General features: G+C 59.3%; 2 protein-coding genes and 1 long non-coding RNA gene across 6 annotated transcripts in view; 1 reads left to right on the top strand and 2 right to left on the bottom strand.

The window, feature by feature from the left end:
- Positions 1–12,492: 12,492 nt before the first annotated feature.
- Positions 12,493–37,268, bottom strand: CSF2RB (colony stimulating factor 2 receptor subunit beta). Of its 4 annotated transcripts, XM_070052884.1 has the most exons (15): positions 33,170–33,282; positions 30,696–30,868; positions 25,625–25,859; positions 24,770–24,893; positions 24,363–24,553; positions 21,369–21,526; positions 21,127–21,295; positions 20,364–20,499; positions 20,073–20,230; positions 17,281–17,420; positions 16,480–16,642; positions 15,455–15,545; positions 15,244–15,301; positions 14,633–14,736; positions 12,493–14,126 (listed from the first exon to the last, which is right to left on the bottom strand). In XM_070052884.1, exons 3-15 carry the CDS (start codon positions 25,695–25,697, stop codon positions 13,085–13,087), a joined length of 2,607 nt encoding a protein of 868 aa, XP_069908985.1. In that variant the 5' UTR covers positions 25,698–25,859; positions 30,696–30,868; positions 33,170–33,282; the 3' UTR covers positions 12,493–13,084. The 4 variants fall into 4 exon arrangements, with proteins under 4 accessions (XP_069908985.1, XP_051701867.2, XP_051701866.2 ...); XM_051845907.2 differs by lacking the exons at positions 30,696–30,868; positions 33,170–33,282 and adding an exon at positions 37,065–37,268; XM_051845906.2 differs by lacking the exon at positions 30,696–30,868 and having other exon boundaries at positions 33,170–33,295.
- A 17,472-nt stretch (positions 37,269–54,740) lies between these two features.
- On the top strand, positions 54,741–56,349 carry LOC138844434 (uncharacterized). The gene is made up of 2 exons (XR_011380277.1): positions 54,741–55,277; positions 55,921–56,349. It is a non-coding gene; the product is annotated as an uncharacterized lncRNA (long non-coding RNA).
- Positions 56,350–60,872: 4,523 nt separating this feature from the next.
- NCF4 (neutrophil cytosolic factor 4) overlaps positions 60,873–68,695 on the bottom strand; it is a 13,650-nt gene continuing 5,827 nt past the window's right edge. The window contains 7 exon segments of the mRNA NM_001082654.1: positions 60,873–61,242; positions 62,822–62,887; positions 63,134–63,267; positions 65,183–65,281; positions 65,727–65,784; positions 66,509–66,636; positions 67,889–67,959. Coding sequence (NP_001076123.1) covers positions 61,047–61,242; positions 62,822–62,887; positions 63,134–63,267; positions 65,183–65,281; positions 65,727–65,784; positions 66,509–66,636; positions 67,889–67,959 — 752 coding nt within the window. The 3' untranslated portion in view covers positions 60,873–61,046.

Below are 68,695 nucleotides of genomic sequence, written 5' to 3'. Positions count from 1 at the left end.
GCTTGACTCGACGTGTGTGTTCGTCAGTGCGGTTGCGACGGAGCGAGGGAAGCGAAGGAGATAAACGGGAGGGCGAGAGACAGAGGAGGATATTCCAGGAAGTTTGTGGGAAAAGATAAGCTTACATTGGTGCAACATTTTTAAAATGCACGCATTGGTTTCTGTAAATGAATTTTCACAAACTTATTTATTTTTTAAATTTGAAAGGCAGAGAGCGAGCGCACGCGCAAGAGAGAGAGGGAGAAAGAGAGATCTTTCTCTGATTCACTCTTCAGATGACTGCAACAGCTGGGGCTGGGCCAGGCCAAAGCAGGAACCCGGAATTCCACCCACCAGCAGGGACCCCCTGAGCCGTCACCTGCTGCCTCCCAGGGTGCTTATCAGCTGAGAGCTAGAGTTGCAAGCGGAGCCAAATCTTGATTTTGTGACCTGTGCTAGCACAGGGGCGCTCTTGGGCCCCTGCCAGTCCTGCTGGGGTTGCCACCATCAAGGGACGAGTGGTCAGCCAGACACACCCTCTGGTCCAAGGAAGGGTGGCCTTCCCACCGCCATCCTGGGCGCAGACCTGGACGCCTCCTGCCTGGGCTGGTCTGAGCCTTCTGTGGTGGTGGTTGGGGGAGGCAGGGCAGAGGAGGCTCAGACGGGAGGACCCAGCACACCACTGAGGACGAGAGAGGCCTGGACACCAGGGCTGGCAGGCCGAGGTGGAGGTGGAGCAGCCTGGAGCAGAGACGGCAGGCTGGGCAGAGGGCTGCACAGCCATGGGGAGCCTCTGGCATGGCCCTAGAGGGGAGCAGGAAGGCTGGGAGGGAGCCTGAGGCTGGCATGGGCTCCTTCCCCACCCTGGGAATCCTCTCAATCCCCAGCGTTGTCCAGGAGCTGCCCAGGCCCTGGCAGTGCCCACCTCTGCACCCCAAGCCCCCCGTTCTGCACACATGGCCTTGGGGGCCAGGGCGAGAACCTGCTCTCTGGGACAGAGCCTAGTCCAGAGCTTTCCCAGCGACCTCTCCGTGGAGACCTCGGTCCTTGTGAGTTGGTGATTTTGAAGGAGACGGGGGAGGTGGTGGCAGCTGGGAGAGCTGAGGATGGGGGTTGCCCAGACACGGGCTGACTCGCACCAGGCCGACCCCGACACAAAGGTCGGGTCTGGAGAGCATGCACATGGACTGGGGGAGTCGTGCAGACCCCAAATTCAGGGGCCGTCAGCCCCCGGGAACCCTGCTCTCAGGAGAGCCCAGCCTGATGGGAGAGTCTTTGTCACCAACCCTCCCAGGGCCCTCTCAAGGCTCAGAGCCTGGGATGGGAAGGGCTCTGGGTCGGGTGCTGTGCTGCACCTGCGGCGGGGTTAAAAGCCAGATCCAAAGCACTTCCATGGGCCCACATCTCACCCGAGATCACTTTTCCTGCATCTGGTCTACCCAGCAAATCGTAAAAGAAGACAATATCCCGCAGGTATAGAACGAATGAAGGGTGTTGTACCCAGTTCCAGAGGCCCCTACAGCAAGCAAAGTTGAGGGCTGTGTGGGGGCGGAGCTGCCCCTCCAGGGAACAGACTCGATTTGCATATCTGCAGATCAGGATTATTTTGATTGCTGTGGGTCATGTACAAGCTCCAAGATAGTAAAGTCTGGAAGCAAATCCTCTCCCCATCACCACGGTGGGCTCGCAGCAAAGTGTAATTTTCCACGGGAGACACCCAGTAATCTTTTTTGCTTATTGCAAATTTCCTTAAGACACCAAGAGGAATATTTTTTTTCTCTTGGTATCTGTTGAAAATGGATGAGTTTGCAGCAAGCCTGGGGCAAGAAGTGAAGTTGTGATCGCCTGGTTATTCATGAGCAGATGTGTCTGGGTTCCCGAAGTTTGTCTTCATCTTTTACTGTAGTGATTACAAAAATCCTCGCCTAAGGGTTTTCGGAGGCTTTCTGGCCATCGCTATGGCCCCAGAGCTTACCTTGTAAGCTCTGTCAGTAGGGGTGGTCGGCTCCCTCCTCTCTATCCCCCACTCAGGGTGAAGGGGACTTGGAGAGGTGCACCTGCCTCCTAGGTGGAGCGCCCTGAGCTCCCTAGGGTTAGTGGCTGTCCGGGGTGTTAGAGTGAGGCAGGGAGCTGCCTCGGAAGCCGAACTGTCTCTGATGCTTCCAGCTGCGGGAGGATTGTGCACGGCTCTCGTGAGAGCCAGCTGAGCCCCTAGGGCCACGGGCAGGCCCTCCCTGGGAGAGCTCTTGAGAATGTCCCCACTTAGCCCAGCTCCCGGTCACCCTCAGATGGTCACCCTGCTCCGGTCCATCTGCCCAGCTCCCTCCGTGATGCACCTTCAAGAAGGGGCCTTGGGACAGGTGTTTGGCACAGTGGTTAAGATGCCCCATGGGATACCCATATCCGATATCAGGGGGCCTGGGTTCAAGTCCCGGCTCTGCTTTCAACCTCAGCCTCCTGCTAAGGCCCATCCTGGGAGGCAGCAGGTGATGGCTAAAGTGGTCAGGTCTCTGCCACCTCTGGATGGAGTTCAGGGCTCCTGGCTTCAGCCTTGCCAAGCTGTGGCTGTTGCAAGCATTCGGGGATCGGACCAGGGGATGGAGGAGGTTTCACTGTTTTTTTGCCTTTCGAGTAAATAAAAATAAACAAGCAAATAAATCAAAGTAAAAAAGATGATCTAGAACAGGGGCCTCCTCCCGCGATGTCTGCAGGTACAAAGGCGTTTCTCCTCTGCTCCCAGGCCCCAGGATCCCCACTCCTGCAAAGAAGTTTAGGAGAGAGTCTGTCCTGGCCCCCTGTAGTCCTCAGGATATCCTTCCAGGGTTCAGAAACTTCCAGTGTTGATCTCATTTTATGAATGAGGACGCCGAGTCTCAGCAGGTGAAGCGCCTTGCTCGGGGACACCCAGGACAGCGGCAGAGCAGGCTCTGTCCCCTGGCCTGCCTGCCATGCCAGCACCACCTCCCCGCTCTGGGCTGCAAAGCTAGTCGGGAGTTTCTGACTGTGAGTTCTCACAGGGGGGTTTCTCACACGCAGCCCCCGGCCCTGGGAAGGGCCGGCTTTCCGCTTCTCAGCCTGGAGCCAGTCTCTCGTCCGTCTTTGCACAGGACAGATGCTGGGAGGCCCCCCTCTGCCCCTGGCCTGCCTGGAGAAAGGCAGGAAGTACGGGGAAGGGTGGTGGCCCCTCTGCAGCTCCCCACTTCTGCCCCTGGTGACCATGACCATGGCCTTAGCAGAACCAGTGGCCCCAGGGAGGACCACTCACAAGAGGAGGAGTGGCGGGGTAGGGGTGGGGACTAGGGGAAGGCCGAGGGTCACTTCCGGTGTGTAGGATTTGAGGCATCTTGTTTCCAGAACGTCTTAGGGAAGGGGTCTTACAGGTCATTAGATTCACTCTCAGGTTTGGGGGAAAAACATTCTTAAAGAATCATTTGGGGAGGAGCTGGATAGAACCATGACCTTGAAGGCAGAGCGTGGGAACAGGGGCGCAAAAGCCCCAGGGACACTGGCGCCTAGGGGACAGCTGAGGGCCCCAGGTTTGGGAGGGAAGAGAGGAGGGGCAGAGAGGGAGGAGGAGCTGAAAGCATGGTGAGAGGCGTACAAGGTGGGGGTGTATGTTTGAAGTGCTAGGAATGGTGGTGGCATTGGGCGCTGTGGCTGAGAAAGGGAGGTGGAGGTGACTGGGGGCTCCTTGGTGGTGCTGGCCAGAGACACTTCTGGGTGTGGGGTACAGAGCCCAGATGGTGGCAAGGACAAAGAGGAGTGAATGGGGGGGTCAACAGCCCCTTGGAGGAGCTTGGCTGGAAGCTTAGGGTGGACACTTGTTCAGGGCAAGGGGTAGGGCATTGCTTTCATAGCTAAAGAGAGCTGGTTATGCCTTTGGGTCCAAGGAGACATCCCAGGGGTTGATGTACAGTGAGAGAGGCGGTTGCCAGATGGGGTGAGGGATTTTGGAGGGATGGACTCCAGCTCACCTTGGTGCAGGGCAGGGAAGTTGGGAGACAGCGTCAGGGAAACAGGGCTGTTCTGAGGTTGGGCCATGGAGAGGCCAAATGTCTGCCTTGGGACATTGCTGATCTTGGTCATGGGTGATCCATCAAGTGATCCCAGAGCTTACATGCCCTCCAGCCACGGAAAGTCTGTTGTCATAGCAACAAACAATCTATTGCTGCCCAACAGATCACCTTCCAGCCCTGACCGCAAACCACTTGCTCTCAGTCTCCATTCTGGTGGCTGGCGGGGCTCAGCCAGGAGGCTCTTCCGCTGGGCGTGGCTGCTGGCTATTGGGAGCCTGGCTGGGCAGCAACCTGGGAGATGGGTGCCCTGGCTGTCAGGTGAGGCCTCCCGCCCTCCAGGAGGTCTCTCTCCACATGGGCTTGGCAGCAGGAGAGGCCGACTTGACACAATGGCTGGTTCTGAGAGAGCAGAAGAACATGCAAGGTGTCTCAGGTGCCAGAAATCAACAGTTTCACTGCCTCTGTGTTCTGCTGGCCACAGCAAGTCTCAGGGGGCTGGGACTCCAGGACAGAGGACTTGGCAGCTGGCCTTGATGTGGAGGGCTACAAAGTGAGTGTGGGAGGGCACAGGCAGAGGGGATGGGGAAGGGGGAGGGGGAGGGGGAAGGAAGCCCCAGACCCCAGCACATCTCTAGGGCAGGTGTTCTGTCTGAATACTCGCTTTCAGATTCAGGCAAACATTTTGCTATAATCTGCAATGAAAATACAAGGGTGCTTTAAAACCTTCATGGAAAATGCATAATTTCTTTTTTTTCAAAGATTATTTATTTGAAAGGCAGAGTTATAGAGAGGCAAAGAGAGGGAGAGAGCAAGAGAGCGAGAGTGAGAATGAGAGAGAGAGAGAGAGAGAGAGAGAGATCTTCCATCCACTGGTTCACTCTCCAAGTGGCCACAACAGCCAGAGCTGAGCCAATCCGAAGCCAGGAGCCAGGAGCTTCTTCTGGTTCTCCCATGCACGGGCAGGGCCCCAAGGACTTGGGCCATCCTCTACTGCTTTCCCAGGCCACAGCAGAGAGCTGGATCAGAAGTGGAGTAGCCAGCACTCGAACCGGCGCCCATATGGGATGCCAGCACCGCAGGTGGCGGTTTTACCCGCTACACCACAGCTCTGAGTAATTTCTTTAAATTCCCATTTTCCATAAGCTTTTCAAAGTGCACTTGCATCTTACACTTTTTAAAAAGCTCAGTGAATGTGAATTAAATGTAAAAAATCATTTTAAAGGAATGAATTATCATGTTCTTTTATTATATAAATGTGCACTCACTGATAAGTTTGCAAAATGACAGTTTATGGAGAGGGAAAGTGGATCCGCCTACAGTTCTACTCCCTCACGAATCTGCACAGTCAGGGTGGGGGCCACCTGCAGACTCTGGGACCTGCAGGCTGGAAGCCGACCTGGGAGCTTCAGAACCAGTGTCCCTTTTCTGAGTTCTTGAAAGATGCAGGTGGCGCCCAGGGAATGATCCCCGAAACTCACGGAGCGCACCTTGGGCTGGCGCGGGAACTCTAGAGGGTGTTTGGCTCACACCTCATTTCCTGGATGTCTGTTCTGCTAGGCTTTGAGGGTTCAAACATGGACGAGAGTCCCCTGACCCCTGCTCTCGAGCTGTTTAGGATAGAATGGGAGATACCTGGGTGGGAAGGGGATTCCAGTTCCTCACAGAGGGGCCTGCGGGAGAGGGTGCATGGGGCACCCCAGGATACTTGGAGCGGGAAGGGCTAAGTGTTTCCTGTATACACACACACACATGTACACACCTGCACACACACACAGGTACACAGATGCACGTGCACACACACATGTGTACACACATGTGCACACACACACACACACACGGAGGGTTGAAACATGGTCAGGGTTACACCAGGGCAAGAGGGAAAAGGGACAGATGTGAACAGACCCAAGCTGCAAGCTGATGAGAAAGGAATTCATAAAGCAGTGTCCTGATGCTAGCTGTGCCTCAGGCGTTTGGCTGATTTTCAGATGGGAATTTTATCCTTTTAAAAAACCTGGTTTATGGTTAAAACAAGTACCCCAAACTGCACTTGGACCATCTTCTGCTGCTTTCCCAGGTGCATCAGCAGGGAGCTGGGTCGGAAGTGGAGCAGCCGGGCCTTGAACTGGTGCCCATATAGGATGCCGGTGTCGCAAATGGAAGCGCGTTTTTCTGCCCAAGTCCATTTCATGCTCAAGTTGAATCACTCCCTTGCATTTATTATTTCAAGAATAAAAGGCTTCAATAATTAATGATGGTGAAAGCTATTAATTTTATGATGACAAACAATAATTAAGAACTTTAAATAGCTGAGTAGGGAAATAGATGGATCGTTAATGCAAATATTAAGACAGAATGGATCTGCTGGATAATCTTAGGACAATATTATAGACTCACGAGCTTATAAAATTTAAATAACAATAGAAGGCAGAATAATAGAGATCCAATTATCCTATAAATATGATCTTTGTAGAAGTTTTAAAGAAGTAGCATTCCTTCCAGAAAATAAAATCCCTGGAGTCTGGAGTTGTGACACAGCAGGTTAAGCTGCTGCCTGCTACGCCAGCATTAATATGAGCGTCGGTTCGAGTCCCGGCTGCTCCACTTCCAGTCCAGCTCTCTGCTAATGACCTGGAAAAGCAGTAGAAGATGGTTTAAGTGCTTGGGCCCCTGCACCCATGTGGGAGACCCAGATGGAGCTCCAGGCTACTGGCCTCAGCTTCGCCCAGACCCAGCATTGCAACCATTTGGGAAGTGAACGAGCGGATGGAAGATGTCTCTCTCCCTCTCTCCCCCTCCCCCCTTCCCCTCTCCCCGTCCTTCTCCCCCTCCCCTCCCCCTCCCCCTCCTCTGTAACTCTGCCTTTCAGGTAAGTGTAATAACGGGAATAAGTAACGGGAAAACACCCAAATCCCTTTAAGAGCTCTTGCTCACAGCTTACAGGTTACGTCCATTTAGACCATGAGTGCTTCCAGCACAAGTCCTCTCTGAGAACGCCTCTCTGTCCAAGGCAAAGAGGGAAAAGCCCACCGTCAAGTGTGACATGCACGGTGCAGCCGCCAGAGCCACCTGGGCTGGAGATGGAGAGCGTGGTGAAGAGAAGCCGGCGCACCGGCGCGCCGACGCGACGTAGCTCAGAACCACAGAGAGGGCCACGGCGCTTTAGGAGGGCAAGTCCTCACCCTCGGGCTGTTGAGTCCCTGGAGGCTCAAATGTAGGCAGATGCACACAGGAACAGGTGCTGTGGACGGCTGCCCAGCGCCAGGAGTGGACGTTTCTAGAAGCGCAGTAGCAGAAACTTTTATCTGAATAATGTTTAATGTGCACAGACAGATCAAGTCCATTATCCAACAGGCTGGCTGGCTGCACACACACACACACACACACAGAGAGAGAGAGAGAGAGAGAGAGAGAGAGAGAATCTGCCATTGGCTAGTTCATTCCCCAAATGCCTACAACATCCAGGGCTGGACCAGGACAAAGGCAGGTGCCAGGCAGTCAATCTAGGTCTCTCACGGGTGGGAGGGGCCCCAAGGATTTGAGCTGTCACCCTGCCTCCCAGGGTGCTCATCAGCAGGAAGCTGGATAGAAGCTGAGGAGCCAGGACTCGAACCAGGCCCCCCAATACGGGAAGTGGACACCCCCAGTGGTGACCTCCCTGCAGCCCCCAGCACCTGCCCCTGAGCAGGGGTCTTGTGAAGCCTGGTGGGAGCGCAGCAGAGAAGCCCCCGGGTGACCTGGCACAGACAGTGCTGGGGGGTTGGCATTCTTGCTCAGAAATCTGTCGGCATTTTAAACTGGGTGCTGGGGCCGGCGCTGTGGCACAGTGGGCTAAGCCTCCACCTGCGGTGCCAGCACCCCGTATGGGCGCCAGTTCAAGTCCTGGCTGCTCCATTTCTGATGAGGCTCCCTGCTAACGTACCTGGGAAAGCAGTGGAGGATGGCCCAAGGGCTTGGGTCCTGCACCCATGTGGGAGACCAAGATGAAGCTCCTGGCTTTGGCCTGGCCCAGTCCTGGGAACTGGAGGATGGAAAATTCTCCCTCTCTCTCCCTCTCTCCCTCTCTCCCTCTCTCTGTCTGTCTTGCTTCCTCTCTCTGTGACTCTGCCTTTCAAATAAAATAAAGAATAAACTTTTCAAAAAACACTGGATGCTAACATCTGTGATGATAAAATCATAGCAGTGTTTCCTTTCTGGATGATAACATTTTAGATTTATTCCTGGATCTCAGAAGTCTGTTCTGTGATGGCGAGGGCTGCCCTGGGCTGTGCTTGTGGGGGTATCCGCAGAGCAGTGAGGGCTGGGGGGACACTGACACTGTGGGGGCCTGGCTTGGGCCCCTGGGACTGAGATTGAAGGCTCCCCCAAACCCATGTTCTTGCACATAACATACGCTCATTCCATCTGCTGACATCCCAAAGTTTAGCTCAGCCCAATGTGACTGTAAAAGCCCGGAATCCACAGCCTTGTCTGAGGCTCAAAGCAAACGCCCTTGGCTGTGAACCTGCAGATCAGAAGCAAGTTACCAACTTGAAGATGCGACAATGAAGCAGGCAAAGGGTGTGCATGTCTATGCTAAACAGGGAGGACAGGCTGGCGCCGCGGCTCACTAGGCTAATCCTCCGCCTTGCGGCGCCGGCACACCGGGTTCTAGTCCCGGTCGGGGCGCCGGATTCTGTCCCGGTTGCCCCTCTTCCAGGCCAGCTCTCTGCTGTGGCCAGGGAGTGCAGTGGAGGATGGCCCAGGTGCTTGGGCCCTGCACCCCATGGGAGACCACGAGAAGCACCTGGCTCCTGGCTTCAGATCAGCACAGTGCGCTGGCCGCAGCAGCCATTGGAGGGTGAACCAACGGCAAAGGAAGACCTTTCTCTCTGTCTCTCTCTCTCACTGTCCACTCTGCCTGTCAAACAAACAAACAAACAAACAGGGAGGACAAGGATTAATCAGGCCAAGAGAGAACTGAAACCCTGCCAGGCAAATATGAAGTCCAGCATCCGGGACACTCCGTGCAGGGGCTGGGCTCCCAATGGAGTGAGCAGCTCCGCCCCTCCATCTCTGCAGCTCGCAGCCCAGCCTTGTATGTGAGAAGTCCGAGCCTCTCTGCAAGACATTGCCCTGGTGGAAGCTCCTTGTGGTGACTTCTCCCTGTGCAGGCCCCTCGTGGAGCAGAAACAGGCTGTGCGGTCTGGGAGGGGCCTCCGTGCCTCCACGGATGGCCCTGCCCCTCTCTGTCCAGGCAGCTGCGCCCTGAGCCTGCGCACCACTGTTGGCAACCTTCCCCACTGGCCTGCGGCGCTGCTTACGGCTTCCTCAGTGGTCAGCACCACGTGGATGACCTAGATCTGCTGCCGGCAGGAGCCTGGCCTGGAGCTCCTTCGTGAAGGGATTCTGCCCTGGAAGTTCTCTGGAATGTATTTCTCCTCCTTCTCCTCCTCCTCCTTCTTCTTTAATACTTATTTATTTAAAGGCAGATTTATAGAGAAGCAGAGGCAGAGAGAGAGAGAGAGAGAGAGAGATGTCTTCCATCTGCTGGTTCACTCTCTAAATGGCCTCAATGGCCAGGGCTGGGCCAGGCCGAAGCCAAGAGCCAGGAGCTTCTTCCAGGTCTCCAATGCAGGTGCAGGGGCCCAAGGACTTGGGCCATCTTCTACTGCTTTCTCAGGCCATAGCTGAGAGCTGGAACAGGAAGTGGAGCAGCCAGGACTCGAACCCGCACCCTTATGGGATGCTGGCACTGCAGGTGGTGACTTTCCCTGCTAAGCCACAGAGTCAGCCCCTGAATTTGCATTATGCTAGTTGAGGCTCATGCCGAGGGTGGAGAAAGAATTCACTAGAGCAGGTAGAGTGAGCCGAGATAGATTTCTCCAACACATAACAAGGAAGCAGTGGGCAACAGGTCAGGCAGGGGCTGACCACTGCTGCATTTGGGACTGTGATCTAAGGGTGCACCTGTACCTGGAGTCCCTTCCTGGTTAGAGTGACGGCTACCAAGCAGAGGGCACACGATCCAAGAAGCATCCTTGTAACTGCAGTATTTTCCCAAGTGGGGTGAGTTTCCCAGGCAGGTGATTTGCATCTCTGGACCGAGCTGGGAAGCTTGTATTACCTTTAGCTTAGGGTCTCCACCAGATGCCCTGTGGCCACCTTCCACTCGTGTCTCAGGCTGCCCCTCCCTTCATGGGCACCTGAGGCACAGAAGTTTGCTGGCAACTTATCCTCACAGCTTGGGGTGGTTTTTTTTTTTTTTTTTTTTTTTTTTGAAAAATTCTATATTATACTTTTGTTTCTGGCAAACATTTTCACTGGATATAAAATCCTGAATTAGAAGATTCCTCTCCCTTCCCTGTTTAACAGTTTCACTGTTCCATCCCATTCCATACTGTCTTGCATACTTTGTAACGAGAAGTCGGCTGTCATTTGTTGGGAGTCTGTAAGTGAAACGTAAAACTCAGCCAGATGCTCACATTGTCTGTCATTAGGAAAACGCAAAAACAGACAAAGGAGATCTACGAATCTGTTAGAATCGCCGAGTCTAGAACTCTGACGAGACTGCATGCTGGTGAGGGTGTAGAGCAGCAGGAACTCTCTTTTTTCCTGACTAGAATGAAAAATGGTACAACCAGCTTGGAAGACAGTTTTACAGTTTCTTTTAAAAAATATTTATTTATGTATTTGAAAGGCTGAATTATGGGGCGGGGGAGAGATCAATCTTCCATCCACTGGTTCACTCCCTAAATGGCTGCAATGGTCAGGGTGGCTAAGGCCAAAGCCAGGAGCCTGAAACTCCATCCAGGTCCCCCATGTGGGCGGCAGGGGCCTATACCCTTGGGACATCTGTCGCTCCCCCTCTTCGTGGAGGAACGACACAGGACCCTGCGCTGTTCTTTCATCTGCTCGGCCCTCCCCGGGTTTGCTGCTGGTTCTTCCCGGGTTGGCTACCATCCCTTCCACCTCCATGGAAGGGCGGTTCCCCCTGCCACATTCCCCACTTCCGCGGGGGAGCGGCACACCGCCGGCCGGCTCTCTCGGGGGCTGCACAGGTGTTCCTTCAGATAGATGTTCCTGGTGCATGTTGTCTCTCTCCTCCTTTATAGTCCTCTTCCACCAATCCCAACTCTGCTACCCACACGCCAAGTACACTGCTCTCCTCCAATCAGGAGCAGGATCAGCTCCTGAAGGTCATCACTCAAGTTGGCAAGAGGCAGCTGCGTAGAAGCTGTTTCCTCCTCTCCCAGCGCCATATTGTGGGAGAGCAGATGCATAGAATAAGTCTTAATTCCAGTAACTTAGTCTAGTCCGAGTTGCTCCCCACAGTCCTCTGCTGCTGCTTTCCTAGGTGCAGTAGCAGGGAGCTGGATCAGAAGTGGAACAGCCGGGACCCAAACTGGTGCTCGTACGGGAGGCCAGCATTGCAGGCGCTGGTGTAACCTGCTGTGCTACCACAGTACCAGCCCCTATAGGTTTTTTTTTTTTTTTCCAAAAAAAATTTTATTTGAGACAAAGGGGCTGGGAGGAGAAGAAAGGGGGGAGGAAAGAGAGAGAGAGAGAGAGAGAGAGAGAGAGAGTCTCATATTCTGGATCACTTCCCAAACACAATTTCTTACAAAAGTAAACACTTAGCATAGGATCCAGTAGTTGTTCCCTGTGGTATTTGCTCAATTATGTTGGAATTTACATGCACACAAGCACCTACACACAAATGCTTATGTTGCAGCCTTCGTTGCCAAAACATGGAAGCAAACAACAAGATGTGCTTCAGCAGGTGATGGATAAATAGACTGAACCCCAAACCGAGAGACACCATTAAAAAAAAAGAGCTACTGAGCCATGAAAAGACCCGGAGGAAACTTCAGCGACTTAACTGCTTCTTACTTAGACAAAGAGGCTGACCCGGGGAAAGCTGCACACTACGATCCCAGCCCTACGGCGTTCGGGAAAGGGCAAGACCATGGAGACGGTGGGAAGAGAAGCGGCTGCCGTGGGTTAGGGAGAGGGAGGGATGAGTAGAGAGGGCTTTGGGGACAATAAAACCCCTCTCCGTGTGCTCCATGTCCTTGGCGTCATGCAGAACGCAGGATGCCAGGGTGAACCCTGACTGTGGCAACGTGCTGAGCACAGCCTTCCCAAATCCACCTACTGAAACCCTGCCCCAGGGTGATGGCAGGTCAGGCCTCTGGGGGTGGTGATCATGAGGGCTCCACTGCGTGGGATGAGTGCCCTGATGAGGGAGACCCCCAGAGGGTCCTTGTCCCTGTGTCACGTGGAGGTTCAGCAAGGAGACTGCCTACGGGCAAGCGCACCCACACCAGACCCTGAGTGGACAGCATCTTGGTTTTGCCTTTCCCAGCCTCCAAAAGCCCGGAAAATCAGTTCCTGTTGTTTATAAACTCCTTTGTCTGTGGTATTTTTGTTCCAGACCCCCAAATAGACTTGAAGGACCCTAGGAAAGAGGGATACATTTGTGGGGGCAAGAGACACAACAACACACATACAGACTTGGTTGCGAGCAAATAATGCAAATAACATCAATTTAATGCCACGGATTTTTTTTTTCTTTTGTGAACCAGAAAGGCGGAGATTTGAAAGAAACATAATAATGCCCACAGCGGGTCCCCATGTAGACTCACAGCCCCGGGACCCGGATGTTCTTTCTGGACAGGTGCATGGCCCGGCCCACCAGGCTCCAAGTCTTAATGCACACGTGCGTGCGGGTCCTCTGATTACAGCCCGGTGCTGCTTGGTCCAGCAGGTCTCCCCGACCCGTGTGCAGCCGGCATGGGTTCCAGACTGTTCTCTGCTTTTGGTTGTCTCCTGGGGAACCGGCTGCCCACCCAAGTCTCAAAACTGCCTCCTTCCCAGCCCTGGCTCAGTTCCAGCCCCAACCTCACTCTAATGCAAAATTGTCGGAGAGGGGAAAAAGGGAGGACTCTGGCAAGGAAAGCTGCTAACCAAAATAAGGCGAGGGAGGCGGGCAGAGGACCTGTGGCGAACCGGAATAACTCAGAGCCTAAAAATAAATTACCTTGGAAGACAAATGCCTGGGCAGGACCAGGGCTAGGGGCGAAGAGATATTGGGGAGGGGATTGGGTGGGTCAGCACACCTGCCTGGACCTGCCCACCTCCCAGGGGGGCAGTGACATGTAGTCTTGCTGCTTCAGGGCCTTGAAGAGCTGAATGACCGGCACCTGCGGCACGGGCGGGCACAGGGGCTTCTTGTCCCCCAACACCTGCTCGGGGTCCCCAGTCTCAGGACAGAGTCCCGGGGAAGAGGGTTTACTCCGCAGTGAGGGAGGCCCGGGTCCCAGGTCAGGGAAGAAGCAGTAGTCACCCACCTGCTGGAGGACAAGGAGCCCCTTGGAGTGGGGGGATGCTGGGGCCACATCCCCCCAGGGCTCCGTGGGGCTCAGGACATGGCTGCTGGCTTGAGGGGACTTGGGGTGCAGGCCTGTGGTGGGAGGGAGCTCCACATAGCCCTCAAACTCTGGCTTCCCAGGGGCTGAGGCTCCAGGGGGCTCTTCGGCCAGCCCAGGGCAGAGGCTGGGGTGCTGGTCTGAGGGAGGAGGCAGCGAGAGCGCCAGGGCTGCTGTGGGCAGGGTGAGCGCCAGGTCGGTGGTGGAGATGTAACCGGAGCCCATGTGCAGAGCCCCTGGGTTGTCCTTGGGGTCCTGGCCACCTTCGCCCTGGGCCCGTGTCGGGGGGACAGGACCTCCACCAGGCTCCAGGGAGGGGCTCCCTGGGGCCCCCTGGCTGGGCCTCTGCTGCTCGGCCTTGGCCCGGCCCTGCCCCGTCACCTGGGCCAGCGGGACCAGCTGCACCTGCCCGCCCGGAGGCAGACACAGGTATTCCAGCGAGCCCGGCAGGGACGCCTCCTGCCCCGCATCCGTCTGTGGCTTCGCCAGCTGGCCCCGGACGTCAGGCAGGGAGCGGCTTTGGGGGGACCCCAGGTAGGGGCCGTTGAAGTCGAAGCTGGAAGCCTGGCTAACGGGGCTGCCTACGGTGGCCGCGGAGCCCAGCGGGGGCGTGGAGGGCGGTGTCGCGGGCAGACTCGGGTCGGCGGGCATCGCTGCAGGCCCCGGCTGTGCCTCTAGGACCTCTGTGGGGTCCTCTATGCTCAGCGGGGACACTTCGCTGTCCCTGTGGAGGGAGAGAGCAGGGGAGAGATGCTGGGAGCGCCCTGGGCAGCTGGTTCCGCAGGGGCTGGGTGCAGGGGTAGGCGCTCTGGAAGGCCTGACCCAGCCGGGGATCCAGGTGAGCACAGAGCAGGGCAGGGCTGGGTGGAGCCAAGGCTGCAGGACACACCTCCCGCCGTCAGGGGCCTCGTCCTCAGCCCCGCCCACCCGCGGGGCCTGCGCAGTGCGCCCTGCTCGCCATCCAGGCTCCGCGGATGAGCACTGAGCACCTGCACGGCCCCCAGGCCCGGCCAGTGACTGCGCTCTGCTCCCAGGGGGCTGCGGGGGCTGCGGGGAGGCCACGTGCTGCTGGTCAAGTCCTTGTCTGCCCTCCCTAACCTACCAATCACGCTGTCCCTTCTTCAGGGCAAGCGTCCACCTGCTGTCTCCCAGGGAGCTGCGGGCGCGGAGAGGGTCCTCACGCAAAGGGGTGGCTCCACTCCCCCCCCCCCTACAGAGCCCAGCACTCACCCCACTGGCTCAGGACCACGGCTGCCCCCGGATCCCTGGTGCAGGGTGCCCTTGCTAGGGAAAGCCCACGTGCTGTCTGGGAGCCGCAGCCCTGCGCCGCCATCCTGGAAGAGGAAGGACATGGGTGCCTGTGGGTGTGCGGGGTCTCCGGGAAGTTGGGGGGGAGGGGATCCGGGGAGTCCCGGCTGCGGGAAGACCCCACCCCGCTCCCCACATCGTCAGGAGGGTGAGGCTCCCTCCAGGGTCAGCGACATCTGAGCACGTGGCCCCTGTTCTCCCAGGCCTACAGAGTGGGCTATGGCTGTGTCCATGCCCCCCCCCCCCCGCCCCGTTCCTCCTCCACGCTGGCCGCCATCCTCCTCCATGCCACCGCGGCCCTGAACGCCCCACCAGATGCCCACACATGGGCAGCCACGCCACCGTCACCTCCCGAGACTTCCCTGGCCTCAGGTCCCCGCCTCTCCACTCCACCTGAGGGACGCCCTGCCCACCCTAGATCTGTGCTCAGCCTGCAGCCCTCGTCCAACCTGGAGCCGCCTGGCTCCTTGGGGCTCCACAGCACCTCCGGGTGCGCACCCTGAGCCCGCAGGCTCCAGGCGGCAGGGTCCTACCTGGAACAGGTGGCTCTTGCCGGGGCTGGGGATGTTCTCCTGCCACTTCTGGTTCAGCCTGGAAGACACCAGGAGGGGACAACGGCCAGAGACCTCAGGGCACAGAGGGGAAACTGAGGCAGAGGAGGGCCTGCAGGAAGCTGAGCTCTGTGGTCCCTGCTGGCCCCGGGGTCCTGAGCACCCTCCCCCACAGGTGCCCTGGGGCCCTTACCTGTACCCATAGGTGCCGCAGAAGCGCAGACCCAGGATCAAGGCCAAGGTGAGGAAGACCAGACTGAGCGCCAGCACCCACACAGGCAGCACTGGGGGCGGCAGGGAGGAAAGGGGCATCAGCCTTGGGGCCGGCCCAGTGTCCCCGCGGACCCTGCCTTGTGCAGGCCCAGGTCGCTGGGTGTTCACTGCGGGGGGGAGGTGCCAGGGCGGGGAGGGGGCCACACAGGGAGAGCAGAGTTCTGAGGTCCCCCTAGGGTTCAAAGTGTTGGGAGGGCACAGGAGGCTTAGATCCTTGTCAGTACCAGGAGGCGCCTTGGGGCGGGCATTGATGTAGGTAGCCCATGACAGTCACAGAGGACTTCCTGAAAGAGGCAGCATCTAAGGTGCCACCAAGTCCCAAGAACATTAGCAAGGTGGAAATGGGGAAGCCGTGCCAGTGGAGCCACCAGTGGGGGCAAAGCCCCCTCAGGAGCCCCCGGCTCCTCCTGTTGTGCAGCTCTGGGCCCCATTCTGCCCGGTGCGGCTCCCTGACGCTCACACCCCAGCTGGACCGGTGACACCTCCTGTACTCTCTTGGAAGCCCCAGGACCTTGGACCTTGTGGCCAGCGTGGGAAAAGCTGAAGGGGGTGATGGACACAGCAGGTGCAGGGACTGGGAAGGGGGGGAGCCCAGAAAATCAGCCCCGTGCCTTCCCGCCCTGGCCTCAGGGTCAGCGCCTGATGCCTTTGATGCCGTGGGGACAGGAAACTCAGGCCCAGCAGGCACGGAGGGGCGACCGGCACTGTGGGGAGTGCGTCATGGCCACATCCAGAGGCCTCAGGCCGGGGGGGTGGGAGGTGCACTGTGGGACCAGCTTTTCCTGCCGCCTGGGTGCACACGGTGCCACTTGGAGGGACCAGAGACACAGAGGAGGGGCAGGCCCTGGGGAGGCGGGGTCTGGCGCCCATCTCTGTGCCCACCTTGCCCTAGGATGGCCCCCTAGGACGACCCCCCGAGAGGGGGGTGGAGGCGGGGGGACGTACCCCGCTCTGTGGTCCAGGAGCGCTCCTCACTCCACTCGCTCCAGATCCCGTTGTAGACGCCTGACTTGGGCCGGACCCGCACCCTGGCCCGGTACTTGGTGGAGGGCTCCAGAGATGGCAGGGCCATGCTGTGGGCATTGTCCAGGGTCTCTGACCTGCTGTCCTGTGGGGTCCCGTGGTGAGCAGGTGCACCATGGCTGGGGCCCTTAGCCACTGGGCACAGCTGCACACCCCTCCCCCAGGTCCCCAGCCCCTCCTGCTCCCCCCAGTCCTGCAGTTGCCACTGTATGGCCACTCCCATAGATAACGCTCCCCCCTGCCCCCGGGATCATGCCCACAATGCTGCAAACTGGACCAGACCGGACCAGACCAGGACTTCCTGTCTGCATGCAGCCCTCTGACACCAAAGCTGCTTCCTCCTTGGCCTCCCTGCTTTCCCCGTGGGCAGGCTGGACCCAAATGGAAGCCTTTCCAGGCGCGCAGTGCTGGGGCCTGGCTCTGGGTTCCTGGACCGGAGCCCGGTCCGCCCCTTGCTCCACACTGACTCACCCCTCTCCCACTGCCACATCTCCATTTGCAGCCTGGAGAGCTGGGTCAGCTCGGCGCTTTCTGCCCTGAGCTCTGTGCACCCCTGGGGTGGGCTCCCCCGCCCCACCCCGACTCCCCAGGAGTAGCACTGCTCCGGTGGCTGTACACTTGGTCTGGGGGAGGTGCCTCTGAAGAAATGTCCCCACATCCTTCTGACTGGTGACAAGTGTGGTGAGCGTTTCTCGGCCCCCTGGGGACGAGCGTGGCCCTCACCTCCCAGGCGACCGTGTCCTCCCTGTACTGGACCTGGAAGGTGTGGTCGATGTGTCTGTAGTACATCTTCCCCGCCTCCCAGCGCAGGCTGTAGCTGTCTCCATCCTTGGTGACGTTGAGGCTGGGGCGGGCCATCTGGACTGCAGGAGGGAGGCTTTTAGGGGTGACAGTGACATCCACCCTCCCCTGGGACATTGCCTGTGGTTCGTGCTGCCTCTCCTGCTCGTCGCGGGGCCTTCGTGCCTCCCCCACCCCACCAGAGCATCCGCGGGGGCCGCTCAGCCCTTGCTTGAGTGATGCTGAGATGCAGGGGCGGGCCCAAAGCTTCCGGTCTTCCTAGCACGTGAAGTAAAGCCACGCGGTCACCACCGATCGGTTCTCTTCCGGAATACTGATGCGGTTCTAGCCGCTGCCACATCTGCCCATGCGATGTGACTATTTCACTCCGCTCCAGCAACGGCATCTCTTAACCTCATCTCTGGCACAAGGGGAAATGGGGCCACCAGAGGATGCAGGAACCTGCCCAAGGACAGCTGTGCGAGAGGCAAAGGCGGCCTCCTCAGGAGGGGTCACCACGGTCCTCGCCTGTGTCTCCTTCCTGCTGCACCAGAGCCCCCCCAAGACCAGGTGCATTCTGGGACATGCTCGCTCAACACCCCCCGAAGGATGGGCAGATGGCCGAGGGCCAGGGCGTCTCTCGGGGCCTCTCCCCTGGAAGCCTCCAGGGCACTGGCTGTTGCAGGCCTTCAGCAGTCACTGGGCTGTGGCCAAAGCGGAAGGGGAGGGCCCTGCCACCTGCTGCCGGCCCGGCTGGCAGACCCACTTGCTGGACGAGGCAAAGGGGACCCTGGGGTCAGCAGGGGGTCTGTCCCCCCAGGTTCGCATGCTGGAGCCTTGATCTTCAGAGTGGCAGGGGAAAGGTGGTGGACTTTAAGAGGTGGGGCCCCGGGGCTGGCACTATAGAGCATTGGTTAAGACCCTGTCTGCAGATTCGAGTCCCAGATGCTCCACTTCCCATCCAGCTCCCTGCTAACGACTAGGGAAAGCAGCAGAGATGATCCAAGTGCCTGCGGCCCTGCACCCGCACGGGAGTCCCAGACGAAGCTCCTGATTCCTGGCTTCCATCTGGCCCAGCCCTGCCTATTTGGAGAGTGAACCAGCAGATGGAATATTCTCTCTCCCTCCCTCTTTCTCTCCCTCCCTCCCGCCCGCCCGCCCGCCCTCTCTGTAACTCTGACTTTCAAATAAATAAATCTTTAAAAAAAAAAAAAAAAAAGTGAGGCCCTGTGCGAGGTCCCCTCTCAGAAGGGGTTAAGGTGGTTTTCATGGAGCCCCGAGTTTTTCAAGGAAGCAGCTGGTCACTCCTGGCTCCTTGGCTTCCTATCTGGGGTGTGATCTCCCCATCACATGCACGCCCACCGCTGCATCCATACTGGCGTCATGCCCTTGAACCTCCACCCTGAGCAAAGTAAGCCTCTCTCTATCAAGCTACCTGGCCTCAGCTAGCTCATGATAATGGCAAAAAATGGATCAAAATAGCAGAGAAAGCAGAGACTGGGCGTGGACCCACCCACGATGGGCCCCGTCTTCACTGTGCACCTCCCAGTTAGCCAGGCAACCACGGTGAGCCTCAGTCTACCCACCCGGAAAAAGGGAGGAGTGTGCTCATACCTTGACAACTCTGCAGGGATTTTAGAAAGAGAACGCCTGTCATCTGTCCCCGTGTCCTACACACCAGCGTCACACTGCACATGCCCCGTGCCCGTGAGCCACGAGAATCCTTCCTCCCCATGAAGACCCCTCCCAAAGGAGCAAGACCCCCAAGGAACCCCAGGTGACTGAGACAGACTGGCCGCTGCCATGGCATTCCCTGAAGACTGCATGGAAGAGCCTGGTCACCGTGAGATTTTGCCATATCGGAGTCTTGGCTACGTAGCAGGAATGGACCACATGGACCTACAGGAACTACAATCTTTTGGCACACACCCCAGCTCGCACTTGAAAAGTGAATCACTGATGACTTATTTTGAAAATGGAGACTATCGGCCAGAGAAGGACTTTGGAAATCAGAAAGAGAAAATCCAACAGCAGAAGGCAAGAGGAGTGTGGTGGGAGCAGCAGGTGCACAGTGGGGGAGGAAGACAGGACAGAGAAGGAGGGGCCTGGCCCCGGGGGACAGCAGGTGCACAGTGGGGGAGCAGACAGGACAGAGAAGGAGGGGCAGGACAGAGAAGGAGGGGCCTGGCCCGGGGGGGGGGGCAGCAGGTGCACAGCGGGGGAGGAGACAGGACAGAGAAGGAGGGGCCTGGCTTGGGGAGGGGGCAGCAGGTGCACAGTGGGGGAGGAGACAGGACAGAGAAGGAGGGGCCTGGCCCTGGGGGGCAGCAGGTGCACAGTGGGGGAGGAGACAGGACAGAGAAGGAGGGGCAGGACAGAGAAGGAGGGGCCTGGCCTGGGGAGGGGGCAGCAGGTGCACAGTGGGGGAGGAGATAGGACAGAGAAAGAGGGGCCTGGCCCCGGGGGGGGCAGCAGGTGCACAGTGGGGGAGGAGACAGGACAGAGAAGGAGGGGCCTGGCTCCGGGTGTGGGGAGGCAGCAGGTGCATCCTTGCTCTTGTTGTCACTGTCCCATTGCCTCTTGAGGACACCCAGAAGAGATCAGAATGGCTTCTGCTCACTTTTGGTCCCCAGAACTGTGTTTCTTTGACAGCAGCAAACCAGCAGCCGGGGCTGGGAGGAGCCCTGGGGGTGCTGCTCCGAGATCACCCACCCCGAAGGCTGGGGCAAACTCACTGTTGTCTGAGCTCTTTATAAATTTCTCTTCCCTCCTCGGCCGAACAGAGAGGGTGTACTGGCCGTGGGTGCGGGGGTCGGGCACGGGGACGCGGCAGCGGTGCCGGGTGTAGCGGCCGCGCAGCTCCTCCTTCAGCACTGGGGAACATTCTTCCTCCCTGTGGGTCACAGCCGAGCTGAGGGCAGGCGGGAGCCAGGGCCCTCGGCAGCACTGAGCCGGGGCTCCCAGACAGGAGGAGCCCAGCAGGGGGCGAGGCCGAGAGGCGCGAGGATGGGGAAGGAGGCACTGACCTCGCGTCCGGGCCGGACTTGTAGAAGAGGCCGAAGGACACGGAGCTGGTCACCTGGGACTTCACCTCCCAGGAGCAGCTGAGCGCGTGGGCCCCATTGAAGAAGCACTGCAGGTGCTGGGGCTGGGCCTCGTCCCCTGGGCGGCGGGGGGGGGGGGGGGGGGCGGAGATCACTCATTCCCTCCTCATTCATCCCTAGCTCTCTCAGGGTGGGGTGTTAGGCTGTAGATGGCAGTGCGGGTGCCCCCCCCAAGGGCCTGTGCAGTCGGGGGCTCGTCCCCAAAGTCTCATGCTAAAGGTTAGTGGTTAAGGGTGGAGACTTGACCACATCTGGGAGGTGGGCCCAGTGGGAGGTCCTTAGCTCACCGTGGGCGTGTCCTAGTGGGCTACTGAAGCTGAGCACGCCCTGGCTGCCCACGTGGCCCACCGCCCGCCACCCTGCAGCCCCACCAGGGGTTCAACCAGCCTGGGCCCCTGCACAGCCACAAGCTGCGGTAAACCTTGCCTCCTGAGTAACAAAAGGATGCTGAATTCAGGAGAAGACACCACGTGAGCCAGGCCAGAGGGGACCAGGGTTCAAGTCCGGCCTGAAGCACCCAAGCCGTGCCCTCAGCTCAGAGGGGACAAACGGGGACAGTGTGTGGTCTTGGAGACTGGGGACGGAACGCTGGGACAGTGTGGACTTCAGACCGCCCCCACCCCATCTGCAGAGCCCCTAAGGAGCCCACCGGCCCCCAGAGAGGCCATGCCCTCCCCCCCCTTACCTGACTGTGAGTCCCACTGGATCTCCGAGCTCCACTCGCTGGGCCGCCCCGAGAAAGCCACCCCTGGGGCCAGCCGGGTCCGCACCCGAGCCACGTAGGGGCTGTTGGGAGTGAGGTGCTCTGGGCCCAGGATGGCCTGGGAGGAGTTGGACAGGAGGGAGGTGGCTTCCTGTCGGGAGAGAGGGGCGCTGCAGGGTGCCGCGGGGACCCCTCGGGCCGGCCGCACGGGCTGTGGGGCCTACCTCCCAGGAGTCGTGCAGCCGCCTGAAGAGCACCTCGAACTCCAGGTCCTCCCGGGACAGCCAGGGCCTCTGGGACTCGCCAAGGTCCACGCTCCAGCTCAGCAGGAAGCCGTCCCCCCTGCTGCTGATCTGCAGGTCCGTGGGTGGGGGCGGCTGGACTGCAGGGGACAGGGAGCAAAGGGTACGTGAGGCCGGCCTGACCCTCTGTGTGGACGCCCTTGGGTTCCAGGCTCAGCGCTGCCCCCATCAGGAGTGACCTGAATGAGCCCCTTCCCTGTGGGTCTCAGGCTGTGCACCTGTAACCGGATCTCCTTGTACTGGGCTGGGACTCAACCCTCTGGGAGCCTGACATTCCCCCACTGCCCAGCAGAGGGCGCTGTGATTCGTGGCACTTTCTCCTGCTGTCCATGTCACTTCCACCTGCCCAGGGTCTCACGCCACTGCCACTGCCCAGGGCAAGTGTCTACTCCTCTAGGGACCTTCTTGGGGGCCTGCTCCCCAGGCAGAATCCCTGGTGCCTTTCGTGTCCCACCACAGCCCATCACAAGTCTTCCACCCCACGCAGATTCGTGTCTCTGCCTCTGCCTCCCCAAGCAGACAAGGGGCGTGGGGAAGGCAGGGGTTGGGTCTGGACCTCCTCCTCTATCTCCAAGCTGGAAATGTAGCTGCCTGGTGACTTCTGGGAGCAAGGCCGATGAATGAATGCATGTATCTTCAGAACCTCCTCATTCCGTCATTGCTTGGGTTGGTCAAGAAGATACATTAGTAGAGGGCGTGGCCCCTGGCCCCCTGGAGTTTCTGTGACTTCTTGCTGAGGTTAAGGGTTTGAGGCTGGAGTCAGAAATGCAGGGTGGCAGATACACAGCACGGAAGCCACCTGCTGCCCACCCCCAGCCAGGACAGGCATTACTAATCCATCCCTGCACGCCCAGCCCTGAGTCTGCCATGGAGTGGGAGCCCTCAGCTGCTCCCCATGGCACAGGCCTGGAACCCAACAAGAGCCTGTGCATCCCACCCGAGAGGTTTTCTTCCACCTGCCCATTTCACCAGTGGAGAAACCGAGAGAGGAAGTGGAATGTCCAATGCCACCGAACGCGTGGGAGCCTCGGCGAGATCAGACACAACTGTGTCTCGTGCCCCTTGTCTGCGGCCTCCCCAGTCCATTTGCCAGCCTGCTGCCAGCTGGACATGGCCTCCCACTGGACACAAGCTCCTGGGACTAGTGCCCACTCCCCTACACTGCCACGCTTTCCCTCTGCCTCCAAGGCCGCCCCTGTGTCAGGCCACAGCGCCATGGGGCAGGGGCCCTGCCTGCTTGTTCGCTGCTTTCCTGGCAGTGGTGGGGCTCAGGAGCGGCGGGGGTGAATGAATGGTGTAGATCCTGTCATTCATTGCATCTCCCCGGCGAACCAGTCCTGGCATGGCCCGCTCACCTCCGCATTGCTTCTCTGTGGTACGAGGGCCGTGGGTCACGTTCCGGGCCCCACCCTCCCTGCGCTCCTGCCGCTCCAGCCCACGGCGCTCCCCGCCCACTGGCCTCCTCGCACCCAGGTCTGATCAGCTCGCGCCCCCTCGGTGCTTCCCTGTGGCCTCCAGCATGGCCCCGAGACTCCAGGAGGCCGGGCAGCCCAGGCAGCCTCTTCCTCCCGCCGGGCGCCCTCTCCAGGCTGCTGCACGGCCAGGAGGGGCTTCCCAGCAGGTGCACCGCCGGCTTTGCACTCAGGTCGCCTCTGCCAGGAAGGCCCCTCCCTTGAGAGCTCAGCTGCAGAACTCCTTCCTCTGGGAAGCCTGTCCTGACGCCCCCGGGACCCTGGCCCTCCGCCCCCTGCACGGGACCCCCCACCGCGCCGGCGTCTGAAATGAGCACAGGGACTGCATCCTGCTTCCTGCTCCCTCCAGCCGGCAGGTGTTCCTGAACTTGACTTCCTGGTGGCCCAACCCCCCTGCCTGTGTTGGGCCTGCAGTGCTGTCATCCCACATGGGCTCCAGTTCGAGTCCTGACTGCTCCACTTCTGATCCAGCTCTCTGCTATGGCCTGGGAAAGCAGTGGAAGATGCCCCAAGCCCTTGGGCCCCTGCACCCACGTGGGAGACCTGGAGGAAGCTCCTGGCTCCTGGCCTGGGTCTGGCCCAGCCCTGACCGTTGCAGCCATTTAGGGAGTGAACCAGCAGCTGGAAGAGCTCTCTTTCTGTCTGTCTCTCCCTCTCTCTGTACGTCTGCCTTTCCAATAAATAAAAATAAATCTGAAAAATAAAAGTGGGTGGAGAGGGAAAGGCAGGAAGCCCGGGCCAGAGCCCCACCCTCAGCATCTAGAGGGAGCTGCAGGTGGCCCTGAGCTCTGCCGCCAGCAGCGAGAGGCCTAGGCTAAGCCCCTCCCTGCCTGCCATGGGGCATCCACAGCCAAAGGCAGCGACCAGACCCGGGGCTGGGCTGGCCCGGCGAGAGCCTCCCACTGGCCTGCCCCTTCGCGTTCCTAAGCCACTGCCCTCCCTGCCTGGCCTCTGTCTAAACCACGCGGTCTCGGATGCCCAGAGGCTGGTGTGCTGGCTGCTTTTCTTCCTGACCCAGAGGCAGACGAAGCATCACGCTGCCCAGTGATCGTCCACACGCACCCAACACCGCCGCGGACCTGCGCACACCCTGGGGGCCCTCCGTGAAGGCAGCGGGCAGGCGAGCGCCAGCTCTGACGGGCAGGAGGCCCACAGGAAGCTGGGCAGGTTACTGTCATCGCTGCTTGTTGGGGGGGCATTGGGAAATCACCTGCCCTCTCTGGGCCTTGAGGGCCTCATCTGTAAAATGGGCAGTTTCCGTGTGAACCCTGGGCAGGGCTCTTCTTGGAGGGGAGCCTGCCGAGCAGGGAGCCAGTGGCTGGGCAGGTGGGAGGCGTGGCCGGGGCTTGAGGCACCTCCCTCTGCACCTGCTACAATGCCTCCAGGGCAAGGAGACCACGCCCTCTCCCCTCCTCTCCCTCCTCAGCCCACCCTGCAGCCTCACCGTGCTGGGCCAGAGTGACCGTGAGCTGGGCGCCCAGAGGCCTGTCTGGTTGGAATGAGAAGGTGTCGTTGTCGGCGAGGACGAAGTTCTGGTAGGGGATGACGCATCTCCGGGGCACGCAGCGGGCAGAGGGGCACTGTGACCAGGGCATGTCATCAGTGAGCTCGCAGGACACCGGCTGCTGGGGGGCCCTGTCAGGGGAGGCCATGCATGAGCCCAGAGGGAAGAAGTCACTCATTCAACACCTCAGCCGGGATGAGCCTGGGAAGGTTGGACTGGGGAGAACTGCTGAGCTGGTGGCCTCGGGGTGGGGGGGCTCCCTCTCCCTCTCTCTGGCCAGGCCCAGGGAGGTGGGCCCTGGGACGCCCCTCCCCCGCCCTCCCACAGAAGCCCCCCATGCCACTCACGGGGCCACGCGGCGGTGGAGGGTCACGTTGATCAGCCGGCCCGCCTCCTCGGTGTCTGCCCAGCTGCAGACCACGTGGCTGGTGTAGTCATTGTAGCAGCGCAGGGTCTGCAGTGGGACGGTCTCTGCCGGGGTCAGGGGTCGGGGGTCAGGGGTCAGGCAGGAGGGGTCACGCACGCTCTCCCTCCGGGGCCCCTTGACACTGTCCCTCCCAGCTCCTCTGGGGGCACCCAGCCCTGGGGAGGAGTCTCCCAGAATCCCACAGAGGCACCTGCAGGCAGGCAGAGGGGGCCCTGGGGACCCTAAGTGGGACAGGGGCTCTGCGGGAATGGGGGTCCTGGTGGCGGCCCCTCCTGTCCTGACGGAAACAGGAGACCATCCCAGTTGATGGCGGCATGCTGCCTGGGCCCCAGCCACGCGCTGCTCCTGGAGAAAAGCCCCAACCCCCAAGGTGGATCAGGCGTCTGGCCTGGCCTGTGGCTCTGGTCTGGGCAAAGGGACTGTGGTCCCCACGGCTAACACAGGAGCCACGCTCTCTGGGAGCGCTTGGGGAGGGGGTCTTTAAGTGCCCCCGGCACGAGGAGGTGGCTGGGGTGAGGCAGGAGCATGGTTGGGGCAAGGCTGCAGCAGCAGCCTGGAGCTGAGGCCTCCAATGCCCCCTGGAACATGGACACAAACTCGGCTGGACTCTGCGGGGCACCCAGGGGGAGAGGGAAGAGTGAGGAGGCCTGGGGAAGCGGAGGGAGGGAGGGCCAGCACGGCAGGGGGGTCTGGGGGATTCAGCGGGGACCCTGAGCCCCACCCCAGACTGCTCAGTGAGGATGGGGCCCCCAGGGGAAGGAGCGGTCCGACTCACCTGCCCTTGCGATACCGGGGCCCCAGCGAAGAGCCAGCAGGGTCACGAGGAGCAGACCTGGAGTCAGCGCCATCTGCCGGCCAGCTCTGGACAAGCAGGTGCCCGGTGCAGGTGGGTTCTGGTGTCGGGGTCCTCACTGCCCAGGGAGCTTGTGTTCCCGCCCAGGTGGGGGCCAGGCCAGCCCCATGTCCCCAGCTCTCGTGATTCTTCCCTCGGGCCACTGCCTCCGTGGGGCCTGCAGAACGAGATGTCACCTGGGGGCTGGGACACAGCAGATGGGGGGGGGAATGCAGGGCGGTGGCTGTGATGCGTGGCGCCCTGGGACAATCCCTCCTGGTGAGCCCCAGCATCTGGGGGCGTGGCCGTGAGGGAGGTGGGCTTTGCCAGCCTCTGAGGCTGTGGGTCCCCTCGGGGGCTGTGGGTCCCGCACCCTTGCAGGTGGGGTTCCCCGAGAGGCACGTGTGGCATTCAGCTCCTGGAAGGCTGTCGCTGCACATGCCGGGGCGGGGGTGCTGGGTGCTGTTGGCTGGCATGGGGTCGTCCCCTGAGAGTGATCTCTCCCCCTCCCCTCTCTCTTTCTTGCTCACATACTCCCACACTCGGAGCCTGGTGCTGTCCCCACCCCAGCTCCACCTACCGCCCTGCTCCCCACAGCACCGCCCTGGGCCTGTTCCCCTTTCTCTGCAGAGCCTGGGGGTTTCCTCAGGTTTCATTTCTTGCAGCCTGGGAAGTACCTGGAGCTGAGGATCCAGGCTGCTTATCCTCTGTGAGGTGGTTTGAAATCTCACCCCATACATGTGCATGCGTGTGCACACACAGACACACACATGCACACAGACACACAGTGCACACACTGCACACACACGTGCACAGATACAGACACACACACACAGACACACACGTGCACACACTGCACACACACGTGCACAGATACAGACACACACACACAGACACACACGTGCACACACTGCGTACACACGTGCACAGATACAGACACACTCATGCACACACACATGCACACACAGACACATACGTGCACATACTGCATACACACGTGCACAGATACAGACACACGCATGCACACACAGACACACACGTGCACACAGACACATACGTGCACATACTGCATACACACATGCACAGATACAGACACACACATGCACACACAGACACACACGTGCACACACATACGTGCACACACTGCATACACACATGCACAGATACAGACACACACGTGCACACACTGCATACACATGTACACACAGACACAAGCACACACACACAAGTACACGTGTACACGCACGCGCAGGCAAACACGCATGCACACACAGAGTGTATCAGTGGACACACGGTCCGGAAACACACTCTGTCTTCTCCAGGAATGTTCTGGAGCATGGAGTGGGAAGCAGTGTGAAGTGACGGGTGGAAGACTCGTGGAAAAGCTAAGATTACGGAAGAACGGCTCAGAGAGTGCCAGTCTGAATCCCATCCACGCGTGGCCCGGACCTCGGGTCAGTTAGAAGCCTGAATGTGGAAAGTCCAACCGTGTGGAACTTGCGCTATCGAAGGGACCCTTCTGCGCGATTGAAGCTCCCAAGCAGGAGAGGAAATCAGAGAGATGACGCGGGACAGAAGCACAGGCGACATCTTCCGGATCTCATCCGACTAACTGGACCCGCAGCGAGGGAGAAGGCCCAGAGGACAGTGTGCACCGGCGTCGTGGCTGTCCCAATGCCACCGGCCAGGAGGCTCAGAAACTGGGCAAGTTCGCTTCTCACAGTTCTGGGAGCCGCAAGGCCAAGGCCAAGGAGCCCAGGGCTGCTTCCTCGCCGCCTTCCCCCTGTAATCTCCCATGGAGGGAGGGGTCAGGAGCTCTCCCCGAATTCTGTTTGCAGGGCACTGATGCCACTCATGAGTCACCTCCCCAGGGCCACACCTCCAAATACCCTGGCACACGGGGTTAGGTTTCGGCACAGGAGCTGCGGATCCAGCCACCAAGTGGAGAGCAAGTCATTACTGGAGGCTGACGCGAATGGGCGTCACCCACAGCACCAGCCAGAGCTCCGCAAGGCCGGGGATCGGCTGTGGGGTGAGGGGGCCCCAAGGTTCCAGTGCTGGCAGCCAGGAGCCCCGTGTGGCCGTGCCAGGAACTGGAGGGAGCCTGCTGCCCCGGGGAGGGATTCCCACGGGCTCCACACACGCACGTGGGTGGTTACAAAGCAAGCCCCGCCCCCACCCCTGCACACAGGGCCAGTGGTGGTCGTGGACGTTTGTCAGCATGGGGAAGCCCCCACCCACGCGTGAATGCTTGTTACTCTCTCGCTCGTCAATCCATCCTGACTTTGTACGCCCATGGGTCTCTGTTTAACATTCTTAGCTGTGCAGGGGGCAAGAACCCCAGTGAGAAATTAGGGCACCCAGGCCCATACACTCCCGGCCACCAGGTCCATAAATCAAATACACCTCTGGATATTCAAAAGGACCCAGCCTCAGGAGCTTTGTTAGAGCCACAGAAACCGGCCACATGTGCGCACACACACGCATGCACACGCATGCATGTGCACACACAGCATTGGCGACGGAGGGGATGGGATCCTAGTGCTTACCCTGAGCCAGCCGCCTGGCCCAGGGCTCTGCAGGTGTTTCTGCAACTGCACACGCGGCCACCTTAGGGACAAGGAGACAGGTGTAAGGGGTCACAGCCAGAGAGGAAAGCCCACGCTGGGTCTACACTGTGCCTCCTTAACCAAGGTAAGGAGGCTTGTCCTTCCCGGTCGGCCACGTTCACGCATCTGCTCCGACGGGGGGCGCTGACCCACAGACGCGCATGGGGGCGGGGCCAAGCCACCTAAATCAGCTTCCTTGGGGGCGTCAGAGGAGCCACAGCCACCGAGAGGCACAGCCTGGGCGCACATTAAAGGCAGACGCTTCTTGGAGTTTGAGGAGTTGCGAGAAGAGACAGCCCCCCCCACCAATAGTGCACACCCCAGCGGGGGTCACAAAGCAGGCGCTGAGGACGGGCACACGGGCAGGGAGACAGAAAGTCCCAGAAAAGTCGAGACCAGGAGCCCCGGGAGTCCAGAAAGAGGTGAGGGCGGGGGGCACGGGCCGGGCAGCGGCCCCACTGACCGCGCGGATGCTGGCCAATGGTTGAGACACAGGCAACGCTGCCTGTGTCCTGTATGGGAGGGTGTAGGTTTGATTCCTGGCTCCAGGTCCAGACTCCAGCTTCCCGCTACTGCACACCGGCGGGGTCTGTAGCTGGGTTCCTGCCACCCATGGAAGAGCCCTGGGGTAAGCTCCTGGCCTCTGGCCTCGGCTCAGCCCCGCCCCAGCCATTTGAGGTGTGAACCAGCACACCTGTCTTCTGTGTGTCCGTCTCCGCATGCCTCAAATAAATGAACATTTTTTTAAAGGAGAATCGACTCAGGCAGAAGGGCTCCATTTCCGCCCTCCTGGAAAGGTGATGGCTGGAGCTCCAGCAGTCCTTCTGAACCATGAGGTTGCCTTGAGGTTGGAAGCCATATATGAGGATGATGAAACAAAGAGGAAACTGGATTCCTCTGTTCACTCTGGATCAACCACACCAGCCCAAGGTTACGTTCTCTGCTCGTCTCCTTGGTGAAGGGAAAATTAATTTCTAAGTTGTTGCGGCTCCATTGTCCAATAACTTTTCGGGCGCAGCCAGGTACAATTGGAAAAGGAAGAGAACGTCACAGGGTTTTACGGAGCGGCCGTCTAGAAGGGGAGGGACGAGGGCCCTTTGGGTCGCAGGTACTGCTTTTTCTAGGACGTCAGGAGGACGTCATTCAAGGAGCGTGCTGGGTCAGCCACCAGCCACGGGGAGCGACCAGGCCCAGCTCCCAAGGTCGCCTTTCTCATGCCACACCCACTCGCCCGCTGGTGACCTTTTGTCTTCCGAGAACAAAAGGGAGACCATAGAGAAACTTCCAGAAGAAAAACAAACAAACGGATGAGATGCCATGGAGCAAGGGCGGAGCGGCAGGAGCTGCCGCCCACGTGACCACGGTCTCAGGAGCACTGAGGGGCGGCGTGTTCCACCCAGAACCCCCAAATGCCACGTTCGCCGTGACGTCCAGGGAAAGAACAACTTCTTGGATCAACAAAAACCGAGCAACAAGGCTTTTCAGGTCCCCCAGAGAAATGGCTCCAGGATCTGTTTCGGGAAAAACAGATCCCACGGCAGGAAGCCAGCCCATGCGTCGGGAGGCGAAGACGCCGGGGAGACTCGGGGTCCAGTCAGGGAGAACTGGCGCCCCGGAAGTAACCAGCACTGAGTGCAGGCAGCGGGACTGGGCTGCGGCGTGGCGTGGGCGGCGGCTGTGAGTCAGGCCGGGACGGGCAGGGGAACTGAGAGCCCGCCGAGGGTCTGGCTCGCTGTGGGAGAGCCCGGCTGTGTCTGTGCTGATGAGCCGAGGGCTGGGGGAAGCACACCTTAAGCGCAGTGCATAAGGGTTAAAAGGCGCCAGGAGGGTCGGGCGCTTGGAGCAGAGGTTCGGAGCGGCTTGGGCTCCCTGCACCCCAGATCCGAGGGCCTGGGTGCGAGTCTCAGCCCTGCTTCCGACTCCAGCGTCCTGCTAATGGGCGTCCTGGGAGCAACGGGTGCTGGCCACGTGCGGGGGTCTCGGCCACTCACGGGGGCACTCGGGTGGAGGTTTGGGCGCCTGACTTTGGCCTGGCACAACCCACGCTGCCGTGAGCACTGGGGGAGTGAACCAGCAAAATGGAAGGTGTGTGTGTGCGTGTGTGCGCATGTGAGTGTGTGTGCATGTGCGCGCATGTGTGTTTGTGTATGTGCGCACGTGTGTGCACGCGTGTGTGTGTGCGCCCATGCGCCTGTCTCTGTCTCTCTGCCTCTCAAACACGTGAAAATGAAGTTGAAGAGGTCAGGCCGGGCGAGGGTAGCATTTCAGCAGGGAGGAAGCAGGGCGACAGCATCTTCTCGCTCGCCCTAAACACAGACGTCAAAACCCCCAAGCGTGTAAAGAAAGCGAACAGTCAGAACAAAAACTGGAAAAAAAAAAAAAAAAGAAGCAAAACCCAGACTCACTCCCGACAGAGACAACGGCAGAGGTCAGCCTGCGGCGGTGTCTAGAGAGGAGCGCGTCCTGGCCAGGACGAAGGTTCCAGAAGGAAGCAGGGCCGCCCGAGGTGTCGTCGCGGTGACCGGAAACAGGAGCCGGCAGAAAGGATTCAAGGGTGAGCTCCTCCTGACAGGTGCCCCTGTGTAACGGGTCACACGGACAACCGTCAGGCCTGGAGGGGCCCGACACGGGATGTCACGTGTGTCATAATTGCAGGCATCGCCCGGACTGCGGAGGCCGGCGGCCAGCGGTGCCCCCCCCCCCCACCCTGTGGAAGTGCCACCTTGTGCTTTACCCCCGAGACTCGGCCTTCCTTGAAAACCCCGGAGGGCTTCGCAGGGCCTTGGCGAATTAGTTCTAGACTCCAAGGAACCAAAAACGAGAGACGCACTCTACCGGCCCAGAGACTCAGCAGGGGTGTAGCCGGTGACAGAAGAGCAAAGGGGGACAAGGAGCAGATACAAATGAGTGACCAACACAGGCAATGAATGAGCCACTCAGAACGTTCAGACGTAGGAGACAAACGGACCGGGCACGTGCGTCCCTGTTCATCGTAAGCGAAATCCAAGTGGCCGGGAGCTGCGACCTCCCCCGGAGCAAGGGGGGGAAACCGAGGGACCAAGGACGAGAGATGACTTCCGTCTGCTGCACCGGATGAAATGAGATGGACGATATCCCTGGAGGGGAACCTGGCCTCGTGGGCGCCCTGAGGCTGCGCCGGCCACCCCGGCAGAAACCGAGCGAGCCACCCGGGGTCTACCAGGTGCCTGGGGGGTGGGTAGGTGAACGGGGTGCACTTACACTAACCCTCGCTGGCTACTCCCCGGGGTTAAGGAATGAGTTAAATCTGCGTGTTTTGTGGTGGGAAATTGCCCCAAACAGGAGCGATCTTAAGTGAACAGTTAGGACCTAGAACATTATGTGTGTTATAATCCCATGGCAATACACTCTATGCGTGGGTCATGGGTAGAGAACATTCTGGAAGGACTCCTGCAGTGAGGGGGGAGGAGTGGAATAGGGCTTCGTCCGTTAGGCTCCGTATTTCTGGGTCGCTCTCAGGTTTGACACGGGAGGTGTTCGTGTGCTTACTTTCCCAGCATTCAATGCTTTCCCTGCCAGCCCCCGTCACAGCAGGATGTCCCTGTGTCACACACTCTAAGGAAAGCTGGTGGATGGGGGGGGGGTGGCGACGAGCTACCTGCGAAGGTTTGCTGCCTCTGAAACCATGACCAAGTGGGAGAACCGACAGGAGAAATTAGAACAAGGCAATGGAAAAGCGTCACGTGGAGGGCTGAGGATGGCACCCCTTGTGGTTGGAGCCTGCGCCACGAGGCCCGGCCTTCTCATTCCCCACCGCCGGGAGCAGACCATCCACACTGTCACCCGCGGGGAAGGGGCAGGGCACACACCTGCCCGCTTCCACCCACACCTGCCCCTGAAGACGACTCTCCAAGACGCCGCACACCAGGCCAGCACAGCCGGAGCCGGAATACACACCGCTGGGCAAAACCCAACGAAGTGAAAAACATCAGTAAGGGGCCGGCGTTTGCCACAATGTGTCCCGGATCCACGCGCCCGACTCCGGTCCTGACTCCGCTCCCAACTCCAGTTTCCTGCTCGTGCACACCCTGGGAGGCAGCAGGGGATGGCCCCAGGACCTGGGCCCCTGCCCCCCACCCTGGAGACCCACAGTGAGCTCCCAGCTCCCGGCTTAGCCTGGCCCAGCCCCAATGTCATGGGCATTTGGGGAGTGAACCAGTGGGTGATTCTGTCTCTCTCTTTTCTCTGTGTCTCTCCACTTTTCAAATAAGTAAGTAAATGTAAAAATAAGCCACGAGTAACAGAGACACAGGCTGCTGGAGAGGGCCCTGGGCGTGTGGGGGTCGGGACCCTTCTCAAGTCCAAGGTGAGCGTTGCAAGCCACACCCAGCTCCGTGCCGCAGCACTGCACGGCTCCCTGACTGCACCCTCACAACACAGTGCACGCTGTTCCTAAGTCGGGGTTCTGCCTTTTCCCCACTCCTCAGATCGGAAGCCAGACGGCCAGGACGGGGCGGCGGGGGCGGGGGGGGTTGCCGCCACTGCTGCCCGCGCCGTAGTGACGAGGTGGAGTGGGAAAGGACGCGAGTGCGTGACGCTCTGGCTTGAGCCCCCTCCACGCACCAGCAGTTCCCCTGCCGGGACAGCCAGAGCCCGCCAGGGAGGCCCGAGGGCCCTGAGCCCCCGTGTGAGCCCCGGGCAGGTGCACCTGCTGGCCGCTCACTCGCTCGCTGCCCGGGCGGCTCAGTTTCGCCAGAGGCCAAGCCCTGACCTCCCCTGGTCCCCCGAGCCCGGCTGCCCACAGACACCCCCAGCTGTCCCGGTCCTTTCTCCTCCTGGCCTCCCCGCCCCCACCCGCTGCCACCCCACCGGCAGCCGTGCCCCTGAAGACGGGCCATACCTGTGAGTGAGGGCCAGAGCAGCCTTCCCCGGGGGCCGGCCGGGAGCCTGGCAGGCTTCCTATTTATCGCCGCTGACGTCGCGAGGCAGCGGGAAGCAGAAAGAGGAAGAGTGATTCCGGCTTCTGCACAAATGCCCTTTCGCAAGCACCGCCCAGCTTCTCGGACCCTCGGGCCGGCACCGCTCTGCTAGCGCACACGGCTGCCAGGGGGACTCCTAGCCCACTCTGTGCGCTCCTGAAATGTCCTACGCTTCTTTCCACATTCAGCTCATGGGGAGCCTCCTCCAGGCAGCCTTCCCTGACTGCCCCATGGGGAGGTGTCTGCCATAATGATACAGGTGTGAGCTCCGAGTCAGACGGTCCTGGGTTCGACTCCCAAGTCCACTGCTTCTCAGAGTGAAGTAGCTTCTCCAAGCCTCAGGACCCCAATCTGTGAATTTCACAGGGCATCCCCACACCTGGAAGGGCTGCTGAGGGGACCGAAGCTGGGCTGCCCCCGTGCAGAGAGGTGCACACGAACCCCCAATAAGGGTGCCCCCTTCACCCCTTCCCCGGTGTCTTGGGTCAGGCACTGCATGGCTGCTTCAGGGCCGGCTCGGGTCTGGCCCCCATTTCTGTGAGTGCGTGGCACCGGTGTGGAATGAATAAATGAAGACTCCCCCAGCACAGCCGTGCTGGTGGGGGGGGGTTAAGGCAGGGTGCGTGAGGCGCTCCCTTGGGTGCCACACTGAAAGGGAGCACCACACAGCACGGCGATCAGCACACCAACAATTGCAACACAGGGTAACCAAACAATCAAAATGAACACCAAAAATTCCCCACGCTGGACAAAGCCTCGACACGGTAAAGCAAGACAGGCAGGGTCACGGGCCCTGCTCAGCCGTCTTGGGTCCCAGCAGCCCCGACTCTGCTGTGCGGAGGTTGGGGAGGGGACAAGGGCCAGGGGCGGGGAAAGCCGGAATGGAGGCTGCAGGGCCGGTGTTCCCCCGGGCACCCCTGCCCCGCGGGACGTCCCTCCCCGGCTGCAGGGGTTTCCCCGGGGCCAGAGGGGACCCCAGTGGCTACGTGGTGCTCATTCCGGAGCTCAGAGCCCAGCCGGGAGCGGCGTCTCCTGTGCGTCTCCCCGGCGCAAGGCCGGCCCACAGCTCTGGGTCTAGAGCTGCCGACCTGGGCGCAGGTGTCTGTGGGGCTGCCCCAGGGAGCCTGGGACGCATCCTCTCTTCACGTCCAGGCAGGGCCTGAGCCCCACTGCCCACCAAGAGAGGCTAAGAAACCCCGCGGGCGATGAGGCCGGGCCCTGGCTGGACACCGTAGGGGTCAGCAGGAAGCTGGATCGGAAGCGGAGGCCGAGGCGGGACTCCATCACGGGGCCGAGTCCCTGCCTCCCACAGGGACACTTCCTGGCTTCAGCCTGGCCCAGCCCTGACGGTTGGGGGCATCTGGACTGTGCGCACGCGGGTGCGCTCACTCTGCCTTTCCAATAAAATTGAAATGAATAAATAAACATTGTTAAAAGCCCCACGCGTGGTTCCCCAGTCCCGCCTGGTTTTCCAGGCCTGATGCGGGCGGGCGGTGCGGCCTTCTGTGGCCTCTTGAGGAAGGCAGCTGTCCCCACCCCGGCGCCCGGGGCTGGCGGCGCCAGGCCATGTCTCCAGGGACTTGTGGTCATGACCTTTCACATATTTACATCCCCAGCCCAGGGACCTCCACGCCCAGGTCTGTGTCTGGTGGTGTCCCTGGGGTGGGGGGACCCTGCCGACTCTCTCTCCTCACTGACAGCGCCCCCCCGCCTCTCCCCCGCCGTGTCCCCCCGCCCCCTGCCCCCATGCACTCCAGGGCCCGCATTGCAGCTGCAGCCCAGGAGGCGCCCGTTCTCGCTGTGGCCTCTTCCTTTGCCGCCGCTGTGGTCATCGCAGGCCCAGTCCTGCCCCTTGGGGCTGGGTGCTTTCCCTGGCAGCCCGGCGCTCTTCCCTGGCCTGACTGAGCTCCTACACCAACGGTGACACCCTTTCCTCAGGGGCTCAGAGGTGCGCCTCCCTGGGGGTCCCTGGGGGGAGGCTGACAGGGGACGTTGGGACAGGGCCTGCTCAGCCTTAAAAGACAGATTTCCCAGTGACATAAAAACAAGCGACACCAAGGAAAGCCCCCCAGGGGGCCTTGGCGGGAGAAGGGTCCAGGGGCGGCTGGGGCTGTGGTCCCTGGGGTGCTGGCTGTGACGCAGGGGTGGGGGACGTGGGGCCCCTGCCCCGCTCCTGGGAGCCTTGCCGTTCTCAGCTCCGGGCTCTGGGACGATTGCTTGGAAGTCCTCGGCCCCTCCCTGCCTGACTTGATTGTGGAAATTGCTCTTGTGTTAGCATTTAACATACGGGACCCAAGTGCACGGATCTCCCTGTGCCGTGCAGGGAGTGTTTATGCATCGAATTTACGCCTGCAGAGCCGGCGCCCGGTCACGCAAGGACATCCCAGGCCCCCGAAGGCCCCTCGTGTCTCCCCTAGCCCTGTCATTGTCTCTCAGAGATCACCTTCTCTCTCCATAAATCCGCTGTGCCTGCTTTTTAGACAGCCGTGGTAAAATCCAGAAAACACACAACTGGCCGTTATTAAGGTCCAGGCCCGTGGCCTCGGCCCATTCACACTTCCGCGGGGCCATTGCCTCCATTCCCCTGCAGAACCGCCCCATCATCCGGCCCTGAGTCCCCAGGCCCATGGTGTAGCCTAGCTGATGTCCCCTCCGCCAGCCCCTGGCGACCGCCACTCTGCTGTCTGCCTCCTCCCACCATCCTGCTCAGGCCCCTCATCCCACGGACGCCTACGGGGGCTGTCCCTGTGGGTCCTCCAGCTTATCTCACCGGGCACACTGTTCGTAGAGCCCCTGTGACTTGTAGCCAGGGTCGGAATCTCGTTTGTTTTTAATACTCAACGATTGTCCATGGCGGGGTTATACCACGTCTTGTCTGGCTCCCCGTTGGCTGAGGGACTCGTGAATGGCTCCCGCCTTTTGGCCGACGCTGCTCCCTATGGGCGCCATCCGCTTGGGCACCTGCTTCACTTCTTCCAGGTGTAGACCCAGACGTGGGATTGCGGACCGTGTAGGAAAGCTAGGCTTCCGTTCTTGAAGAACCACTATACTGGGTCGCACCTGTTCTTGAACTACACTTGTATGGAATACTTTTATATGTGGCTGTCTTTTTATTTATTTTCTTAGGTAATATATTTATGGGGCTAGCATTGTGGCAAAGCAGGTTAAGATGTCACCTTGCAGCACTGGCATCCCATATGGATGCTAGTTCCAGTCCCGGCTGCTCCGCTCCCAATCCAGCTCCCTGCTAATGCACCTGGGAAAGCAGTGGAAGACGGCCCAAGTGTTTGGGCCCCTGCACCCATGTGCGAGACCCAGAAGAAGCTCCTGGCTTTGGCCTGGCCCAGCCCTGGCTGTTGCAACCATTTGGGGAGTGAAGAAGTGGATAGATCAATTTCTCTCCCTCTCTCTCTCTCTCTCTTTCTCTCTCTCTCTCTGCCTTTCAAATAAATAAATGTTTTTTGAAAGACAAAAAGCAGATTTCCAGATTAAACAACAGAGCAAAGCGAAAATCCTAGACTCTGCTCCCCGCTCCAGTTGAAACTGACAACCACGACGGCCGCTCAGAGAATGCCACTCCCAGGAACAGCAGGCTGAGGCAACAGAGGGACCCAGCTGTGAACTTCACACTGAGAAGGTCGCTGGGGAGGCGGGGACCTCTGCCCCCGAGGCCAGAAGCAAATTGAGAAAGAAGGTGAGTCAACAGAATCTCGACCGAAATCCCCTTCCGGGCCGAGGGGAGCTGGGAGGGGCTACGCCGGCCCTCCTGCCCAAATCCGGGCAAGGCTGCTCGGTCCGTCCGCGCCACCCTCTCACCTGCGTGTGGGGGTCTGGCCTGCCCCAGCTTCAGCACAGGTGCCCTCCCCTGGGGGCAGGTGCCGGGAGCCAGCGGGAGGACAGTATGGCAGCAGCCACTTTGAGGTTCTCTGTTACTGTGCAACACCCAGATCCTGGGCCACGTCGTCCTTCCCGGTACTGCTGGACTGCACAGACATGGAGGCCCCGCCCCCACCACCCAGCGAAACCAGAGCACAGCCAACAGGAAGTGACACCAACGGCTGGCGGATGAGCAGTTCTGACCACCTGGAGCCCAAGCCTCGGGCTCCCACGCGCGTGGGGCCGCCCAACCCCATGTTCCTGCCGTACCCTCCGGGAGGGAGCTCTCTAGGAGGGTCTCCCACCGGGAACAAGTGGCGATTTCTCTGGATGCAGCCATTCTCAATTGCAGCTCACAGCTGAACTCACAAGGAAAAGAAGCCCAGTGGTGACAGTGAGCAGAAACCCCGAAAAGCAGCTGGAGACGCCCCTTCCCGGGGGCAAGGATCCCCGGTGGCCCTGGTGGCCCCGAGGGTCCTGCCGAAAAGAAAGACGTCGAGACCCTGGGCGGGTCCTTCCCTCGCTGGCCGGTCCTCTCCCAACCCAGAGTCGGAGAAACCCGGGAAGCCCTTGGCATGGGCGTAACCCGAGGCTGCTTCACGAAGCTGATTAAAAACGGAATGAAGAATGATGTCTTCGAAACCCATGGCGCGTGTTTCCATCACACGCATGTTCGTGAACATTGCGGAGACCCCGGGGAGGCCTGGTTTCAGAGGGTCTGCCGCCACGCCCCGCCCCCTGCACCCAGTGGGTGTGTCCCTCCGAGCCCCTTCCCTCGGGAACCCTCTGCCTGCCACGGCCTCTTGGAAGGCTGCCCGGTGGTCCTTGGGCAGAACCTCCCTCGATTTGGGGCTTCCAGGGGCATACATTTGGGGCCAGAATCCGGCAGAGGCAGTGCCATGTTCCTCTCGGTGGGTCCCGTCTGGTGGCGGTGTCATTTGTCCCGTGACAATGGATGCGCCGCCTGGAGCTCTTGGTTAGGTTGGTGTTGGCCAAGCGTCTCCATTGCAAAGTGGCTTCCTCCTCTGTCCGCAGTGAGTGAGTGTTTGGCAGGGAGAGGTGTGGAGACTTCCTCATCGCACCCCCACTGCTCCTTCTGGAAGGCGGCGACGGCTCTTAACTGCGCCAGCCCCTCTCCGGGGCATCGCCAAGCAGCGACTGTGCCGTCATCAGCAGACACTCCGTGGGAAGGAGAGCTGTTCTCCCTCCGCGCGCTCTCATTCGCTTTTTTAATCAGCGCATGCTCAGGCAGGTGCCCCTGTCTCGTTGAGTGGGGTCCACTCGGTTGCCGCCGTTGTTGGTGTGGGTGCTCCGTCCCCCATGGTTTGCCCACGAGCGCTCATCATGGCTCCCAGGAGTGGCTGTCGCTCCCCAGGCTCTCTGAAGACCATCCTGCCTTCCAGGCGCCACGGCCCGCCCTGGGCTCCTGTTGGACTCCGGCCATGGACTCCAGCATTTCTCCGGCTCCTCTTAGAGGAGAATGGTATTGAGAGCCAAGATGGCGGTGCGGGGTGTGCCTGCTGCCCACAGCTTTGTATATCTGTGTCTCTCATCCCGGCAGCCCGGAGTGCGCCCCGATGCTGTGCAGTCCCCCAACCTCACGGGATGCTTCGCAGGTGTCTCCGTCTGGACCTGCACCCTCCTCCTCACCGGGAGGCTGTGGGGCTGTCGGCTGCTGCTCCCTCTCCTCCCTCCTTGCCTTGGCTGCCGGGCAGCCCTGCGCTCGCACGTCTGGAATGGGCTGGGTTGTGTCCCCCACAAGTACGCGCTGAAGCCCTGCCCAATAGAGTCGTCTGTACGCAAAGGCTGTGTTCCTGGTAATTCTCTTCTTCCTGTAGACTAGCAGGCGAGACCCAAATAAGCCTGTTAGCAAGCCGATCTTACTCGTTCCATAGCAGGTGTTGGGACGCTACGCATTGCAGGCCAAAGATAGCCCCGTGCCGGTTTTTGTTTGGTGCATGAGCTAAAATGGTTGTTTAATTTTGAAATGATTAGGGAAAAAAATCAAAGGAAGAAGAGTATTTGGTCCCGTGGAAGTGACATGAAATGCAAATTTCATCTCCCGTAGGCGGTTTCAGCGGAGCGCAGCTACTCCTGAGCGCTTGTGTCCGTGCCGGCGACACCTCTTTCTGTGCTCCTCCGGTGGCAAAGCTGAGTGGTGGAGATAGAGACCGTGAGAGCCCTGGCGCCACGTCTGCTGTCCGGCTCTTTCCAGCCCTGGTCTAGCCTAGGCCCTCACACGGTGCCAACCTGGTGAGTGGGGAGGAGAGGGGCTGTCCCCCTCACAGGGCGCCTGGGAGGACCTCCCCGGGCAGGGCCGCTGCTGTGGGCCGAGAGGACGGCGCCGTTTGGCCCTCTGATTGGTGCATCCTGCAGGGGGCACGGCGCACCTGCTGCGGGCCAGGTCACGGGCACGGAGCTGCCACTCTGGGCTTTCGGGTCTCGAGAGGGGGATGCAGATGCACACACCTCTCCCCTGTGTCCCCAGAGACCTCACCCAGAGGGGACACTCATGGAGGCCAGAGACATCCCCCCGGGGGCCAGAGGGGCACCCACAGGGAAGGTGCCCCCTGGAGCTGGGGCTCGGGGTTGAGGAGTGTCTTGTGGGGCAGAGGAAGAGTAACATCCTGGCAGCCTCCCGGAGGTGGTGGCTTCTGCCTGCAGACTCGCTGTCCCCAGGATCTACTCGCTGGCCTCAGCAGGGCAGCAGCCAGTGCAGAGGACTAGGCCCAACGCCCTCCAAGGCCACAGCCACTGAGCGGCGGGGGTGGGGTCGTTGCTACCTCTTTCGGCCTCGGTAAGGGGTCTCAGGAGCAAATGTGGGTCCTAGGCCTTCTGTCCCCTTCCTCCTCATGTCCACTCCAGCTCCGGGGACTTCGGGGAGGTGAACGGAGGAGGCCCAGTGTGGCCTCCTGCCCGGAGGGAAGTTGGTAAGACTTGGCCTGGCCTCTGCCCGCCCGGGCCCTCTGCAGGACCTCCCGCACACGCCACGTCCTAGCAGAGCCGCCTGGCCTTCTGTCTCCCTCGCGAGGCTGGCAGCCGGTGGGGGGCAGGGAGCACGCACTTACTCCTCCTCCCCAGCCCTACGGGGCTGCAGGGGGCCTCGCGTGCGGCCGCTGACAGGAGGGGACGGGGGCTGCGTCGAGTGGGAACAGTGAAGGCATCAAAAGATGACCGTGGCGGCTGCTCCGCGCTGATCTCAAACCGCCCGATTTTCCTGACAGTCGTTTCGGCCAGGTACCGCGTTATCTGCAATCTGACTTATTTTTCTTCACTTTCCTGGTATCTAAGTGGACTTCCGCCGTCTCTCTTGAGCAACTGCAGCCAACAAAACCTCGCTTCGTTATCTGCCCGGCGTGGCTGCCCCGGCCTCGGTCTTTCCATAAACAACGGCCTTCCGGCCCCTGGCCCCTCTGCCAATTTCCGTTCACTCGGCTTCCACCGTTCCCCACCCGTGCCTCCGGCCAGGCCCCAGCCAGGCCCCAGCCAGGCCCTCGTCCGTGTCCAGAGCTTCCGCCCGGTGCCTCCGCCCCAGCTCCCTCAGCCCCCTTCCCTTGCTCTCAGGGCTGCCACGTTGCACAACTCTGGGGGGCGCCGTTCAGGATGGGGAGTGGCGTCTCCTGAGATGCCCATCTCCCTGAACCAGCCTTCGTCCCGAGCCCGCCCAGAGCTCGTCTTTCCCAGGCCATGCACCGTCAGCTCCCACTTGTCTGGCCTATGTGTTCAAACCCCAGCCAGTCTGCAGCTGCCTTTATTTACTTATTTTTTAAAAGATTTATTTATTTATTCAAAAGGTGGAGCTACAAAGAGGCAGAGGTAGAGACAGGGAGGGAGGTCTTCCACCTGCTGGTTCACTCCCCAAATGACCGCAACGTCTGGAGCCGAGCTGATCCAAAGCCAGGAGCCAGGAGCTTCTTCCTGGTCTCCCACGTGGGTGCAGGGGCCCAAGGCCTTGGGCCATCTTCTACTGCTTTCCCAGGCCACAGCAGAGAGCTGGATCAGAAGTGGAGCAGCCAGGATCCGAACCAGTGCCCAAATGGGATGCCGGCACAGCAGGCAGTGGCTTTACCTGCTGTGCCACAGCACCAGTCCCTACTTTTTTTTTTTTTTTAAGATTTATTTTATTTATTTGAAAGGCAGAGTTACAGAGAGTAAGGGGGAAGAAAGAGAGAGAGAGAGAGAAAGAGAGAGATATCTTTCATTCACTGGTTCATTCCCCAGGCGACTGCGATGACTGGTGTTGGGCCAGCCAGAAACCAGGAGCCTGGAGCTCCATCTAGTTCTCCCACACGGGTGCTGGGGCCCAAACACTTGCGCCACCTTCTACTGCTTTCCCAGGTGTGTTAGCAGGGAGCTGGATGGGAAGTGGAGCAGCCGGGACTCAAACAGGCGCCCCTGTGGGTGCTGGTGTTGTAGATGGAGGCTTAACTACTACACCCAGCGCCAGCCCCGGCACCCAGTCTTGAAGTGCCGACAGGTTTCTGGGCAAGAATGCCAATCCCCCAGCACTGTCCGTGCCAGGTCACCCGGGGGCTCCTCTGCTGCGCTCCCACCAGGCTTCACAAGACCCCTGTTCAGGGGCAGGCACTGGGGGCCACAGGGAGGTCACCCTGGGGGCGTCCGCTTCCCACACTGGAGAGCCTAGTTGGTCAGTGTGAGTGCCCAGGACACACGTCCCCTTGCCAGGGACCGGCTCAGGAAGGCGTGGGGGGAGGGGGCAAGTGACGGTTTGGCCACTGAGACACGAAGGGACCCCTCCCTGCCAGGAAAGCTGTCACTTTGGCCTCTGCACAATTCCTGTGCGATGGGTGACCCCTGGAGCCACTGCCGATATTCTCACTGCACTCCGCGCTGCCAGAGTGGAAACAGGCAGGGCCCAGGCTCCCTACAGGGCCCTGCATGGAACGGCTCTGGCCAGTGCCAAGAGCCAAGGTCAAGGCTCGGGCCCTGTGCAGGCGGGCATGGACGTGAATCCGCCTTCTGATGCGATCCCTGGGTAAGGGCGAACCCGTTACGCCACCAGCAGCCCCGCTGAAACCACAGGCGGCCTCGCCTCGACCCGCTGTGTGTGTGAGTTTTCTCGGAAGAGGGTCGCTTCCCTGCACGGTGTGGGCGGCCTCGGCAGAGACCTTAGGCTCTGCAGGTGCTGGTCCTCAGGGTGTCCCAGGGTTAGGGCCTCATTTGGTCGTCTTTAACCACGCAGGGTCTGACCTCTGCACAGTCCCATGTGCCCACTTCACTTGAACTCCTCCTGAGACGCCTGAAATGAGCTTCTTAACTCCTCGAAGCTTTTCCTTCCTCTCGTGCCACAGGCCGCCCCCCCCCCAGGTGACCCCCGTTAGCTGTTTGCAATGTGGTACTCACATCGGAGCTTCGCTGTGGCCCCCAGGCCTCCAGCGGTTCTGCCCACCAGCAGCCGCGTGTGAAATGCTACTGTGTTTCCCTTGGGCTCCCCAAAAAGCCCATGAGCTGGGAACTTAATCCCCAAGGTCGAGGGTGAATGGTATTTGGAGGCTGGGTTTCTGCAAGGCAAATCCGCCCTGGTGAGGTCAGGAGGGTGAGGCCCCTACCGTGGCTTTAGCCAGAGGGCCTCCTCCGACAACAGCACCATGCACTTGGACTTGCCAGCCTCAGCACCGGGATCCAGGTGAACCTGCCTTCTTCACGGGGCTCCCAGTGCACGCTAAGTCGCTTAGCAACAGAAGGAGGACTGAGACCTGAGTTCCGTGGGCTGACCACTGGCCGGTGTCCACCCAAGGAACGGTTTCTTAAAAGTCCAATGTGTTTGGCACTTCCCCTGCAATTCTGTCCGTTCCGTTTCCCTAATCTTGAAGAGACTTGAGTATCCGAAGTTTTTCGTGCCTTTGGTTATCTCGTGTGCCGTCTCATCTGACCGGAAAGAAGCTGGGAAGTAGCAGCTCTGACCGTCATTCTCCTCCCAACGAAAGGCAGTGCGCTCTTCCCGTCCTGCGGGCAGCGCCAGCATTCTCAGGAGGAGCGCTCCGCTCCGGGGGAAGGGCCCCCTTTCCCCTGATCGGCTGGGCTGCAGCTGGGAGCCGGGTCGTACCCTGCCAGGTGGGTGCATCAAAGCCTTCCTGCCACTCGCTGTGATGTCAACCCAGACAACCATGCAAGAGTTTTTCTCCCCGGGGCCGGCGCTGTGGTGTAGTGGGTAAAGCCGCCACCTGTGAGGCTGGCATCCCATATGGGCACTAGTTTGAGTCCTGGCTGCTCCACTTCCGGTCCAGATCTCTGCTGATGCGCCTGGGAAAACAGTGGAAGATGGCCCAAGTGGGAGGCCTGGAAGACGCTCCTGGCTCCTGGCTTTGGCCTGGCTCAGCCCTGGTCGTTGTGACCATTTGGGGAGTGAACCAGCGGCTGGACGACCTCTCTCTCTGGCTCTCTCTAATTCTGCCTTTCAAATACATAAAATAAATCTTTTTTTTTTTTTTTAAGAAAAACTTCCTCCCCAAGGACAGAGCTACAACACCTGTTGTCTTTTGAGGGCGGAACCAAGGTGAAGGGGATCCTGGGAGCCGACCACGAGGTCTGAGTCCAGAGGGAAGTGGGAGGCTCTGAGCATCCGAGCAGCGCTGAGACAGACAGCTCTCCAGGGAGAAACTTCTGGAAAATTCTTTCTGAGCGATGGGCTGCTTCCCACGGTCCCTGGGCAGGAGGCGGGAGCTGAGGGACTTCAGGCAGTTGCAGGGCCACCCAGCTAACGCCAGTGCCCGGGAAAGCAGGGGCGGGTGGGGAGCCCAGGTGACAGGTAACGGAACAGCATGGAAGGGGACAGGGAGTCTGCAGTCTGGGGCCGGGGGACCGAGGTGTCCAAAGCCAGGCCTGTCCCAGGGAGGAGAACCAAAGCCCGAGGTGACCAGGGAGACGGCTGTGGTCCTGCAGACTCCCTGCTGTCGTAGGTCAGGGCTGAGGGTGGAGCAGAGCTGCCAGCTTGGGGAGGGGCCCGGGGGCTCAGCCACTGGGAGAGAAGGACCTGCCCTGAGAACGCTGCCCGGGGGTGACCCTGGGAGGCCAGAGAGCCCGCAAGTGTGGTAGTGGGGGGGGGGTGAGCACTGGGCCCAGAGAAGGCAGGCTGGGCTATAGCTCAGTCCTGGTGGGGGGCGCTGGCAGAGGAGAGGGGTGGCCGGGGCTCAAGGCCCCTGTGTCCCCATCCTGGGACTCCCCACTGCTCCCCGCAGCGGGTGGGGGGCGCGCCCGCGGTGCACGAGGCGCTGACTCTGTGCCGGGGGCCTCCAGGAGCGCTGCGTCTCCCCACACTGTGGTTTTGGCCGCATCGCTAGCGTGCGCTTGCTCACGCTCCCTCTTGCACAATTTGATTCCTTCGAACCGATAGCTGCTTGAGCACGTCAGAGGGAGTGGGGAGTTCATGGCGGCGGGTGACTGGTGGGGGTGTAGGTGGGCAAACCAGCCAGAGGCCGGACGTCTGCAGGTGACAGGGCCCGGGGAGGCTGCAGAGGAGGGGTCCCTGCCCTGGGAACTTGACCTCCAGCCCTGCATCCTCCTGTCAGCCCAGCATGCAGCTGCACCTCCTATGGGTTCTAGAAACTCCCGGAGCCACCTGCCTGTCGTCAAGGGGCCCCTGCTGCAGCCTTCACGGGGACAGGACGCTTCCCGGCACCCCTGGCGGCATTGTGCCTTCTTAGGGAGCTGTGAGCCCCCCGGACAAGGGGGCATCAGACAGGGCTGCTACCGGCAGGAGCTCACACAGACTCGGGTCCGTGTGCCCGGCCCTTGCCTTGCACAGAGCAATTGGGGTGCCCAGGGACGCCAACTCTGCTTCACGGCCTTGGAGGACACCTCCGGACCAACATTTCAGGGGGACGAACCCCACCCACCCCCAGTGCATCCAGGACTGGGGGCCCCTGGGGAGGACTTCACTCCCCACGTGGCATCAAACCATGACGAATGCAACGGAGCCCAGCTGGAACTGGTCACGCGCTCCCCAAGAGGCCATCGGTTCCTGGCCCTGTACACGGACCTCCCTGCTCACCACGGTGGCAGCTGGAAGCCTCCTGGGACATCGGTGGGGACCCAGGACTTCGCCCCAGAGCCCTCCGTCCCCACTCCCCGCCCCGCAGACCCCTGTCCGGCCCTTGGCCTTCCACGCCCTTCCTGCACCTCTGGGTGCTCATGGTCTAGCAAAGCCCCTCTCTGGTGTCAGCTCTGCCCTCCTGCCACGGGGCGCATTCTGCCCACCCCCCCCCAGGCCCCAGCTCCTGTGTTGCAGTCCCACCCTGCAGGTCCAGAGCTCGGGGCCTTGCTTGAGGACAGGTCTTTGCAGAGGAGTTGAGGGAATGTGAGGCCATGAGGTGGGCTGATGTCCTTACTGGGGGGAGAACCTTGGAGACACACACTCACACAGAGAGAGAGAGAGAGGGGAACTCTGTCAACATGGCCATGACCATCTACAGAGCCCTTGGGAGGAAGCACCCTGCTCACCCGGCCCTCTGTCTCTGTCTCTTTTTTCCACTTTGAAGCCACTTCTTTTGGGGCCAGCACTGTGATGTGGAAGGTTAAGCCTCTGCCTGCGGTGCCGGCTTCCCACGTGGGCTCCAGTCTGTGTCCCGGCTGCTCCTCTTCCGATCCAGCTCTCTGCTGCGGCCTGGGAAAGCAGAGGAAGATGGCCCAAGGCCTTGGGCCTCTGCACCCACGTGGGAGACCTGGCAAAAGCTCCTGGCTCCTGGTTTCAGATTGGCCCAACTCCGCCTGTTGTGGCCATTTGGGGAGTGAACCAGCAGATGGAAGACCTCTCTCTCTGTCTCTCCCTCTCTTTGTCTATAACTCTGCCTCTCAAATAAATAAATAAATTTTAAAAAGCCAGTCCTTTCCACCCCACCACCAGGCAGTGGGAGAAGCCCATGGCCTCTGGAGAGAGCTGCCTGGGGTTGATTTCTGGCCCAACCTCCTTGGCAAATCCTTGGGCAAATCTTTTTTTTTTTTTTTTTTTTTTTTTTGACAGGCAGAGTTAGACAGTGAGAAAGAGAAGAGATAAAGGTCTTCCTTTTTCCGTTGGTTCACCCACCAAGTGGCCGCTATGGCCGGCACATTGTGGCCAGCGTTCTGTGCCGATCTGAAGCCAGGAGCCATGTGCTTCTCCTGTTCTCCCATGCGGGTGCAGGGCCCAAGGACTTGAGCCATCCTCCACTGCCTTCCCTGGCGACAGCAGAGAGCTGGACTAGAAGAGGAGCAAACAGGACAGAATCTGGCGCCCCAACCGGGACTAGAACCTGGGGTGCCGACGCCGCAGGTGGAGGATTAGCCTAGTGAGCCGTGGCGCTGGCCTGGGCAAATCTTTTAACTTCTCTGTGTGCTGATGTCTTTGACTATGAGATGAGTATAATACTAGCAGCCACCTCACGGGGTGTTCTGAGGACTAAATGTGTAGAAATACACAAGGAGATAGGCGGCACATAGTACACTCACGGTAGATGACTTTATCACTCTGCTGGGGATGAGAGTTGAACTTGGCATCTCGAGAAGACGGGAGCAGAGGGAGAGAGAGCAGGGTCCAGAGGCTTGTTCCCTTGAGGACCGAACATTCCAGGAGTAAAGTTCACCCTGGAAGACCCAGGGCTTCATCTCTGCCCATGACCACACAGTAGATAGAACTGATAATCATTGAGTGTGGCAGTGTGGGTGCACTCCACGGGCAGGAATCACAGTAGTTATTTGACCAGAGAGAACTTCACATACAGATTTGTTCACGGGGCCAGCGCTGTGGTTTAGTGGAAGATGGCCCAAGTCCCTGGGCCCCTGCACCCACGTGAGAGACCCGGAGGAAGCTCCTGGCTCCTGGCTTCGGATCAGCTCAGCTCTGGCCATTGCAGCCATCTGGGGAGTGAACCAGCAGGTGGAAGACCTTTCTGTCTGTCTCTCCCTCTCTGTTGGTAACTCTGCCTCTCAGTTAAATAAACAAATCTTTAATTGCAAGAAGCAGCCACCTCCCCCCTGGGCTGGGGGAACAAAGGGAAGAGGTTGGAATTGTAAGGCCTTAAGGGACCGAGACAGGGACCCCATAATGGTAAACCTGGCTCTCTGCAGTGGGGATGCCGTCCCGCTGGTGCTGGAATGTGGGGTGGTGGTCCTGGGGGTACTGTCAGCCTCGCTCGCCAGTGTTGGAGACGCTGCAATAGCCCAGCTGCTGCCACGGGGAAGAAACATCACTGCTGCGTGAAGCAGCCGGGCTGGGCCTGCCATGGCCACGGCCATGGTCACGGTCATGGTCATGACTACAGCCGCAGGCGGAGCCACAGCCATGGCTGCAGCCACAGCCACAGGCAGCTGGGAGCCGGTCCCTTCTACCTTGCAGCTTGCAGCTTGCTTCTAGCTCCCTTTGGGGGGCAGGGGTGGAGGGTGACCGGGAACCAGCTGGCCACTGTGGTTGGGGAGTCCCAGGCCCAGCCTCCTAAACGGGCGGGGTAGGGAGGAATGGGTTTGGAGCTGAGACACAGTCTCCCTGATAACGGGCGCAGGAAAGTTAGTTATGTGCAAAGAAGATAAGGAACTGGGCTGGTGAATCGGGAAGAGGCTGGGTTGTCCAGAAAAGGGCTGGATTTCTGTGGCCAAACTGACCAGGGGGTTCCCTGGGCTCCTTTGTCTGGAGCGTTCTGAGAGCCCCTGAGTGGCGCCCTTCCAGAATTCAGGAAGCAGATGGTCCCAAAGCCCCCGTGTGCCCACAGAGAGGGGAGAAACCACCTACCAAGGCAGAGAGAAAGCGGTGAACGGAGAGCAGAGGTGTGCAGGACGCGGGCTGCACCAGAGCTGGGTCCCTGCCTGACGGCAGCTGGAGAAAAAACAGAGGGAGAGCAGTTCAGAGGAGGAAACGCAGCAGGCCAAGAAATGTGCAAAAGTGTTTTTTTTTTAAAGTATGTATTTATCTAAAAGTCAGAATTACGGAAAGAGAGGGAGTGACACAGAGAGATCCAACTGCTGGTTCACTCCCCAAATGGCCACAATGGCCGGAGCAGGGCCAAGCTGAAGCCAGGAGCCAGGAGCTTCTTCCAAGTCTCCCACACAGGGGCGGGACTTGGGCCATCTTCTACTGCTTTCCCAGGCCATAGCTGGATCAGGAGCGGAGCAGCCGGGACTTGAACTCGTGTCCATATAGGATGCCGGCAATGCAGATGGCGGCTTAATCTACCGTGCCATAGTACCAGCCCTGCATAGAAGTGTTGGACTGCGTGAACAGGAAACGGCACTGTGGGGCAGTCTCGGGGTCCCTTTCTACGTCAGGTACGGGAAGGTTTGCTCTTCTGTGCTCGACTTTGACGCACTCAGCTCATGTTGCTTTGGTATCGGGTGCCCCACTCCCTCTTCTTGCACACACAGGCACACAGATGCACAAATACAAACACACAAACACACAAGCACACACACCAATGCACGCACACACCAACACACATACATGCAGTGACATGCACACACAACCATACATACACACGCATGCACATACATACACAAACACATAGGCACACAAGGCACTCACATGCACATGCACACACACCAACACACATACACACATGTGTGCACTGACACGCACATACAATCATACATGCACACACATACATGCACACAAGGCACTCACATGCACATGCACACACCAACACACCTGGACACATACGTGTGTGCACACAGGCACTCACATGCACACACATGCATGCACACAGGAACATGCGCGTGCTGTCACTAACGCTCATCTGCAGAGGTTCACGACTGGCTCCCAGGTGCCCAGTTCCTGAGTTGCCAGATGTGAGCACCTGCCACCCAAAAGGACTCCCAGGGAGCCCACGCTCCGAGCAGGAAGGTCACGGGCCCAGACCCAACCACCCGAGAGTCCCAGCTGCCCCTGGCTGGACATTCATTTCAGTGCCCACTGCTGAGCAAGCCCATCCTGCCCTGTGGGAAAGCTGCCGAGTTCTCGTAAGCAGCCTGCGAGGGGCCGCCCACAGCTTGCGAAAATCCGCTGCACAGTCATGACCACGGTGTCTGCAGTTCCCAGAAGGACCTGCGTCTGTGACCCCCTGCAGCCTCCGCCAGTGCCCACTGCACACCCCTGCCCTGCTGTGCCACCGCCGCCATTTCCAACAGCTCAGCGTTTCTTGTCAAAGCTTGGGGACTTCGTTAATCACCTCCTTTTGGCTAAATCTGCATTTACTGAGTGTGCAGCGTGCCAGGCAAGGCACAAAGTCTGTTTCCTTATTTCTTACAAAAACTCTGAGACAGCGACGCACTGTTATCCCCAGCGCCTTTCACAGAGGCAGAGACAGCGCCTCTTCCCCGGGTTATCGGCTAGGAAGTGGTGGAGACAGAACCCGGGCTGGCTCCTCTGCCTCCCTTCCCTTCAGAGCAGCACCCCCCTACCCCGGGGGCAGCCGCCTGCCCTTCCTTGGAGCAGGAGGCGCCCCCTCCCCCACTCCCCTGCCCAGCTGTGCCCTTAGGTCCTGTTCCTCATTGGCCCTAAGGACGAGCCTCCAAACCACAGATCTCGAAGCACCTGCTGCCCCTGTTCGCACAGCAATCACACGTTAACCAGAAGTGCCGAGGCGGAAAGTCCCGAAATTCTCAGCCTGGGCAGAGAGCTCCCTCCCGACAACAGCGCTGGCCTTGACCTTCTCCCTTGGCCTTTTTTCCCCAAGGAAGGTGCCCCAGGCCACAGCCTCCCCCTCCTGTGACTTTCAGGAAAAGCCTGTTTGCTTACGTGGGCCAGCAGAGCAGAAAAACAAATCGAGGTCATGTTCACCCATCCATTGCCTGTTGAAACCTTGGTTACTGCAAAACCCAGAGGTCACTCCCCTGGGGAATTCTCTGCATCCTCCAAGCCCCACCTCCCGCCTCCCCCGCCCCGACACTGAACCCAGCAAAGAGACCCTTAGCAGGAGAGAGTGGGACGCTCTCTTGGCATAATGGACCAAAATGATTACGTCAGGCCAGTGCTGTGGCATAGTGGGTTAAGCTGCTACCTGCAGTGCCGGCATCCTATATGGGAGCTGGTTTGAGTCCCAGCTGCTCCACTTCCGATCCAGCTCTCTGCTGTGGCCTGGGAAAGCAGTGGAAGATGGCCCAAGTCCTTGGGCCCCTTCACCTGCGTGGGAGACCTGGAAGAAGCTCCTGGTTCCTGGCTTCGGATTGGCACAGCTCCAGCTATTGCAGCCAATTGGGGAGTGAACCAGTGGATGGAAGCCCTTTCTCTCTGCCTCTGCTTCTCTGTAACTCTGCCTTTCAAATAGAAAAATAAATAAATAAATAAATTACATCACACATAAGGAGGCCAGTGTCCTGAGAACTGTAGGCTGGGAATCTTCCACTGAAACTGATGTTTAAACTTTTAATCTATCTGATGTCTTCCCTATCGTATTTTTTAAAAGATTATTTATTTATTTATTCGACAGATAGAATTAGACAGTGAGAGAAAGACAGAGAGAAAGGTCTTCCTTCTGTTGGTTCACCCCATAAATGGCTGCCACGGCCAGCGCTGTGCCGATTCGAAACCAAGAGTCAGGTGCTTCCTCCTGGTCTCCCATGCGGGTGCAGGGCCCAAGCGCCTGGGCCATCCTCCACTGCACTCCCGGGTCACAGCAGAGAGTTGGACTGGAAGAGGAGCAACCGGGACAGGACCGGCGCCCATATGGTATGCTGGCGCCGCAAGCGGAGGATTAACCAAGTGAGCCACGGTGCCACCCCCCCATTCTATTTGAGACCCACAAAAAGAATGTATGCAACGCGTGTGTGAGCCAGAGGGTGTTATCACCAAACAGCTGGGCCCCCCCCCCCCCGACTACTGGGTACGTGCAGCAGTCACTGACCACTCCTATGCACCTGCGTCTCCCTCCGTCTTGAAGTTTGAGTTTGCTGCTTTGGGTCCATAGCAGTTGGCTTTAGGAAAATGAACCGCATCTTCTGTAACTGGCTTTTTTTTTTTTTTCAATTGTCTCTAAGAACTGTCTGTGCACCACTGTGCACTGGGCCCCACATGACCGTGCTGTCCTGGGGACTGGCCTTTGGGTTGCTCACGTCCATTGGTGACCATTTTGCAGAGTGGCCATGAATGCTCTTGCCTGTGCCTCCAGATGGCACCCTGGAGGGCATTGCTGGGTTCTAAAGGATGCTAGCTCTGCACACCAGTCACAACCCATCTTGCAAATGTGCACACCAGTCACAACCCATCTTGCAAATGTGCACACCAATCACAACCCATCTTGCAAATGTGCACACCAATCACAAACGATCTTGCAAACAGGTGGAACTGAATCTGGGTTCCCCAGCGTTGTGTGTCTTTGGTGTCCATTTGCTTTCTCCTGTGTCATGGTTTTGCCCATCGTTTCTGTAGCTGCCTGGATTTTTCGGGCTGATTCGTGGTGATTCTTCATACATTCTGGATACTAATCTTTCCTCAGTCAGATGATGCTTTGCCAGTGTCTTCTAGCTCGGGGCCCACCCTTTGTCTTTTGATGAAACGCATGTCTTAAGCTTAACATAGTCAGATGGATCAGGTCTACTCATTTTTGTTCTATTAAAGGAATCCTCTACCTCGGGGTCGGGCAGGTGGCACCCTGTGCTCATCAGCCTCTCACAGTCTGCCTTTCCTTTGTGCAACTGAAGGTGTGCAGCACGGCTTTGTGCAATGGTTCGCGTCAAGAATCTCATCCCAGCTGATCTGTGCTCTGTGTGATCCAGCAGTTTGCCCGAGCGACAGTCTTGACTTCTCCTTTCTCGCACTGCCCTGCGCAGCCACCTGTGCCGTACATCTGACAGCACCGGGGGTGGGGGGGGTGCGGCGTATCCGGGCTCTCCACTCTGTCCCACTGCTCCCTTGCTGGGCCCTCAGCCAGCAGCACGCTGCTCTCCTCCAGTGCTTTGCCCATTCGTGAGCCTGGGTTGTCCTCCCTTTGGTTGCCAATGTTTACTAACCTGTCAGCTAAGATTTATGATTTTATACACACAGATCCTGCACGCCTTTAGTCAGAGTAATTCCCAAACACTTTAAAGATTTTGTTGATGCTGTCAATGACATTTTTTTCAATTTTTTTTTAATTTTTTTTATTTTTTGACAGGCAGAGTGGACAGTGAGAGAGAGAGACAGAGAGAAAGGTCTTCCTTTGCCGTTGGTTCACCCTCCAATGGCCGCCGCGGCCGGCGCACCGCACTGATCCGATGGCAGGAGCCAGGAGCCAGGTGCTTTTCCTGGTCTCCCATGGGGTGCAGGACCCAAGCACTTGGGCCATCCTCCACTGCACTCCCTGGCCACAGCAGAGAGCTGGCCTGGAAGAGGGGCAACCGGGACAGAATCCGGCGCCCCGACCGGGACTAGAACCCGGTGTGCCGGCGCCGCTAGGCGGAGGATTAGCCTAGTGAGCCGCGGCGCCGGCCGACATTTTAAAAAAAATTCTCAAATCGCAAGCTGTGACCACACAGCAGGTCCATTGAGGGCAGGGCATTGGGCACAGAGCTGCTAGGAGTGCTCCCGGCCCGTATCCACGCAGGTTCACACCCCCGTCCCGAACCGCGTCAAGTGTGGGCGATGGCAGGTGCACACTGCCTTTGTGCCCCCCTCCCCGGAAGGCCATGCTGGGCTGACCACTCCACGGGGACCACATGAATGACATTGGCCACTCCTGCCTGCCTCCTGCCTGCAAAAGGGACCGGCACTGTAGGCTACACTTCCTACTAAAAATGACATTCACTGTGGTTTTTCCCCGCAACAGAGGTGATCGGATTCAAGATGTCTTCTATTCCTAGTGCGTGAAGAGGTGTGGAGTGTTTGTGTGTGTGTGTGTGATAGGAGAGAGAGAGAGAGAGAGAGAGAGAGAGAGAGAGAGAGGTGTACACGTGTGTGGTTTAAATTACAAATGGGTCCTGGATTGTATCAAGTGGTCCCCCCGCCATCTGCTGGGACAACCCCGTTTTTCTCCTATACCCTCTTATGCAGGTGCATACTAGTCACACACTGAAATGCTAAGCCTGCCTTGAGTGCCTGGCTAAACCTCACACAGGCCCTTGTGTTGTCTGTCTCTTTTTGTATGCTGCCCCACTTCATTTGCCAAAGTTTCTGTCCACCTGCGTGTGCGCAGTCAGCTTGTGCTCTCTGCTGCGTGAATTCCCATGTCTGGGCACTGGTGCAGTCTGAATGGAACCCGCGGCGGCGGCAGTGCCGGGAGGCAGGGCGTCCCAGGAGGCGGAGTGTCCGGGAGGCAGGGTATCCGGGAGGTGGGGTGTCTGGGAGGCGGCAGCGTTGGGAGTTGGGGTGTCCGGGAAGCAGGGTGTCCCAGGAGGCAGGGTGTCTGGGAGTTGGGGTATCTGGGAGGCTGCAGCGTTGGGAGTTGGGGTGTCTGGGAAGCAGGGTGTCCCAGGAGGCAGGGTGTCTGGGAGTTGGGGTGTCTGGGAAGTGGCAGTGTTGGGAGATGGGGTGACCGGGAGGTGGAGTGTCCGGGAGTCGGGGTGTCCAGGAGTCAGGGTGTCCGGGTGTCGCGAGCGCCTACTGTCATGCAGCTCAACAGTAGCAAGTGCGACGTACGACTTGTCAGTCACGGGGAAGAAAGGAACACCAGGACACAAGACTGTCTTTCCAATGAGAGATTTTTTTTTGGACAGGCAGAGTGGACAGTGAGAGAGAGACACAGAGAGAAAGGTCTTCCTTTGCCGTTGGTTCACCCTCCAATGGCTGCCGCGGCCGGCGCACCGCGCTGATCCGAATATTGCTTGCACACCAGGGGTTTTTATCACACTACTCATCAGCATGCTCACTGAGGTCAATACACTTACCAGTACCAATACACTTATCCATCTATACTACTGAATACACTTATAAATCTATACTACTGAATACACTTATCAATCTATACTATTGAATATACCTAGCAATAAAGTTACCACCACTACTTAATGTGACTTAACTACTTAACTTAGCTACTTAGCTTAATCACCTAACAACATAATTACTTTACACTTATCAATATCACTAATATCACTATCAATAATATCACTTATCATAACTTACAGCTAACTTAACACACTTATTGAATTACTTAGCTTAACATAACTACTTATCTTAATATATATACCTAATCTTAATAATATCACTTATTGGCCAGAAAATCAATATTCTTATACCATAAGTCACAACAAACACTATTAAAATAATCTTAAGTACTATCACAATGAATAGTACAAGGACAAAAAAGATTCAATGCACAACATTGGTTTGCTACGTATCTAGGCTCGCATCACGGTCACGAATGTGTTTCTCCTGCAGGGAGTGTCCAGAGTTCAATGTCCCAGCAGGGACGGAACTCGGATCAGTCACTCAGAGGCAGGAAGTCGTGGGAAGGCTGTCCCTCTGGGCAGTAGGCTCAAAGTTCCCAGGCGGACGGCCAGGCGAGAAGTTGGAGAGGTCCCCTGCTGAGAGGCCTGGTCCGGCTCTGCGGTCAGGTCTGGCAGTAAGCTGATAAGGGGTCCAGGCCAGGCGGAGAGGCGGCGTCTCGGCTGGAGTTTTGATCCTGTCGTTGCCTTGTGCCATGTAGCAAAAGCTAGCGGGCTGGCTCTTCGGCTCCAAGTGCAAGGAGATCCAGAGGTTCGCACACACAGGGCCCACACACACACACACAGAGACACACAGACACACAGACACACAGACAGTGGGGTTACAGCTCAGGGACAGCTCTGCAGGTCGGCTTGTGCCGCCATCTGCTCCGTGCAGAGTAGCGGCTGCCTCTTCAGCTCCGGATGTGTGGAGATCCAGAGGTTCACACACGCCGGGCCATGATCCCCGAGAGGATGGAGAGTGGAGCAAGGGCTCCCTTTTATCCTCATTTTCCGGCAGTTCTCCAGCTGCCATCCTCGACTTGTCCAATCAATGCTGGTTCCTCCTTGCTTACAGCTGAAAAGTCCAGTCAACACTGTCCCCGCCCTACTTATGCTTGAACGGTCCAGTCAGCGTGGGCAGGAGGGTACTGCCCGTGGTGCACTGTTATCGGACTGACCAGCGATGTCTCTTGGTGTGAGTAGGAGCGTCTCCCTCGCAGCCGTTAGGCATCGCCTCGGCTCCTGACTTAGAACTCCACTTGACTTTTCTTCTGTGGCGAGTGGGGACTTTCCAGTGTCTCACTGTGGAGCTACCACAGTTCATCTCCTTTCCAGGTAAGCGGTGATCCGTGGCTCTTTTAAGACTCCTGTGGGATTCTCCACACAGGGAGGCAGGGTGTCCCGGAGGCGGGATGTCTGGGAGGCGGCAGTGTTGGGAAGTGGGGTGTCCAGGAGTCGGGGTGTCCAGGAGGTGGGGTGTCCGGGAGGCAGGGTGTCCTGGGAGGTGGGGTGTCTGGGAGGCGGGTGTCCCAGAGGCGGGGTGTCCTGGGAGGCGGGGTGTCTGGGAGGCGGGGAGTCTGGGAGGCGGGGAGTCCGGGAGGCAGGGTGTCCTGGGAGGCGGGGTGTCCTGGGAGGCGGGGTGTCTGGGAGGTGGGGTGTCTGGGAGGCGGGTGTCCGGGAGGTGGGGTGTCCTGGGAGGTGGGGTGTCTGGGAGGCGGGTGTCCAGGAGGTGGGGTGTCTGGGAGGTGGGGTGTCTGGGAGGTGGGGTGTCTGGGAGGCGGGTGTCCAGGAGGTGGGGTGTCCTGGGAGGTGGGGTGTCTGGGAGGCGGGTGTCCGGGAGGTGGGGTGTCTGGGAGGTGGGGTGTCTGGGAGGCCGGGTGTCCTGGGAGGCGGGGTGCCCTGGGAGGCGGGGTGTCCGGGAGGCCGGGTGTCCTGGGAGGCGTGTAGCCCCTGATGGATTTAATGCTGTGGTCCAAAGTCTCTTGGGGAAGGACTCGCTGCCCTCTGTGCCCACCTCTCCATCCCGAGACCGTTCACGGCGCCAGCTTGGAAGCAGAGACGCTGAGTCCGGGCTCCGTGCTGGACTTCGGCCTCCAGAACTGGGGGCAGCAAATCTCCAATGCTTATCAACCGCCCAGGCTGTGTTTTTCTGTTCTTAAAGCACTGAACAGACTGACACAGGCTTCCAGGATGTTCTGTGTGGATGGAGGTACTTTACTGTCTTTTCTGGAAGGTGTCTATGTCATTAGCAGGATTTATTATTGAACGTTGGGTAGAATTTGCCATAAAACCGTCAGTGCCCAGTGAAAGAAGATTGTGTTTCGGTTGATTTGATAATTTAGGGGAAATTCAGGCTGTGAGTTTTTCTGATTTTCTTTTTAAATAAAATTATACTGTTCTCTTTGCTTAATCTAAATTTTAAAATGTAGTACACTAAGCTTTTGATGGCTGTTTCTTAAGCCAGCATCTTTTACATCTCTACTTTATCTGTAATTATGGTTTTTTCTCATTTCTAATCCTTTCCTTTTATCTTCCTCAATGTTGCTGGAGTCTTTCCAAAGAACCCATTTTGGGTTTTGTTGATTTTTTTTGGTTTGGTTAGATTTTTTTTCTTCTGTTTTTGTTGTTGTTGACACTGAGTTGTGTACTTTTCTTTTTTTTTTTTTCAAGATTTATTTATTTGAGAGGCAGAGTAACAGAGAGAGGGAGAGACAGAGAGAGAGAGAGGTCTTCCATCTGCTGGTTCACTCCGCAAATGGCCGCAATGGGTGGAGCTTGGCTGATCCGAAGCCAAGAGCCAGGAGCTTCTTCCGGGTCTCCCATGTGGGTGCAGGGGTCCAAGCACTCGGGCCATCCTCCACTGCCTTCCAAGGCCACAGCAGAGCAGGATCGGAAGAGGAGCAGCCGGGACACAAACTGGGGCCCGTGTGGGATGCGGCGCTGCAGGTGGAGGCTCAGCCCTTCGTGCGCATCTTCATGACTCCTTCTCTCCTTGTTCCTTTGTCTTCCTTTTGACTTCGCAGACTTAGCGCGTTCCCTTCCAGCTGTTTTTCCTTTTATGCACTATTGACTTTGTCACATCTGACAATTTGAGATGCTTTAAGAACACATTTCCAAAGGCTCAGAGGGGAAAATCATCCCTGAATTCGCAGAACGCTCACAACTGAATGGGACTCAGCTAAGCGGTGGCGCACAGCAGCGTGACTGTTTAAAAAGTCAGAGCCCTGGGGCCGGCACTATGGCGCAGTAGGTTAATCTCTGCCTGCGGTGCCGGCGTCCCATATGGGTGCTGGTTCGAGTCCCAAGCTGCCCCTCTTGCAACCCAGCTCTCTGCTATGGCCTGGGAAAGCAGTGCAAGATGGCCCAAGTCCTTGGGCCCCTGCACCCACATGGGAGACCCAGAAGAAGCTCCTGGCCCCTGGCTCCTGGCTCCAGATCAGCTTGGCTCCGGCCGTTGTGACCATTTGGGGAGTGAATCAATGGATGGAAGACCTCTCTCTCTCTCTTTCTCTCTCACTGTCTATAACTCTACCTCTCAAATAAATAAATAAAATCTTAAAAAAAAAAAAAAAGGCAGAGCCCTGAGGAGCTTCGTGTGCCGTTGAACAGAGATGTGGGTGGCCATGTTGGCCGGGGGGGGGGGGGGGGCAGGGGGCGGAGCACTCTCACCCAGCAGAGGGAACTGTGTGTGTACGGCCACGGTACAGCCACGGTGCCGCTGAGTGCACCTCACCTCACGGCCCTGTGAGCGAGATACTGTGGCGACCGGGTGCCAACAGAATTCACAAGACCTTAGATTTCGTAGGAACAATGTCTGAGGCCATCCCACCAAATGCCCCCCTTTAGAGCACAATGCCAGCAGAGAGGGAGGGCCCACGAAATGGACAGCGCGAGAGGCAGCGTCAGCCCTCTGTCCTGGACCTGCGATGAGCTGGGGATGCGGGGGCTGTGCCAGCGCCGTGCGCGTCTTTCAGTCCATCGCTGGCGCACTCTGTCCGGCACGTCGAGCCTGCATGGACGTGAGCCACGAGGACACTGCGGCTGACGGCAGTCCCCTCCTTCTTTGTCTCGGCACCGTGGAATCTGCCCTGGGATGAAGCACCGGCGTGGATGGCGCCAGATTCTATTTGCCCACCGCTCTCCCCCACCTGCTCTCTGCCTGCTGGATCAGGACAGCCCAACTTCGCATGACTTCCTGTTCAGCCTCGCAGTGGGGCGCCCCAGTCACGAGGGAGACGGGAAGGAGGGAGGGAGCGAGGAGGCGGGGCAGTTACCCCTCTGGTGCCCTCCCTGCGGGGTTACTTCCGCCGAGCGTGCCCACCCACTAAAGGTCACTGCCCCCACGACGCTCCCCTTCCAGGGTTCGTAGGCAGTGCCTCCTGGTGGCTCAGTGATTCTACCTCTGGGGTGTTGACCCATCCCGCACTTTTCCTGCGCGCTGCTGACAACTTTGCCAGTCGTCCCTTGAATTACCCCAACCCTGGGTGATGGAGGAGCCCTTCTTGGGTCATCCTAACCCGTGGAAGCCATATTTTCCCTCCTGGACATCTCATGCTGGGCCAGGAACAAGGCTCTCAAATGAAGAAAGCCGACACAAGCAATGGCCTTTCTTTTTTTTTTTTTTTTTAACATTTATTTATTTATTTATCTGAAAGTCAGAGTTACAGAGAGAGAGGAGAGGCAGAGAGAGAGAGAGAGAGAGAGGTCTTTCATCCACTGGTTCACTCCCCAATTGGCCGCAATGGCCGGAGCTGCACCAATTTGAAGCCAGGAGCCAGGAGCTTCCTCTGGATCTCCCACATGGGTGCAGGGGCCCAAGGACTTGGCAGGTGCGACGCATCCTCTACTGCTTTCCCAGGAACCAGTGGCCTTTCTAACGCCTTCCGCTCTGGGTCACAGCCCAGAGACTCGGATCTCTGCCTGAGAAAGCTCTTTTAATGGGGTGACTCCCCGTCACCTGCTACCCACCATGAACGCCAAGTTGCTAGAGGCCACTCATCACCCAATCCCAAACACACACCTCATCATCAGCCACATGTTTTCGACTGAGGACGCCACGTCACCATTAGGGTGGTGGCTGTGCATCGGCCCCTCTTACCCGTGTTTGCCAGCAGCTTGCCCACGGTGCTCAGCCACGGAGGAGCCCCAGTGAGCCACCTGCCTGCCGGGGCCCGCTCCGGTCCCTTGTTTGCATTTTCAGCTGATACATTTTTTGTTTTTTTGGAAAAACATGGTGTTTTATGTCATCATTTTGTGAGTCACCCCCCCCCACACACACACACATACACACACATGCAAATCCTCTCCAGCCAACCAGGGCCGGCGTGTTTTCAGGCCCCATTCTGCAGCCTGTCGTTTGCAGCTGCGCAAATGACATTCTCCGCGCTGGCCTCTGGGGGGCGTCATGGAGTGCCGGCCTCTGCCACAGTAGCAAGCAAAGGGTCTGAAGAAGCACTCGCCCCGGCTGTAGACGTCTTGGAGCGCGGACTGTCACAGGCGCGTCCCACTGGGAGGAACAGAAACCGCAACTCGGCTTTGCCCTAAAAGCTCCGGCGACGAGCATGTTTACCGCGCCCCACCCAGGAGTGACCCAGAGGGGCTGCCCGGAATTGAGTCCCTTGGTATAAAGTGTTCACTAATCAGGCTGAAAGCATTTCTCCGGCTACCCAGGCCGTCTTGTTTGTGTGCTAACAGGCGGTAAGCCAGGATGCACCTGCCAATGACGGTGGGCGTCGGCTCTGTCCAGAGGCAACCCACGCGCCAGGAGCAGCTGGCACGCCAGATACGGGCAACTGGGTGCCGGCGGGGCCTCCGCGGTCCTCCCGCCGAGTATTTTGTCCCCACTGTCACGGGATCAGTGCCCGAGGCCTTGGTCAGCGGCAGCGCGGAGAGGCAATTTTCACTCCCACTTCCTTAGCGGCTCCGGTTTCGACATTTCCCCTCTTCAGTTTCATGGAAAATCAAACTCAGCCGGGAAAGAGCGTCAGGATGTCCGAGAACACGGGGCAGGTGCGGCTGCGCCAGCGCGGATTGCGAATCCTTTGGGCCAGCGGCGGCCGGGAACGTGGGCGCCTTTCTAGTCCATCGCCTTGACCAACTCGGCCACACGTGGGCACTTTTACTCCCGAGTTTCGGGGTCCTGGTATTTCCTGTGGGTCTTGGGTGTGAATCCCGCCGGCCGGTCTCTTGGGGGTGTAGCGACTGCAGAGCCGTTTATGGAGTTCGAACAGTCGGTCAGCTGCAGCTCGTTCGCACCAACTCACCTTATCCAGCCAACCTCCTTCCTTGCCGCTTGTTAAATCGATTTCCTTTTTTATCCATTTTGACCTCAGGACTACAAATTAGCACCGCAATGTAATGATCCCGCATAAACGACCTTCCTTTGCCGTCTGTCCTTAGCCTGTTTCTGGAGACCTCGTGTGGTTGATGTCGTGGAGTCTTTCCCGGCAAATGTTGTCTCGCAGGGAGTGGGGCCGCCAAGCCCCCCACACCCAGGCTGGAGATGGCAGCTGTGTAACTGCTGACGGGCTTGGGCAGCAGGAGCTGCAGCTCAGGGGAGACCACCCCCGCCTCTGCTTCCCCTGCTCCCCGTGGAATCCGAGCCCTGCCCCACCTCCACCCCACCCTCCCCTGCCTGCAGACAGCGGCAGCCAGGAGCAGTGCCAGACCCTCCCAGGCAGTGGAGGACTTGGCACTGGCACGCCTCCCCTCCCGAGCGCACCGGGAGTGCACAGCTTTGCAGAGGCCAGTGGCCAGTTTTGGGGAAAGGGGGCTGGGCAGTAGGGGAGGGGCCAAAGAGGAGGGCAGGAGGTGGCAGGGCCAGGGGTTTCTCCAAACCCATGGACGTGGCCAGGGAGTGGGCGGCTGCGTTCAAGACCCACACCCTGGCCACCTGCCAGGTATAAGTGGCCCCAGTGGCACCCGACTCCCTTTGCGAGGGAACGGTTTATTTAATGCAGAGAGAAGAACAGAAACGGAGCACAAGCCAAGCGCAGTGGGGGCTCCGGCCTCGGACCCGGGACGTCTGTGCCATCCCCTCGCCTTCCCTGGCCCTCAGCTCCCCTGAGGCCCCCAGGCGCCCGCCAGGGGCCCGGGGCCACCTGCTCAGGGCGCTGTGTTGTACACACTGTAGTTGTCTTTCTGGGTGACGTGCAGCTTCCAGGGGAAGAGGCGCTTCTGGGAGGGGAGGCCTCGCGCCTGCCTCACCATGAGCCCCACGTCCTCGTCGGAGAGCAGCCGGACCAGGTCCCCCTGCGCGTCCCGGTAGTTGAGGGCGATGTCCTCTCTCTGGAACTCCCGCCTGGGATGAGAAGGTCAGGGTTAATCCCGGGCCGCAGGAGACCAGCCGGGGGCCCTGCGCCTAACGGCCTGGAGCTCCGAATCAGAGATCAGAGGTCAGAGGTCGACACATATGCGGCTTGTCCAGCCAGGCCCACCTCCCATCATGCAAATGGGGAAACCGAGGCCCCAGTGGGAGAAGGGATTCGCGCAGGAAACCAGCGGCACAGCCCGAAACGGTTAAAATGCTGCTCAGGAGCTCCTGTTCCACGCTGCAGGGCCCGGGTTCAAGTCCCAGCTCCGCTCCTGAGTGCGGCTTCCTGCTCACATGCACCCTGGGAGGCAGCAGGTGATGGCTCAAGTACTTGGAGACCCTGCCACCCACAAGGGAGACCCAGATCTGGCTCCTTGCTCCTGGGGGAGTGAATCACTGCATGGGGGAGCGCTCGCTCTCTCTCTCTCTCTGCCTCCCAAATAAATTAATTAATTTTTCAAAACTTCCAACAACCATTGTAGTTCAGAAAAGTGGGCTTGGCTGGGTACGAGAAGCAGAATAAAGCCCCAGAGGGACACGTGTGCGAGGCGAGTGCGAGGCACCCGGTAAGCACGACTGCTGCTAGTGTGCGAGACGGGCATTCGTCTGCACACACACATCTGCACACAGCACCCACGACACGCACGCACACGGCATGCGCGTCAGATGACCAGAGACGCCCAAGCAGGAGATGACGTCATGGCTCGCACGGCTCCATCAACTGACGCTCTTCTTTCAATGATGAGTGGGTCTTGAGGCTCGAGTACCCCTCATCCGAAATGCCCGGGAGCAGAGGTACTCGGGTTTCGGGTTTTTTGTGGTTTGGGAATATCTGCGTATGCAGAACAAGCGATCTGGGGGCTGGGACCCATGTCTAAACTCGTTTATGTCTCCTACACACCCGCTCCACAGGGCTTCTGACGGGTTCCTGGAAAATGCAGACTATGGGAAAAAACTATGCACGGATTAAAAAACAAAAACAAAAACATCTGCACCAAAATGAACTGACCGCGGAAGCCCATGTCCCCAGGAGCTGTCTGCAGGACCCCCGGACATGCAGCCTGGACATTGCTGGACACACTGTTTTAGTGCATCTGCGTTTCCATGGCAACCCATCCCGGGAGGCCAGGTGGGGGCTTTTCCACGGGTGGGGTCAGGTCCTGAGGTCTGGGTTATAGATGCCCAAGCCGACTTTCATGGTCAGAAACACAGTGCCTATGCCACTGCTTTATAAAACGCCTTACAACCCAGACCTGGGCTCAGGAGGTGGGAAGCTCCCTGGTGGTGGCAGGTGCAAGTCCAAGGGTGACAGGCTACTTCTAACTGCAAGCTGTGTGACCTCAGCCAAGTCACTCTGCCCTGTGCCCCCACCCCTCTGGCTTGTCTCCAACATGGGGTGGTGACCATGAACCTCAGGGCTGGGCTGTGGATACAGTGACAGCAAACAGGTACAAAGCAGCCACCCTTAACATGCCTCCCCTCTGCCTCTCCCTCCTCCAGGTGCCTGGCACCCCTCCTGGCACCCCAGGCACCCCTCCTGGCAGACCCCGCCTCCTCATCCTCTCACCTCATGAGCTCCAGCAGGTCCTTGAACAGCGGAGTGCTGCTGAGGTCTTCCTCCACCGCGATGTCCCTGAGTGGGGACAGGCAGGGGTGAGGGGGCGTAAGGCTGGAAGTGGGGCAAAGGGCGGTGGGGCCTGGGGTTGAGGTTGAGCCCTGGCATCCTGAGACAGTGCCGTGGCCCAACTAGAAGGCATCGGGAGCCACTGCAGGCTCAGAGTGAGGGTGGACCAACGTGGGAGTGTGGCCTGGGGGCTGGGGGTGGTAGGGACGAGAAGGGCGGACAGGCCCCTTCCTCCTCCCCTGGCGGGCCACGCACTTGATGATGGTGCTGACTGTGTCTTCATAGTAGTAGCAGCGAAGCCAGTTGGTGGGGTCATCTTCCTCCGGGAAGTCCTTGATGATCTTCACGAAGGAGAAGGGGAAGATGCCCGTGGCTCCGCGGAGAGTGCCCTGAGGAGGAAGGAGGGGGCTGCCCAGCGCGCAGGAGCAGAGGGGGCAGGGCTGAGCTGGGCCCCAGAGCCCCCGCCCTTTTACAAGGGTGCAGGGGGAGGGGGATAGCGGGTGCAGATGGGGCACAGGCGCCCCCTGCAGAAAGCAAAAACCACAAGTCCACCCAAGACCCGTTTCTGTCTGGGACGGGTCAAGATCTGAATCTCCGGAAAGCTGCTTTCATTTCAATCATTCATTCACTCATTCACTCATTCATTCAACAAAGGCCTCTTGAACCCGACAGGCTCAGGACAGTCAGAAGAGAAAATCGCCCTTGTCCTCCCGAAACACTCATTGCGAGGAGGGTGGCAGGTGCAGCATGGGTGATCCGGAAACAGTACGGGGAGGGGAGGGGAGCAGGGGAGGGGTGCTGGTGATTTCCGTTCATCCTCAGGCAGCCCCCAGCCCGCACTCCAGGCCGCAGGGCCAGATGCCACCTCTGTCGGACCCCAGGCCGCCCTGGGCCTTGTGCACCTGCTCACTCTGTCTTCACTGGAGCTCAACAGAAGACTCTCGATGGGCCACTCCACAGGCGCATTCACCCAGGCGCCAAGCAGCCCTGCCCTGCTCCCCGCCCCTCCTTCAAGCCGAGGCCACCCCTACACATGGGCCTTTCCAGAAAACAGGGGCATCACCGCTTCTCGGACCTGGACAACGGCCCCGAGCTACCCCGCGGCGTCTGTGAGAGCAGCTGCCTTCCCAAGACTGTGCCAGGACAGGGGAGTCCGCGGATCTGTCCCAGCCGCCCCTCCAGCCTCTGCACCCCAGGGGCCCTTCCTGCCCTGCACACCTGCCGTCTCCGGAACCCTTCCAGGAAGCCCGCGCACGGGCTGGCTGCGCGTCTCCCTGAGAGACAGGGAGACGGTGGCACTGAGCAAGGTTCCGAGGGTGCATACAGCTGGGAGGAACGGGGCTGGCGGCAGACGCCAGAGCACAGGCTGCCCCTGAGGGCCATTCGCTGGCCCCGGAAGGTGAGCGATGTCGTCCCCTGTTAGACCAGCGGCTCCCACCCAGGGTGACTCGGTGGCCAGGAGCAGGTGTCTAGAGCCCCATGGGACCGCTGCAGCTGGGGGTGCTGTGGCATCGAGTGGGGAGCCAGGGACGTTGCCACACACTTTCCAATGCCCAGGGCAGCCCCACAACAAGGAATTGTGCAGCCCCAAACGGCAGTAACGCCGCTGTGCAGAAGCCTGGCTACAGACCGAGACATGAGCCGCAGTGGTTTAGCTCACCTCCCCGAAGCAACCCATTTTTTGAGGTCAGACCCAAAGGCAGGCTCTGGGATTCTGGAAAGTTCTGTGGCAGTTACACCTGTCTCCCCGGTGCCTGGGTTCCGTCAGGTTCCCCACTCCTGCCTGCAGCTCCAGGACTATCCTCACATGGCCTTCCCTGAGCCCGCAGTCTGCCTGCCCAGCACACATGCAGCAATCTCACCCAACTTGCCCCTCCTCATGTCCACCCTCACCTCCTAACTCACCCCAACATCACCTCCAGCCTCACCCCTCCTCATTTCCAAACTCACCCCAACATCACCTCCAGCCTCACCCCTGCTCACTTCCAAACTCACCTCCAAACTCACCTCCAACATCACCTCCAACCTCACCCCTCCTCATGTCCACCCTCACCTCCTAACTCACCCCAACATCACCTCCAACCTCACCTCTGCTCACTTCCAAACTCACCTCCAACATCACCTCCAACCTCACCCCTCCTCACTTCCAAACTCACCTCCAAACTCACCTCCAACATCATCCCTCCTCACCTCCAACATCAACCCATCCTCACCCCATCTTCACCCCATCCTCACCTCCACCCTCACCTCCATCCTCACCTCCATCCTCACCCCATCCTCACCTCCATCCTCACCCCGTCTCACCTCCAGCCAGTCCTTGTTGATCCGACTGAGCAGGAAGATGACATCTCCAGCCTTGAAAGTCAGCTCCAGTTTGCTGTTCCCAGTGAAGTCGAACAGGGCCTGGGGGAGGGTAGGGGAGGGGCGGAGTGGGGCGGGAGGGAGGAGGCGGCACTCGCGGAGGCCTACGTCCCTGCTGACTGCTTTCCTGTTCTCTGCTGTCCCGTTCTGCACAGGAGCGAACTGAGGCTCTCTGAGGCCTTGTCCGGGGCCGGCCCGTTTGTTAGTGCAGGAGCTGGGACTGGACTCCAGGTGTCCCTCCTTCCAGAACCAGCGGGAGGAGCACACGGGGCGAAGCGTCCCCAGGACTCCCAGACCCCCGGCGCTCTCCACCAGGGCGCTGCCCACCGCCTCGTCCCCCGCGTCCGTGAGCTCCCGGAGGACAGGGCCTGAGGCAGGCCTGGCCCAGAGGAAGCCACAGACTCTCTGGGCGAGCAGGTGGACAGACAGGTAGGTCACCCCCCAGCTGGGGCGGGGCTCCCTGGTGTCAGGGTGGGCGATGGGGTACCTCTGCTCGGGGAGCTTCCAGGCGGTCCACGCCGCCGCCTTGCGGGGACACGCTCTTGCTGCAGAGAGAGAGGGGGGGGAGGGGCCCGTGAGCTCCCTGCAGGGGCGGGAAAGGCTGGGACTGCGACGTGAAGATGCAGCCCAGGCCCCCCCCCCCATGACCTGGCTCCTCTCACAGAGCAGGGAGCAGAGGCTGGAGGTCGGGGCAGACGAGAGGGAGTCCGGGGCTCCGGGACACCTCTCCCCTGCTTGTCCTGGACTCGTAGCCACTTGACCTTGGCTTTGGCAGCCCTGTGCTATCTCAGTGGCTTGGATTTTGGGCGGTGATTTTGTGCTTGGGGGAGGGGGGCTGCACAGGACTGGGGGGCTCCTGGGAGGAAGGGGGCAGCAGGGGACCCAGTCGGAGCCCCAGTGGGGCCCCAGGAGCTAAAACAAACCAGGGGGCTCTCGGAGGGACACTCATCGGGGAGGCCCCTCTTCCTTCCTCGCCCCTCTCTTCCCAGGCACCCAGAGCTCCAGGCCGTCCCCCGTGGCTGCTGGGGCACCAGCCCTCCTGGGTGAAGGCCCGGTCTCCACCCTCAGCGTTCACTCTCTCACGCCCGGAGCCCCTGCTGCCTGTCTCTCAGGCCCTGGGCTTGGTTCCCAAAGCCATCTACTAAGACCAGGCACCTGGAGGGCCCAGGGATGGGGTGGGGGTGGGGTGGAACTCGCCCACCCTCCTGCTCTTCCTTCCAGGAAGTGGGGAGACGCCTGTGCAGCCGGAGCCCAGCCCCAGGCACTCACACTTTGCGGGTGCGTGGGCGGAGCCGGCGGAGCGCCTGTGGCACCTGCTCCGAGTCGTAGGCCGACTGGTAGAAGAAGATCCGGACGTCGGGGTCCATGAGCACCCAGACCGGCAGGCTGAGCAGGTGCTGCAGGGTGAGGGGGGTAGAGTGGGGCGGGGTGGTCAGTGGGAGGAGCTGGACATCCCCACCCTCCGAGGTTAGCCCTCCCCCTTCTACTAATGCAGCCCAGGCCTAGTAACAGAAGCAAGTTATTAGAAGAAAAGCCCCTGGGAGCCAGCACTGTGGCACAGCGGGTCAAGCTGCCACCTACAGTGCCGCCAGCATCCCATATGGGCACCGGTTTGAATCCCGGCTGCTCCACTTCCCATCCAGCTCCCTGCTAATGCACCCGGGAAAAGCAGCAGAGGACAGCTCAGTCCTTGGGCCCCTGCACCCATGTGGGAGACCTGGAGGAAGCTCCTGGCTGCTGGCTTCAGCCTGGTCCAGGCCAGGTCATTGTGGCTATTTGGGGAGTGACCCAATGGACGGATTTCCCTCTCGGTAATTCTGCCTTTCAAATAAATGAATAAATCTTTAAAAAAGAACAGGAAGCCACTCCGCAGGCTGAAGCTGACTGTCCAGATGCTCTGCTCCCGGCCCCAGGTCACCATCACCGGGGGAGCCGGCGGCCCGTGCGCCAGGCGGGCACCGAGTGCCACGTGGGTGACCTCACCTGACCTCAGTCACCTGCAAGTTAGGATCAGAGAGGCGGGGGCAGCTGCCCAAGGTGGCAGAGCTGGGGCACCCAGCGGCAGCAGGCTGGGGAGCGCCCGAGAAACCCTATCTCCGAAGATACCTCTGGGCTCGGAGGAGGGCGCTCCCAAGCCGCGGCTTGTATGCCCCCAGCGACGGGGTGCTCACCGCCTCGGGCCTTTCCTGGTGGCCCTGATGGGTGGCATTCCTCTCCTGAGCACCATGGCCTCGGCCTCTGCTCCTCCCCTCTGTCCCATCTCACAGGACGCACACAGGGCGGTGAAAACCCCACCTGTGCTCGGCTGAGGTGGCCGCCGGCCCAGAGGGGACCCTCCCTCCAGCTTGCACAGAGGCCCTGAGGGAGCGGGCGTGGCCTGGCCAGCTGTGCCCCTGGTTACGTAGGCACGGCTGTGCCTCTGTGTGCCTCTGTGTGAGCTCAGGGTGTCCCAGGCTGTGGGCAGGCACAGGATGGACTGACGCCCGGCGCAGTCTTGCGGCTACCATGTGGCTCCTGTCCCTGCCCCAACCTCCAGAGCCCCGAGACGCCAGGTCTGTTGCCCTTCCCAGGCCCAGCAACCAAGGCCGTGGGCATCCCAGGGGTGATGCGGAGCCCCGCCCCTGGCCTGGGCCTCCTGAGCCCCCGTACCTTCATGTAGGCGTTGAGGGCGGGGATCCGCATCTCCGCAATCTCCTGCTTCACACCCACGTAGACTTTGGCTGCGGAGCGGCAAAGGTTGTCAGAACCAGGCCCGCGCAGTGTGGGGCTGCGGCCTCCCAAAGGCACCGCATAGGCACCGTCCTGACCACCGGCCTGTGTCCGGGAAGGACGCCAGCATCAGCTGCTGTCTGTTCTACGCACACACAACACACGCACACGCACAGACACGAAGTCAGTTACACACATGCACACTCATGAACACACACATATACACACATGAGTGCATGCAACACTCACATACACAGACACGCAGGCACACGCGTGCACATTCATGAACACACATGTACACAGGAGTGCATGCACACATGTGCACACTCGTGAACACACATGTACACATTCACAAGTGCATGTACACATAAGTGCGTGCACTCACACATACACACATGAACACACATACACTTGCACTTCCAGGTGCATTCACTCATATACATGCTCACACATATACACGCATGCACACACACAAGTCTCACACACACTCATTCACATGCTCACTCACACATGTACACACACACTCACACTCAAACACACAGTCACACGTGATCACATACTCACATGCACACATACATGTTCAGTCACACTCATACACATGCACACTCACATGCAGTCACACACACATGCACACACACATGCTCACACACATGCACACACACATGCACGCTCACTCACACACTCACATGCAGTTTCACACACATGCTCACTCACATGCACGCTCACACTCACACGTACACACTCTGG

This window comes from Oryctolagus cuniculus, chromosome 11, assembly GCF_964237555.1.
Source record: "Oryctolagus cuniculus chromosome 11, mOryCun1.1, whole genome shotgun sequence".
Lineage (NCBI taxonomy): Eukaryota > Metazoa > Chordata > Mammalia > Lagomorpha > Leporidae > Oryctolagus > Oryctolagus cuniculus.
Note: the sequence above shows the minus strand (reverse complement) of the source record. Positions and strands in the feature narration are given on the sequence as shown.

Coding starts and splice junctions, on each gene's coding strand:
- CSF2RB (XM_051845907.2), bottom strand. CDS start 25,697: ATGGCGCTGACTCCAGGTCTGCTCCTCGTGACCCTGCTGGCTCTTCGC. Junction 24,894..25,624: donor CCCCGGTATCGCAAGGGCAG/GTGAGTCGGACC, acceptor TGACCCCGGCAG/AGACCGTCCCACTGCAGACC. Junction 14,127..14,632: donor CGTGGTCCTGAGCCAGTGGG/GTGAGTGCTGGG, acceptor CTCCCTCCACAG/GGACAGCGAAGTGTCCCCGC.